We start from the raw sequence: 72,089 nt of genomic DNA on the forward strand, positions 1-72,089 counted from the left end.
AATTTTGTGTTTTTAACCTCCCATACTTCACTGAATCCCATGCCTCATTTGCTAACAATCTCTAAACAACTGTAGCATGTACATTAGGATATAGATAAAGAGATCTTTTTGCCAGCCAAGTGACAGTGTACCCATCTCACTTAATTTCTTTTAGGATATGTTACAGCAGTAGCAATTAAGCCAGCTGATAAGTTGATCGAGGAAGGGTTAGGCTACAGTTAATGGGAATAATAAAAGCTATGAATAGCATGTTCATCATCATCATCTTAGGTAATTCCTATCAGTTCAGCAATAGTCAAGTTGAGACCCTTATGCTCACTTACCTTCATATAAATTTAGAAGTCTCAAAAAATGCCCTTAATTCTTTAATCTTACCATCTTAGTTTTCATTTGGGCATCCTGTCTACCCTGCTACTTATTTCATTACCAAGATAAATTTATGCTGCTGCTTGCTAGGCAACAGAGTAGCCCTCCGGTCAGACAACATCTTGCTTTAACTTTATGATGTCATCTTGCTAGGCAACAGATTGGCCCTCAGGTCAGACAACATCTTGCTTTAGCTTTATGATGTCAGAGCGCCTCAGGTCCAATTGTCCTTGTGGAAGCTGTCCACACAGGAGGAGGAGCTATCAGAAGTTATGCAGTAGTTTTCTATCTGTATTGATGACTACAAGGCAAGCAGGAGGAGGAATGGTGAAGGACTCTGAACCACTCAAAGCACTGGGGCCTTTTTGAAAGAGGGACAGAGATACAAAAACAGATTATCCTTTCCAACTGTCCATCTTCAGTATCAAAGTCCAATTTACAGAGTGCAGGGGAAGACGTTAAATGAGCTTCCTTCCGTGAGAAGGTAACACTATCGTTCTAAAGTCAGATAGTGCATTTTCGCCGCAATGGTAGCAATTTCCTTGAATGGTACATTGCTAGCATCAGGATCTAAACCAGGCTTTAGTAAACTTGGAAGCAGTCAGTCTGTTATTAACTAACATGACCAACACAATGTGATCCATATTACTTCCATCTTGACTGAAATTATATTCAAGCACAGGCCCCACTGAAAGGTAGTGAGAACATTAAGATGCTGTGAAAGTCTTTTTATTTCCTCAAGGAATGATGGTCAGATTTACTTACCATATAAATTGGTCAAATGATGCTGTATGCCGGAAGACTGCCTTTTTTTTTTATTTCAGTCCCGGCAATTCGGAGAAATTCTGTTGTGAAACACTGCCACTAGTGGTCATTCAGTATAATCTGCAGATGGAAAAGTCCAGTGTTAGCATATTTACTATAAACAGTACAAAAAATTGTGATTTTTATAAAGGGTAAACAGATCAATTCTATAAAGTCTCTATTATTGTGAAAATCATCAGCACGTTAGAAAATCAAATTTTGTGTTTTTAACCTCCCATACTTCACTGAATCCCATGCCTCATTTGCTAACAATCTCTAAACAACTGTAGCATGTACATTAGGATATAGATAAAGAGATCTTTTTGCCAGCCAAGTGACAGTGTACCCATCTCACTTAATTTCTTTTAGGATATGTTACAGCAGTAGCAATTAAGCCAGCTGATAAGTTGATCGAGGAAGGGTTAGGCTACAGTTAATGGGAATAATAAAAGCTATGAATAGCATGTTCATCATCATCATCTTAGGTAATTCCTATCAGTTCAGCAATAGTCAAGTTGAGACCCTTATGCTCACTTACCTTCATATAAATTTAGAAGTCTCAAAAAATGCCCTTAATTCTTTAATCTTACCATCTTAGTTTTCATTTGGGCATCCTGTCTACCCTGCTACTTATTTCATTACCAAGATAAATTTATGCTGCTGCTTGCTAGGCAACAGAGTAGCCCTCCGGTCAGACAACATCTTGCTTTAACTTTATGATGTCATCTTGCTAGGCAACAGATTGGCCCTCAGGTCAGACAACATCTTGCTTTAGCTTTATGATGTCAGAGCGCCTCAGGTCCAATTGTCCTTGTGGAAGCTGTCCACACAGGAGGAGGAGCTATCAGAAGTTATGCAGTAGTTTTCTATCTGTATTGATGACTACAAGGCAAGCAGGAGGAGGAATGGTGAAGGACTCTGAACCACTCAAAGCACTGGGGCCTTTTTGAAAGAGGGACAGAGATACAAAAACAGATTATCCTTTCCAACTGTCCATCTTCAGTATCAAAGTCCAATTTACAGAGTGCAGGGGAAGACGTTAAATGAGCTTCCTTCCGTGAGAAGGTAACACTATCGTTCTAAAGTCAGATAGTGCATTTTCGCCGCAATGGTAGCAATTTCCTTGAATGGTACATTGCTAGCATCAGGATCTAAACCAGGCTTTAGTAAACTTGGAAGCAGTCAGTCTGTTATTAACTAACATGACCAACACAATGTGATCCATATTACTTCCATCTTGACTGAAATTATATTCAAGCACAGGCCCCACTGAAAGGTAGTGAGAACATTAAGATGCTGTGAAAGTCTTTTTATTTCCTCAAGGAATGATGGTCAGATTTACTTACCATATAAATTGGTCAAATGATGCTGTATGCCGGAAGACTGCCTTTTTTTTTTATTTCAGTCCCGGCAATTCGGAGAAATTCTGTTGTGAAACACTGCCACTAGTGGTCATTCAGTATAATCTGCAGATGGAAAAGTCCACTGTTAGCATATTTACTATAAACAGTACAAAAAATTGTGATTTTTATAAAGGGTAAACAGATCAATTCTATAAAGTCTCTATTATTGTGAAAATCATCAGCACGTTAGAAAATCAAATTTTGTGTTTTTAACCTCCCATACTTCACTGAATCCCATGCCTCATTTGCTAACAATCTCTAAACAACTGTAGCATGTACATTAGGATATAGATAAAGAGATCTTTTTGCCAGCCAAGTGACAGTGTACCCATCTCACTTAATTTCTTTTAGGATATGTTACAGCAGTAGCAATTAAGCCAGCTGATAAGTTGATCGAGGAAGGGTTAGGCTACAGTTAATGGGAATAATAAAAGCTATGAATAGCATGTTCATCATCATCATCTTAGGTAATTCCTATCAGTTCAGCAATAGTCAAGTTGAGACCCTTATGCTCACTTACCTTCATATAAATTTAGAAGTCTCAAAAAATGCCCTTAATTCTTTAATCTTACCATCTTAGTTTTCATTTGGGCATCCTGTCTACCCTGCTACTTATTTCATTACCAAGATAAATTTATGCTGCTGCTTGCTAGGCAACAGAGTAGCCCTCCGGTCAGACAACATCTTGCTTTAACTTTATGATGTCATCTTGCTAGGCAACAGATTGGCCCTCAGGTCAGACAACATCTTGCTTTAGCTTTATGATGTCAGAGCGCCTCAGGTCCAATTGTCCTTGTGGAAGCTGTCCACACAGGAGGAGGAGCTATCAGAAGTTATGCAGTAGTTTTCTATCTGTATTGATGACTACAAGGCAAGCAGGAGGAGGAATGGTGAAGGACTCTGAACCACTCAAAGCACTGGGGCCTTTTTGAAAGAGGGACAGAGATACAAAAACAGATTATCCTTTCCAACTGTCCATCTTCAGTATCAAAGTCCAATTTACAGAGTGCAGGGGAAGACGTTAAATGAGCTTCCTTCCGTGAGAAGGTAACACTATCGTTCTAAAGTCAGATAGTGCATTTTCGCCGCAATGGTAGCAATTTCCTTGAATGGTACATTGCTAGCATCAGGATCTAAACCAGGCTTTAGTAAACTTGGAAGCAGTCAGTCTGTTATTAACTAACATGACCAACACAATGTGATCCATATTACTTCCATCTTGACTGAAATTATATTCAAGCACAGGCCCCACTGAAAGGTAGTGAGAACATTAAGATGCTGTGAAAGTCTTTTTATTTCCTCAAGGAATGATGGTCAGATTTACTTACCATATAAATTGGTCAAATGATGCTGTATGCCGGAAGACTGCCTTTTTTTTTTATTTCAGTCCCGGCAATTCGGAGAAATTCTGTTGTGAAACACTGCCACTAGTGGTCATTCAGTATAATCTGCAGATGGAAAAGTCCACTGTTAGCATATTTACTATAAACAGTACAAAAAATTGTGATTTTTATAAAGGGTAAACAGATCAATTCTATAAAGTCTCTATTATTGTGAAAATCATCAGCACGTTAGAAAATCAAATTTTGTGTTTTTAACCTCCCATACTTCACTGAATCCCATGCCTCATTTGCTAACAATCTCTAAACAACTGTAGCATGTACATTAGGATATAGATAAAGAGATCTTTTTGCCAGCCAAGTGACAGTGTACCCATCTCACTTAATTTCTTTTAGGATATGTTACAGCAGTAGCAATTAAGCCAGCTGATAAGTTGATCGAGGAAGGGTTAGGCTACAGTTAATGGGAATAATAAAAGCTATGAATAGCATGTTCATCATCATCATCTTAGGTAATTCCTATCAGTTCAGCAATAGTCAAGTTGAGACCCTTATGCTCACTTACCTTCATATAAATTTAGAAGTCTCAAAAAATGCCCTTATTTCTTTAATCTTACCATCTTAGTTTTCATTTGGGCATCCTGTCTACCCTGCTACTTATTTCATTACCAAGATAAATTTATGCTGCTGCTTGCTAGGCAACAGAGTAGCCCTCCGGTCAGACAACATCTTGCTTTAACTTTATGATGTCATCTTGCTAGGCAACAGATTGGCCCTCAGGTCAGACAACATCTTGCTTTAGCTTTATGATGTCAGAGCGCCTCAGGTCCAATTGTCCTTGTGGAAGCTGTCCACACAGGAGGAGGAGCTATCAGAAGTTATGCAGTAGTTTTCTATCTGTATTGATGACTACAAGGCAAGCAGGAGGAGGAATGGTGAAGGACTCTGAACCACTCAAAGCACTGGGGCCTTTTTGAAAGAGGGACAGAGATACAAAAACAGATTATCCTTTCCAACTGTCCATCTTCAGTATCAAAGTCCAATTTACAGAGTGCAGGGGAAGACGTTAAATGAGCTTCCTTCCGTGAGAAGGTAACACTATCGTTCTAAAGTCAGATAGTGCATTTTCGCCGCAATGGTAGCAATTTCCTTGAATGGTACATTGCTAGCATCAGGATCTAAACCAGGCTTTAGTAAACTTGGAAGCAGTCAGTCTGTTATTAACTAACATGACCAACACAATGTGATCCATATTACTTCCATCTTGACTGAAATTATATTCAAGCACAGGCCCCACTGAAAGGTAGTGAGAACATTAAGATGCTGTGAAAGTCTTTTTATTTCCTCAAGGAATGATGGTCAGATTTACTTACCATATAAATTGGTCAAATGATGCTGTATGCCGGAAGACTGCCTTTTTTTTTTATTTCAGTCCCGGCAATTCGGAGAAATTCTGTTGTGAAACACTGCCACTAGTGGTCATTCAGAATAATCTGCAGATGGAAAAGTCCACTGTTCGCATATTTACTATAAACAGTACAAAAAATTGTGATTTTTATAAAGGGTAAACAGATCAATTCTATAAAGTCTCTATTATTGTGAAAATCATCAGCACGTTAGAAAATCAAATTTTGTGTTTTTAACCTCCCATACTTCACTGAATCCCATGCCTCATTTGCTAACAATCTCTAAACAACTGTAGCATGTACATTAGGATATAGATAAAGAGATCTTTTTGCCAGCCAAGTGACAGTGTACCCATCTCACTTAATTTCTTTTAGGATATGTTACAGCAGTAGCAATTAAGCCAGCTGATAAGTTGATCGAGGAAGGGTTAGGCTACAGTTAATGGGAATAATAAAAGCTATGAATAGCATGTTCATCATCATCATCTTAGGTAATTCCTATCAGTTCAGCAATAGTCAAGTTGAGACCCTTATGCTCACTTACCTTCATATAAATTTAGAAGTCTCAAAAAATGCCCTTAATTCTTTAATCTTACCATCTTAGTTTTCATTTGGGCATCCTGTCTACCCTGCTACTTATTTCATTACCAAGATAAATTTATGCTGCTGCTTGCTAGGCAACAGAGTAGCCCTCCGGTCAGACAACATCTTGCTTTAACTTTATGATGTCATCTTGCTAGGCAACAGATTGGCCCTCAGGTCAGACAACATCTTGCTTTAGCTTTATGATGTCAGAGCGCCTCAGGTCCAATTGTCCTTGTGGAAGCTGTCCACACAGGAGGAGGAGCTATCAGAAGTTATGCAGTAGTTTTCTATCTGTATTGATGACTACAAGGCAAGCAGGAGGAGGAATGGTGAAGGACTCTGAACCACTCAAAGCACTGGGGCCTTTTTGAAAGAGGGACAGAGATACAAAAACAGATTATCCTTTCCAACTGTCCATCTTCAGTATCAAAGTCCAATTTACAGAGTGCAGGGGAAGACGTTAAATGAGCTTCCTTCCGTGAGAAGGTAACACTATCGTTCTAAAGTCAGATAGTGCATTTTCGCCGCAATGGTAGCAATTTCCTTGAATGGTACATTGCTAGCATCAGGATCTAAACCAGGCTTTAGTAAACTTGGAAGCAGTCAGTCTGTTATTAACTAACATGACCAACACAATGTGATCCATATTACTTCCATCTTGACTGAAATTATATTCAAGCACAGGCCCCACTGAAAGGTAGTGAGAACATTAAGATGCTGTGAAAGTCTTTTTATTTCCTCAAGGAATGATGGTCAGATTTACTTACCATATAAATTGGTCAAATGATGCTGTATGCCGGAAGACTGCCTTTTTTTTTTATTTCAGTCCCGGCAATTCGGAGAAATTCTGTTGTGAAACACTGCCACTAGTGGTCATTCAGTATAATCTGCAGATGGAAAAGTCCAGTGTTAGCATATTTACTATAAACAGTACAAAAAATTGTGATTTTTATAAAGGGTAAACAGATCAATTCTATAAAGTCTCTATTATTGTGAAAATCATCAGCACGTTAGAAAATCAAATTTTGTGTTTTTAACCTCCCATACTTCACTGAATCCCATGCCTCATTTGCTAACAATCTCTAAACAACTGTAGCATGTACATTAGGATATAGATAAAGAGATCTTTTTGCCAGCCAAGTGACAGTGTACCCATCTCACTTAATTTCTTTTAGGATATGTTACAGCAGTAGCAATTAAGCCAGCTGATAAGTTGATCGAGGAAGGGTTAGGCTACAGTTAATGGGAATAATAAAAGCTATGAATAGCATGTTCATCATCATCATCTTAGGTAATTCCTATCAGTTCAGCAATAGTCAAGTTGAGACCCTTATGCTCACTTACCTTCATATAAATTTAGAAGTCTCAAAAAATGCCCTTAATTCTTTAATCTTACCATCTTAGTTTTCATTTGGGCATCCTGTCTACCCTGCTACTTATTTCATTACCAAGATAAATTTATGCTGCTGCTTGCTAGGCAACAGAGTAGCCCTCCGGTCAGACAACATCTTGCTTTAACTTTATGATGTCATCTTGCTAGGCAACAGATTGGCCCTCAGGTCAGACAACATCTTGCTTTAGCTTTATGATGTCAGAGCGCCTCAGGTCCAATTGTCCTTGTGGAAGCTGTCCACACAGGAGGAGGAGCTATCAGAAGTTATGCAGTAGTTTTCTATCTGTATTGATGACTACAAGGCAAGCAGGAGGAGGAATGGTGAAGGACTCTGAACCACTCAAAGCACTGGGGCCTTTTTGAAAGAGGGACAGAGATACAAAAACAGATTATCCTTTCCAACTGTCCATCTTCAGTATCAAAGTCCAATTTACAGAGTGCAGGGGAAGACGTTAAATGAGCTTCCTTCCGTGAGAAGGTAACACTATCGTTCTAAAGTCAGATAGTGCATTTTCGCCGCAATGGTAGCAATTTCCTTGAATGGTACATTGCTAGCATCAGGATCTAAACCAGGCTTTAGTAAACTTGGAAGCAGTCAGTCTGTTATTAACTAACATGACCAACACAATGTGATCCATATTACTTCCATCTTGACTGAAATTATATTCAAGCACAGGCCCCACTGAAAGGTAGTGAGAACATTAAGATGCTGTGAAAGTCTTTTTATTTCCTCAAGGAATGATGGTCAGATTTACTTACCATATAAATTGGTCAAATGATGCTGTATGCCGGAAGACTGCCTTTTTTTTTTATTTCAGTCCCGGCAATTCGGAGAAATTCTGTTGTGAAACACTGCCACTAGTGGTCATTCAGTATAATCTGCAGATGGAAAAGTCCACTGTTAGCATATTTACTATAAACAGTACAAAAAATTGTGATTTTTATAAAGGGTAAACAGATCAATTCTATAAAGTCTCTATTATTGTGAAAATCATCAGCACGTTAGAAAATCAAATTTTGTGTTTTTAACCTCCCATACTTCACTGAATCCCATGCCTCATTTGCTAACAATCTCTAAACAACTGTAGCATGTACATTAGGATATAGATAAAGAGATCTTTTTGCCAGCCAAGTGACAGTGTACCCATCTCACTTAATTTCTTTTAGGATATGTTACAGCAGTAGCAATTAAGCCAGCTGATAAGTTGATCGAGGAAGGGTTAGGCTACAGTTAATGGGAATAATAAAAGCTATGAATAGCATGTTCATCATCATCATCTTAGGTAATTCCTATCAGTTCAGCAATAGTCAAGTTGAGACCCTTATGCTCACTTACCTTCATATAAATTTAGAAGTCTCAAAAAATGCCCTTAATTCTTTAATCTTACCATCTTAGTTTTCATTTGGGCATCCTGTCTACCCTGCTACTTATTTCATTACCAAGATAAATTTATGCTGCTGCTTGCTAGGCAACAGAGTAGCCCTCCGGTCAGACAACATCTTGCTTTAACTTTATGATGTCATCTTGCTAGGCAACAGATTGGCCCTCAGGTCAGACAACATCTTGCTTTAGCTTTATGATGTCAGAGCGCCTCAGGTCCAATTGTCCTTGTGGAAGCTGTCCACACAGGAGGAGGAGCTATCAGAAGTTATGCAGTAGTTTTCTATCTGTATTGATGACTACAAGGCAAGCAGGAGGAGGAATGGTGAAGGACTCTGAACCACTCAAAGCACTGGGGCCTTTTTGAAAGAGGGACAGAGATACAAAAACAGATTATCCTTTCCAACTGTCCATCTTCAGTATCAAAGTCCAATTTACAGAGTGCAGGGGAAGACGTTAAATGAGCTTCCTTCCGTGAGAAGGTAACACTATCGTTCTAAAGTCAGATAGTGCATTTTCGCCGCAATGGTAGCAATTTCCTTGAATGGTACATTGCTAGCATCAGGATCTAAACCAGGCTTTAGTAAACTTGGAAGCAGTCAGTCTGTTATTAACTAACATGACCAACACAATGTGATCCATATTACTTCCATCTTGACTGAAATTATATTCAAGCACAGGCCCCACTGAAAGGTAGTGAGAACATTAAGATGCTGTGAAAGTCTTTTTATTTCCTCAAGGAATGATGGTCAGATTTACTTACCATATAAATTGGTCAAATGATGCTGTATGCCGGAAGACTGCCTTTTTTTTTTATTTCAGTCCCGGCAATTCGGAGAAATTCTGTTGTGAAACACTGCCACTAGTGGTCATTCAGTATAATCTGCAGATGGAAAAGTCCACTGTTAGCATATTTACTATAAACAGTACAAAAAATTGTGATTTTTATAAAGGGTAAACAGATCAATTCTATAAAGTCTCTATTATTGTGAAAATCATCAGCACGTTAGAAAATCAAATTTTGTGTTTTTAACCTCCCATACTTCACTGAATCCCATGCCTCATTTGCTAACAATCTCTAAACAACTGTAGCATGTACATTAGGATATAGATAAAGAGATCTTTTTGCCAGCCAAGTGACAGTGTACCCATCTCACTTAATTTCTTTTAGGATATGTTACAGCAGTAGCAATTAAGCCAGCTGATAAGTTGATCGAGGAAGGGTTAGGCTACAGTTAATGGGAATAATAAAAGCTATGAATAGCATGTTCATCATCATCATCTTAGGTAATTCCTATCAGTTCAGCAATAGTCAAGTTGAGACCCTTATGCTCACTTACCTTCATATAAATTTAGAAGTCTCAAAAAATGCCCTTATTTCTTTAATCTTACCATCTTAGTTTTCATTTGGGCATCCTGTCTACCCTGCTACTTATTTCATTACCAAGATAAATTTATGCTGCTGCTTGCTAGGCAACAGAGTAGCCCTCCGGTCAGACAACATCTTGCTTTAACTTTATGATGTCATCTTGCTAGGCAACAGATTGGCCCTCAGGTCAGACAACATCTTGCTTTAGCTTTATGATGTCAGAGCGCCTCAGGTCCAATTGTCCTTGTGGAAGCTGTCCACACAGGAGGAGGAGCTATCAGAAGTTATGCAGTAGTTTTCTATCTGTATTGATGACTACAAGGCAAGCAGGAGGAGGAATGGTGAAGGACTCTGAACCACTCAAAGCACTGGGGCCTTTTTGAAAGAGGGACAGAGATACAAAAACAGATTATCCTTTCCAACTGTCCATCTTCAGTATCAAAGTCCAATTTACAGAGTGCAGGGGAAGACGTTAAATGAGCTTCCTTCCGTGAGAAGGTAACACTATCGTTCTAAAGTCAGATAGTGCATTTTCGCCGCAATGGTAGCAATTTCCTTGAATGGTACATTGCTAGCATCAGGATCTAAACCAGGCTTTAGTAAACTTGGAAGCAGTCAGTCTGTTATTAACTAACATGACCAACACAATGTGATCCATATTACTTCCATCTTGACTGAAATTATATTCAAGCACAGGCCCCACTGAAAGGTAGTGAGAACATTAAGATGCTGTGAAAGTCTTTTTATTTCCTCAAGGAATGATGGTCAGATTTACTTACCATATAAATTGGTCAAATGATGCTGTATGCCGGAAGACTGCCTTTTTTTTTTATTTCAGTCCCGGCAATTCGGAGAAATTCTGTTGTGAAACACTGCCACTAGTGGTCATTCAGTATAATCTGCAGATGGAAAAGTCCACTGTTAGCATATTTACTATGAACAGTACAAAAAATTGTGATTTTTATAAAGGGTAAACAGATCAATTCTTTGAAGTCTCTATTATTGTGAAAATCAACAGCACGTTAGAAAATCAAATCTCAATTTGTGTTTTTAACCTCTCATACTTTCCTGAATCCCATGCCTCATTTGCTAACAATCTCTAAACAACTGTAGCATGTACATTAGGATATAGATAAAGAGATCTTTTTGCCAGCCAAGTGACAGTGTACCCATCTCACTTAATTTCTTTTAGGATATGTTACAGCAGTAGCAATTAAGCCAGCTGATAAGTTGATCGAGGAAGGGTTAGGCTACAGTTAATGGGAATAATAAAAGCTATGAATAGCATGTTCATCATCATCATCTTAGGTAATTCCTATCAGTTCAGCAATAGTCAAGTTGAACCCTTATGCTCACTTACCTTCATATAAATTTAGAAGTCTCAAAAAATGCCCTTAATTCTTTAATCTTACCATCTTAGTTTTCATTTGGGCATCCTGTCTACCCTGCTACTTATTTCATTACCAAGATAAATTTATGCTGCTGCTTGCTAGGCAACAGAGTAGCCCTCCGGTCAGACAACATCTTGCTTTAACTTTATGATGTCATCTTGCTAGGCAACAGATTGGCCCTCAGGTCAGACAACATCTTGCTTTAGCTTTATGATGTCAGAGCGCCTCAGGTCCAATTGTCCTTGTGGAAGCTGTCCACACAGGAGGAGGAGCTATCAGAAGTTATGCAGTAGTTTTCTATCTGTATTGATGACTACAAGGCAAGCAGGAGGAGGAATGGTGAAGGACTCTGAACCACTCAAAGCACTGGGGCCTTTTTGAAAGAGGGACAGAGATACAAAAACAGATTATCCTTTCCAACTGTCCATCTTCAGTATCAAAGTCCAATTTACAGAGTGCAGGGGAAGACGTTAAATGAGCTTCCTTCCGTGAGAAGGTAACACTATCGTTCTAAAGTCAGATAGTGCATTTTCGCCGCAATGGTAGCAATTTCCTTGAATGGTACATTGCTAGCATCAGGATCTAAACCAGGCTTTAGTAAACTTGGAAGCAGTCAGTCTGTTATTAACTAACATGACCAACACAATGTGATCCATATTACTTCCATCTTGACTGAAATTATATTCAAGCACAGGCCCCACTGAAAGGTAGTGAGAACATTAAGATGCTGTGAAAGTCTTTTTATTTCCTCAAGGAATGATGGTCAGATTTACTTACCATATAAATTGGTCAAATGATGCTGTATGCCGGAAGACTGCCTTTTTTTTTTATTTCAGTCCCGGCAATTCGGAGAAATTCTGTTGTGAAACACTGCCACTAGTGGTCATTCAGTATAATCTGCAGATGGAAAAGTCCACTGTTAGCATATTTACTATAAACAGTACAAAAAATTGTGATTTTTATAAAGGGTAAACAGATCAATTCTATAAAGTCTCTATTATTGTGAAAATCATCAGCACGTTAGAAAATCAAATTTTGTGTTTTTAACCTCCCATACTTCACTGAATCCCATGCCTCATTTGCTAACAATCTCTAAACAACTGTAGCATGTACATTAGGATATAGATAAAGAGATCTTTTTGCCAGCCAAGTGACAGTGTACCCATCTCACTTAATTTCTTTTAGGATATGTTACAGCAGTAGCAATTAAGCCAGCTGATAAGTTGATTGAGGAAGGGTTAGGCTACAGTTAATGGGAATAATAAAAGCTATGAATAGCATGTTCATCATCATCATCTTAGGTAATTCCTATCAGTTCAGCAATAGTCAAGTTGAGACCCTTATGCTCACTTACCTTCATATAAATTTAGAAGTCTCAAAAAATGCCCTTATTTCTTTAATCTTACCATCTTAGTTTTCATTTGGGCATCCTGTCTACCCTGCTACTTATTTCATTACCAAGATAAATTTATGCTGCTGCTTGCTAGGCAACAGAGTAGCCCTCCGGTCAGACAACATCTTGCTTTAACTTTATGATGTCATCTTGCTAGGCAACAGATTGGCCCTCAGGTCAGACAACATCTTGCTTTAGCTTTATGATGTCAGAGCGCCTCAGGTCCAATTGTCCTTGTGGAAGCTGTCCACACAGGAGGAGGAGCTATCAGAAGTTATGCAGTAGTTTTCTATCTGTATTGATGACTACAAGGCAAGCAGGAGGAGGAATGGTGAAGGACTCTGAACCACTCAAAGCACTGGGGCCTTTTTGAAAGAGGGACAGAGATACAAAAACAGATTATCCTTTCCAACTGTCCATCTTCAGTATCAAAGTCCAATTTACAGAGTGCAGGGGAAGACGTTAAATGAGCTTCCTTCCGTGAGAAGGTAACACTATCGTTCTAAAGTCAGATAGTGCATTTTCGCCGCAATGGTAGCAATTTCCTTGAATGGTACATTGCTAGCATCAGGATCTAAACCAGGCTTTAGTAAACTTGGAAGCAGTCAGTCTGTTATTAACTAACATGACCAACACAATGTGATCCATATTACTTCCATCTTGACTGAAATTATATTCAAGCACAGGCCCCACTGAAAGGTAGTGAGAACATTAAGATGCTGTGAAAGTCTTTTTATTTCCTCAAGGAATGATGGTCAGATTTACTTACCATATAAATTGGTCAAATGATGCTGTATGCCGGAAGACTGCCTTTATTTTTTATTTCAGTCCCGGCAATTCGGAGAAATTCTGTTGTGAAACACTGCCACTAGTGGTCATTCAGTATAATCTGCAGATGGAAAAGTCCACTGTTAGCATATTTACTATGAACAGTACAAAAAATTGTGATTTTTATAAAGGGTAAACAGATCAATTCTTTGAAGTCTCTATTATTGTGAAAATCAACAGCACGTTAGAAAATCAAATCTCAATTTGTGTTTTTAACCTCTCATACTTTCCTGAATCCCATGCCTCATTTGCTAACAATCTCTAAATAACTGTAGCATGTACATTAGGATATAGATAAAGCGATCTTTTTGCCAGCCAAGTGGCAGTGTACCCATCTCACTTCATTTCTTTTAGGATATGGTACACCAGTAGCAATTAAGCCAGCTGATAAGTTGATCGAGGAAGGGTTAGGCTACAGTTAATGGGAATAATAAAAGCTATGAATAGCATGTTCATCATCATCATCTTAGGTAATTCCTATCAGTTCAGCAATAGCCAAGTTGAGACCCTTATGCTCACTTACCTTCATACAAATTTAGAAGTCTCAAAAAATGCCCTTATTTCTTTAATCTTACCATCTTATTAATTTGGGCATCTTGTCTACCCTGCTACTTATTTCATTACCAAGATAAATGTATCCTGCTGCTTGCTAGACAATAGAGTAGCCCTCCGGTCAGACAACATCTTGCTTTAACTTTATGATGTCATCTTGCTAGGCAACAGATTGGCCCTCCGGTCAGACAACATCTTGCTTTAGCTTTATGATGTCAGAGCGCCTCAGGTCCAATTGTCCTTGTGGAAGCTGTCCACACAGGAGGAGGAGCTATCAGAAGTTATGCAGTAGTTTTCTATCTGTATTGATGACTACAAGGCAAGCAGGAGGAGGAATGGTGAAGGACTCTGAACCACTCAAAGCACTGGGGCCTTTTTGAAAGAGGGACAGAGATACAAAAACAGATTATCCTTTCCAACTGTCCATCTTCAGTATCAAAGTCCAATTTACAGAGTGCAGGGGAAGACGTTAAATGAGCTTCCTTCCGTGAGAAGGTAACACTATCGTTCTAAAGTCAGATAGTGCATTTTCGCCGCAATGGTAGCAATTTCCTTGAATGGTACATTGCTAGCATCAGGATCTAAACCAGGCTTTAGTAAACTTGGAAGCAGTCAGTCTGTTATTAACTAACATGACCAACACAATGTGATCCATATTACTTCCATCTTGACTGAAATTATATTCAAGCACAGGCCCCACTGAAAGGTAGTGAGAACATTAAGATGCTGTGAAAGTCTTTTTATTTCCTCAAGGAATGATGGTCAGATTTACTTACCATATAAATTGGTCAAATGATGCTGTATGCCGGAAGACTGCCTTTTTTTTTTATTTCAGTCCCGGCAATTCGGAGAAATTCTGTTGTGAAACACTGCCACTAGTGGTCATTCAGTTAATCTGCAGATGGAAAAGTCCACTGTTAGCATATTTACTATAAACAGTACAAAAAATTGTGATTTTTATAAAGGGTAAACAGATCAATTCTATAAAGTCTCTATTATTGTGAAAATCATCAGCACGTTAGAAAATCAAATTTTGTGTTTTTAACCTCCCATACTTCACTGAATCCCATGCCTCATTTGCTAACAATCTCTAAACAACTGTAGCATGTACATTAGGATATAGATAAAGAGATCTTTTTGCCAGCCAAGTGACAGTGTACCCATCTCACTTAATTTCTTTTAGGATATGTTACAGCAGTAGCAATTAAGCCAGCTGATAAGTTGATCGAGGAAGGGTTAGGCTACAGTTAATGGGAATAATAAAAGCTATGAATAGCATGTTCATCATCATCATCTTAGGTAATTCCTATCAGTTCAGCAATAGTCAAGTTGAGACCCTTATGCTCACTTACCTTCATATAAATTTAGAAGTCTCAAAAAATGCCCTTAATTCTTTAATCTTACCATCTTAGTTTTCATTTGGGCATCCTGTCTACCCTGCTACTTATTTCATTACCAAGATAAATTTATGCTGCTGCTTGCTAGGCAACAGAGTAGCCCTCCGGTCAGACAACATCTTGCTTTAACTTTATGATGTCATCTTGCTAGGCAACAGATTGGCCCTCAGGTCAGACAACATCTTGCTTTAGCTTTATGATGTCAGAGCGCCTCAGGTCCAATTGTCCTTGTGGAAGCTGTCCACACAGGAGGAGGAGCTATCAGAAGTTATGCAGTAGTTTTCTATCTGTATTGATGACTACAAGGCAAGCAGGAGGAGGAATGGTGAAGGACTCTGAACCACTCAAAGCACTGGGGCCTTTTTGAAAGAGGGACAGAGATACAAAAACAGATTATCCTTTCCAACTGTCCATCTTCAGTATCAAAGTCCAATTTACAGAGTGCAGGGGAAGACGTTAAATGAGCTTCCTTCCGTGAGAAGGTAACACTATCGTTCTAAAGTCAGATAGTGCATTTTCGCCGCAATGGTAGCAATTTCCTTGAATGGTACATTGCTAGCATCAGGATCTAAACCAGGCTTTAGTAAACTTGGAAGCAGTCAGTCTGTTATTAACTAACATGACCAACACAATGTGATCCATATTACTTCCATCTTGACTGAAATTATATTCAAGCACAGGCCCCACTGAAAGGTAGTGAGAACATTAAGATGCTGTGAAAGTCTTTTTATTTCCTCAAGGAATGATGGTCAGATTTACTTACCATATAAATTGGTCAAATGATGCTGTATGCCGGAAGACTGCCTTTTTTTTTTATTTCAGTCCCGGCAATTCGGAGAAATTTTGTTGTGAAACACTGCCACTAGTGGTCATTCAGTATAATCTGCAGATGGAAAAGTCCACTGTTAGCATATTTACTATAAACAGTACAAAAAATTGTGATTTTTATAAAGGGTAAACAGATCAATTCTATAAAGTCTCTATTATTGTGAAAATCATCAGCACGTTAGAAAATCAAATTTTGTGTTTTTAACCTCCCATACTTCACTGAATCCCATGCCTCATTTGCTAACAATCTCTAAACAACTGTAGCATGTACATTAGGATATAGATAAAGAGATCTTTTTGCCAGCCAAGTGACAGTGTACCCATCTCACTTAATTTCTTTTAGGATATGTTACAGCAGTAGCAATTAAGCCAGCTGATAAGTTGATCGAGGAAGGGTTAGGCTACAGTTAATGGGAATAATAAAAGCTATGAATAGCATGTTCATCATCATCATCTTAGGTAATTCCTATCAGTTCAGCAATAGTCAAGTTGAGACCCTTATGCTCACTTACCTTCATATAAATTTAGAAGTCTCAAAAAATGCCCTTAATTCTTTAATCTTACCATCTTAGTTTTCATTTGGGCATCCTGTCTACCCTGCTACTTATTTCATTACCAAGATAAATTTATGCTGCTGCTTGCTAGGCAACAGAGTAGCCCTCCGGTCAGACAACATCTTGCTTTAACTTTATGATGTCATCTTGCTAGGCAACAGATTGGCCCTCAGGTCAGACAACATCTTGCTTTAGCTTTATGATGTCAGAGCGCCTCAGGTCCAATTGTCCTTGTGGAAGCTGTCCACACAGGAGGAGGAGCTATCAGAAGTTATGCAGTAGTTTTCTATCTGTATTGATGACTACAAGGCAAGCAGGAGGAGGAATGGTGAAGGACTCTGAACCACTCAAAGCACTGGGGCCTTTTTGAAAGAGGGACAGAGATACAAAAACAGATTATCCTTTCCAACTGTCCATCTTCAGTATCAAAGTCCAATTTACAGAGTGCAGGGGAAGACGTTAAATGAGCTTCCTTCCGTGAGAAGGTAACACTATCGTTCTAAAGTCAGATAGTGCATTTTCGCCGCAATGGTAGCAATTTCCTTGAATGGTACATTGCTAGCATCAGGATCTAAACCAGGCTTTAGTAAACTTGGAAGCAGTCAGTCTGTTATTAACTAACATGACCAACACAATGTGATCCATATTACTTCCATCTTGACTGAAATTATATTCAAGCACAGGCCCCACTGGAAGGTAGTGAGAACATTAAGATGCTGTGAAAGTCTTTTTAATTCCTAAAGGAATGATGGTCAGATTTACTTACCATATAAATTGGTCAAATGAGGCTGTATGCCGGAAGACTGCCTTTTTTTTTTACTTCAGTCCCGGCAATTCAGAGAAATTCTGTTGTGAAACACTGCCACTAGTGGTCATTCAGTATAATCTGCAGATGGAAAAGTCCACTGTTAGCATATTTACTATAAACAGTACAAAAAATTGTGATTTTTATAAAGGGTAAACAGATCAATTCTATAAAGTCTCTATTATTGTGAAAATCATCAGCACGTTAGAAAATCAAATTTTGTGTTTTTAACCTCCCATACTTCACTGAATCCCATGCCTCATTTGCTAACAATCTCTAAACAACTGTAGCATGTACATTAGGATATAGATAAAGAGATCTTTTTGCCAGCCAAGTGACAGTGTACCCATCTCACTTAATTTCTTTTAGGATATGTTACAGCAGTAGCAATTAAGCCAGCTGATAAGTTGATCGAGGAAGGGTTAGGCTACAGTTAATGGGAATAATAAAAGCTATGAATAGCATGTTCATCATCATCATCTTAGGTAATTCCTATCAGTTCAGCAATAGTCAAGTTGAGACCCTTATGCTCACTTACCTTCATATAAATTTAGAAGTCTCAAAAAATGCCCTTAATTCTTTAATCTTACCATCTTAGTTTTCATTTGGGCATCCTGTCTACCCTGCTACTTATTTCATTACCAAGATAAATTTATGCTGCTGCTTGCTAGGCAACAGAGTAGCCCTCCGGTCAGACAACATCTTGCTTTAACTTTATGATGTCATCTTGCTAGGCAACAGATTGGCCCTCAGGTCAGACAACATCTTGCTTTAGCTTTATGATGTCAGAGCGCCTCAGGTCCAATTGTCCTTGTGGAAGCTGTCCACACAGGAGGAGGAGCTATCAGAAGTTATGCAGTAGTTTTCTATCTGTATTGATGACTACAAGGCAAGCAGGAGGAGGAATGGTGAAGGACTCTGAACCACTCAAAGCACTGGGGCCTTTTTGAAAGAGGGACAGAGATACAAAAACAGATTATCCTTTCCAACTGTCCATCTTCAGTATCAAAGTCCAATTTACAGAGTGCAGGGGAAGACGTTAAATGAGCTTCCTTCCGTGAGAAGGTAACACTATCGTTCTAAAGTCAGATAGTGCATTTTCGCCGCAATGGTAGCAATTTCCTTGAATGGTACATTGCTAGCATCAGGATCTAAACCAGGCTTTAGTAAACTTGGAAGCAGTCAGTCTGTTATTAACTAACATGACCAACACAATGTGATCCATATTACTTCCATCTTGACTGAAATTATATTCAAGCACAGGCCCCACTGGAAGGTAGTGAGAACATTAAGATGCTGTGAAAGTCTTTTTAATTCCTAAAGGAATGATGGTCAGATTTACTTACCATATAAATTGGTCAAATGAGGCTGTATGCCGGAAGACTGCCTTTTTTTTTTACTTCAGTCCCGGCAATTCAGAGAAATTCTGTTGTGAAACACTGCCACTAGTGGTCATTCAGTATAATCTGCAGATGGAAAAGTCCACTGTTAGCATATTTACTATAAACAGTACAAAAAATTGTGATTTTTATAAAGGGTAAACAGATCAATTCTATAAAGTCTCTATTATTGTGAAAATCATCAGCACGTTAGAAAATCAAATTTTGTGTTTTTAACCTCCCATACTTCACTGAATCCCATGCCTCATTTGCTAACAATCTCTAAACAACTGTAGCATGTACATTAGGATATAGATAAAGAGATCTTTTTGCCAGCCAAGTGACAGTGTACCCATCTCACTTAATTTCTTTTAGGATATGTTACAGCAGTAGCAATTAAGCCAGCTGATAAGTTGATTGAGGAAGGGTTAGGCTACAGTTAATGGGAATAATAAAAGCTATGAATAGCATGTTCATCATCATCATCTTAGGTAATTCCTATCAGTTCAGCAATAGTCAAGTTGAGACCCTTATGCTCACTTACCTTCATATAAATTTAGAAGTCTCAAAAAATGCCCTTATTTCTTTAATCTTACCATCTTAGTTTTCATTTGGGCATCCTGTCTACCCTGCTACTTATTTCATTACCAAGATAAATTTATGCTGCTGCTTGCTAGGCAACAGAGTAGCCCTCCGGTCAGACAACATCTTGCTTTAACTTTATGATGTCATCTTGCTAGGCAACAGATTGGCCCTCAGGTCAGACAACATCTTGCTTTAGCTTTATGATGTCAGAGCGCCTCAGGTCCAATTGTCCTTGTGGAAGCTGTCCACACAGGAGGAGGAGCTATCAGAAGTTATGCAGTAGTTTTCTATCTGTATTGATGACTACAAGGCAAGCAGGAGGAGGAATGGTGAAGGACTCTGAACCACTCAAAGCACTGGGGCCTTTTTGAAAGAGGGACAGAGATACAAAAACAGATTATCCTTTCCAACTGTCCATCTTCAGTATCAAAGTCCAATTTACAGAGTGCAGGGGAAGACGTTAAATGAGCTTCCTTCCGTGAGAAGGTAACACTATCGTTCTAAAGTCAGATAGTGCATTTTCGCCGCAATGGTAGCAATTTCCTTGAATGGTACATTGCTAGCATCAGGATCTAAACCAGGCTTTAGTAAACTTGGAAGCAGTCAGTCTGTTATTAACTAACATGACCAACACAATGTGATCCATATTACTTCCATCTTGACTGAAATTATATTCAAGCACAGGCCCCACTGAAAGGTAGTGAGAACATTAAGATGCTGTGAAAGTCTTTTTATTTCCTCAAGGAATGATGGTCAGATTTACTTACCATATAAATTGGTCAAATGATGCTGTATGCCGGAAGACTGCCTTTTTTTTTTATTTCAGTCCCGGCAATTCGGAGAAATTCTGTTGTGAAACACTGCCACTAGTGGTCATTCAGTATAATCTGCAGATGGAAAAGTCCACTGTTAGCATATTTACTATGAACAGTACAAAAAATTGTGATTTTTATAAAGGGTAAACAGATCAATTCTTTGAAGTCTCTATTATTGTGAAAATCAACAGCACGTTAGAAAATCAAATCTCAATTTGTGTTTTTAACCTCTCATACTTTCCTGAATCCCATGCCTCATTTGCTAACAATCTCTAAATAACTGTAGCATGTACATTAGGATATAGATAAAGCGATCTTTTTGCCAGCCAAGTGGCAGTGTACCCATCTCACTTCATTTCTTTTAGGATATGGTACACCAGTAGCAATTAAGCCAGCTGATAAGTTGATCGAGGAAGGGTTAGGCTACAGTTAATGGGAATAATAAAAGCTATGAATAGCATGTTCATCATCATCATCTTAGGTAATTCCTATCAGTTCAGCAATAGCCAAGTTGAGACCCTTATGCTCACTTACCTTCATACAAATTTAGAAGTCTCAAAAAATGCCCTTATTTCTTTAATCTTACCATCTTATTAATTTGGGCATCTTGTCTACCCTGCTACTTATTTCATTACCAAGATAAATGTATCCTGCTGCTTGCTAGACAATAGAGTAGCCCTCCGGTCAGACAACATCTTGCTTTAACTTTATGATGTCATCTTGCTAGGCAACAGATTGGCCCTCCGGTCAGACAACATCTTGCTTTAGCTTTATGATGTCAGAGCGCCTCAGGTCCAATTGTCCTTGTGGAAGCTGTCCACACAGGAGGAGGAGCTATCAGAAGTTATGCAGTAGTTTTCTATCTGTATTGATGACTACAAGGCAAGCAGGAGGAGGAATGGTGAAGGACTCTGAACCACTCAAAGCACTGGGGCCTTTTTGAAAGAGGGACAGAGATACAAAAACAGATTATCCTTTCCAACTGTCCATCTTCAGTATCAAAGTCCAATTTACAGAGTGCAGGGGAAGACGTTAAATGAGCTTCCTTCCGTGAGAAGGTAACACTATCGTTCTAAAGTCAAATAGTGCATTTTCGCCGCAATGGTAGCAATTTCCTTGAATGGTACATTGCTAGCATCAGGATCTAAACCAGGCTTTAGTAAACTTGGAAGCAGTCAGTCTGTTATTAACAAACATGACCAACACAATGTGATCCATATTACTTCCATCTTGACTGAAATTATATTCAAGCACAGGCCCCACTGGAAGGTAGTGAGAACATTAAGATGCTGTGAAAGTCTTTTTATTTCCTCAAGGAATGATGGTCAGATTTACTTACCATATAAATTGGTCAAATGAGGCTGTATGCCGGAAGACTGCCTTTTTTTTTTACTTCAGTCCCGGCAATTCAGAGAAATTCTGTTGTGAAACACTGCCACTAGTGGTCATTCAGTATAATCTGCAGATGGAAAAGTCCACTGTTAGCATATTTACTATAAACAGTACAAAAAATTGTGATTTTTATAAAGGGTAAACAGATCAATTCTATAAAGTCTCTATTATTGTGAAAATCATCAGCACGTTAGAAAATCAAATTTTGTGTTTTTAACCTCCCATACTTCACTGAATCCCATGCCTCATTTGCTAACAATCTCTAAACAACTGTAGCATGTACATTAGGATATAGATAAAGAGATCTTTTTGCCAGCCAAGTGACAGTGTACCCATCTCACTTAATTTCTTTTAGGATATGTTACAGCAGTAGCAATTAAGCCAGCTGATAAGTTGATCGAGGAAGGGTTAGGCTACAGTTAATGGGAATAATAAAAGCTATGAATAGCATGTTCATCATCATCATCTTAGGTAATTCCTATCAGTTCAGCAATAGTCAAGTTGAGACCCTTATGCTCACTTACCTTCATATAAATTTAGAAGTCTCAAAAAATGCCCTTAATTCTTTAATCTTACCATCTTAGTTTTCATTTGGGCATCCTGTCTACCCTGCTACTTATTTCATTACCAAGATAAATTTATGCTGCTGCTTGCTAGGCAACAGAGTAGCCCTCCGGTCAGACAACATCTTGCTTTAACTTTATGATGTCATCTTGCTAGGCAACAGATTGGCCCTCAGGTCAGACAACATCTTGCTTTAGCTTTATGATGTCAGAGCGCCTCAGGTCCAATTGTCCTTGTGGAAGCTGTCCACACAGGAGGAGGAGCTATCAGAAGTTATGCAGTAGTTTTCTATCTGTATTGATGACTACAAGGCAAGCAGGAGGAGGAATGGTGAAGGACTCTGAACCACTCAAAGCACTGGGGCCTTTTTGAAAGAGGGACAGAGATACAAAAACAGATTATCCTTTCCAACTGTCCATCTTCAGTATCAAAGTCCAATTTACAGAGTGCAGGGGAAGACGTTAAATGAGCTTCCTTCCGTGAGAAGGTAACACTATCGTTCTAAAGTCAGATAGTGCATTTTCGCCGCAATGGTAGCAATTTCCTTGAATGGTACATTGCTAGCATCAGGATCTAAACCAGGCTTTAGTAAACTTGGAAGCAGTCAGTCTGTTATTAACTAACATGACCAACACAATGTGATCCATATTACTTCCATCTTGACTGAAATTATATTCAAGCACAGGCCCCACTGAAAGGTAGTGAGAACATTAAGATGCTGTGAAAGTCTTTTTATTTCCTCAAGGAATGATGGTCAGATTTACTTACCATATAAATTGGTCAAATGATGCTGTATGCCGGAAGACTGCCTTTTTTTTTTATTTCAGTCCCGGCAATTCGGAGAAATTCTGTTGTGAAACACTGCCACTAGTGGTCATTCAGTATAATCTGCAGATGGAAAAGTCCACTGTTAGCATATTTACTATAAACAGTACAAAAAATTGTGATTTTTATAAAGGGTAAACAGATCAATTCTATAAAGTCTCTATTATTGTGAAAATCATCAGCACGTTAGAAAATCAAATTTTGTGTTTTTAACCTCCCATACTTCACTGAATCCCATGCCTCATTTGCTAACAATCTCTAAACAACTGTAGCATGTACATTAGGATATAGATAAAGAGATCTTTTTGCCAGCCAAGTGACAGTGTACCCATCTCACTTAATTTCTTTTAGGATATGTTACAGCAGTAGCAATTAAGCCAGCTGATAAGTTGATCGAGGAAGGGTTAGGCTACAGTTAATGGGAATAATAAAAGCTATGAATAGCATGTTCATCATCATCATCTTAGGTAATTCCTATCAGTTCAGCAATAGTCAAGTTGAGACCCTTATGCTCACTTACCTTCATATAAATTTAGAAGTCTCAAAAAATGCCCTTAATTCTTTAATCTTACCATCTTAGTTTTCATTTGGGCATCCTGTCTACCCTGCTACTTATTTCATTACCAAGATAAATTTATGCTGCTGCTTGCTAGGCAACAGAGTAGCCCTCCGGTCAGACAACATCTTGCTTTAACTTTATGATGTCATCTTGCTAGGCAACAGATTGGCCCTCAGGTCAGACAACATCTTGCTTTAGCTTTATGATGTCAGAGCGCCTCAGGTCCAATTGTCCTTGTGGAAGCTGTCCACACAGGAGGAGGAGCTATCAGAAGTTATGCAGTAGTTTTCTATCTGTATTGATGACTACAAGGCAAGCAGGAGGAGGAATGGTGAAGGACTCTGAACCACTCAAAGCACTGGGGCCTTTTTGAAAGAGGGACAGAGATACAAAAACAGATTATCCTTTCCAACTGTCCATCTTCAGTATCAAAGTCCAATTTACAGAGTGCAGGGGAAGACGTTAAATGAGCTTCCTTCCGTGAGAAGGTAACACTATCGTTCTAAAGTCAGATAGTGCATTTTCGCCGCAATGGTAGCAATTTCCTTGAATGGTACATTGCTAGCATCAGGATCTAAACCAGGCTTTAGTAAACTTGGAAGCAGTCAGTCTGTTATTAACTAACATGACCAACACAATGTGATCCATATTACTTCCATCTTGACTGAAATTATATTCAAGCACAGGCCCCACTGGAAGGTAGTGAGAACATTAAGATGCTGTGAAAGTCTTTTTAATTCCTAAAGGAATGATGGTCAGATTTACTTACCATATAAATTGGTCAAATGAGGCTGTATGCCGGAAGACTGCCTTTTTTTTTTACTTCAGTCCCGGCAATTCAGAGAAATTCTGTTGTGAAACACTGCCACTAGTGGTCATTCAGTATAATCTGCAGATGGAAAAGTCCACTGTTAGCATATTTACTATAAACAGTACAAAAAATTGTGATTTTTATAAAGGGTAAACAGATCAATTCTATAAAGTCTCTATTATTGTGAAAATCATCAGCACGTTAGAAAATCAAATTTTGTGTTTTTAACCTCCCATACTTCACTGAATCCCATGCCTCATTTGCTAACAATCTCTAAACAACTGTAGCATGTACATTAGGATATAGATAAAGAGATCTTTTTGCCAGCCAAGTGACAGTGTACCCATCTCACTTAATTTCTTTTAGGATATGTTACAGCAGTAGCAATTAAGCCAGCTGATAAGTTGATTGAGGAAGGGTTAGGCTACAGTTAATGGGAATAATAAAAGCTATGAATAGCATGTTCATCATCATCATCTTAGGTAATTCCTATCAGTTCAGCAATAGTCAAGTTGAGACCCTTATGCTCACTTACCTTCATATAAATTTAGAAGTCTCAAAAAATGCCCTTATTTCTTTAATCTTACCATCTTAGTTTTCATTTGGGCATCCTGTCTACCCTGCTACTTATTTCATTACCAAGATAAATTTATGCTGCTGCTTGCTAGGCAACAGAGTAGCCCTCCGGTCAGACAACATCTTGCTTTAACTTTATGATGTCATCTTGCTAGGCAACAGATTGGCCCTCAGGTCAGACAACATCTTGCTTTAGCTTTATGATGTCAGAGCGCCTCAGGTCCAATTGTCCTTGTGGAAGCTGTCCACACAGGAGGAGGAGCTATCAGAAGTTATGCAGTAGTTTTCTATCTGTATTGATGACTACAAGGCAAGCAGGAGGAGGAATGGTGAAGGACTCTGAACCACTCAAAGCACTGGGGCCTTTTTGAAAGAGGGACAGAGATACAAAAACAGATTATCCTTTCCAACTGTCCATCTTCAGTATCAAAGTCCAATTTACAGAGTGCAGGGGAAGACGTTAAATGAGCTTCCTTCCGTGAGAAGGTAACACTATCGTTCTAAAGTCAGATAGTGCATTTTCGCCGCAATGGTAGCAATTTCCTTGAATGGTACATTGCTAGCATCAGGATCTAAACCAGGCTTTAGTAAACTTGGAAGCAGTCAGTCTGTTATTAACTAACATGACCAACACAATGTGATCCATATTACTTCCATCTTGACTGAAATTATATTCAAGCACAGGCCCCACTGAAAGGTAGTGAGAACATTAAGATGCTGTGAAAGTCTTTTTATTTCCTCAAGGAATGATGGTCAGATTTACTTACCATATAAATTGGTCAAATGATGCTGTATGCCGGAAGACTGCCTTTTTTTTTTATTTCAGTCCCGGCAATTCGGAGAAATTCTGTTGTGAAACACTGCCACTAGTGGTCATTCAGTATAATCTGCAGATGGAAAAGTCCACTGTTAGCATATTTACTATGAACAGTACAAAAAATTGTGATTTTTATAAAGGGTAAACAGATCAATTCTTTGAAGTCTCTATTATTGTGAAAATCAACAGCACGTTAGAAAATCAAATCTCAATTTGTGTTTTTAACCTCTCATACTTTCCTGAATCCCATGCCTCATTTGCTAACAATCTCTAAATAACTGTAGCATGTACATTAGGATATAGATAAAGCGATCTTTTTGCCAGCCAAGTGGCAGTGTACCCATCTCACTTCATTTCTTTTAGGATATGGTACACCAGTAGCAATTAAGCCAGCTGATAAGTTGATCGAGGAAGGGTTAGGCTACAGTTAATGGGAATAATAAAAGCTATGAATAGCATGTTCATCATCATCATCTTAGGTAATTCCTATCAGTTCAGCAATAGCCAAGTTGAGACCCTTATGCTCACTTACCTTCATACAAATTTAGAAGTCTCAAAAAATGCCCTTATTTCTTTAATCTTACCATCTTATTAATTTGGGCATCTTGTCTACCCTGCTACTTATTTCATTACCAAGATAAATGTATCCTGCTGCTTGCTAGACAATAGAGTAGCCCTCCGGTCAGACAACATCTTGCTTTAACTTTATGATGTCATCTTGCTAGGCAACAGATTGGCCCTCCGGTCAGACAACATCTTGCTTTAGCTTTATGATGTCAGAGCGCCTCAGGTCCAATTGTCCTTGTGGAAGCTGTCCACACAGGAGGAGGAGCTATCAGAAGTTATGCAGTAGTTTTCTATCTGTATTGATGACTACAAGGCAAGCAGGAGGAGGAATGGTGAAGGACTCTGAACCACTCAAAGCACTGGGGCCTTTTTGAAAGAGGGACAGAGATACAAAAACAGATTATCCTTTCCAACTGTCCATCTTCAGTATCAAAGTCCAATTTACAGAGTGCAGGGGAAGACGTTAAATGAGCTTCCTTCCGTGAGAAGGTAACACTATCGTTCTAAAGTCAGATAGTGCATTTTCGCCGCAATGGTAGCAATTTCCTTGAATGGTACATTGCTAGCATCAGGATCTAAACCAGGCTTTAGTAAACTTGGAAGCAGTCAGTCTGTTATTAACTAACATGACCAACACAATGTGATCCATATTACTTCCATCTTGACTGAAATTATATTCAAGCACAGGCCCCACTGAAAGGTAGTGAGAACATTAAGATGCTGTGAAAGTCTTTTTATTTCCTCAAGGAATGATGGTCAGATTTACTTACCATATAAATTGGTCAAATGATGCTGTATGCCGGAAGACTGCCTTTTTTTTTTATTTCAGTCCCGGCAATTCGGAGAAATTCTGTTGTGAAACACTGCCACTAGTGGTCATTCAGTATAATCTGCAGATGGAAAAGTCCACTGTTAGCATATTTACTATAAACAGTACAACAAATTGTGATTTTTATAAAGGGTAAACAGATCAATTCTATAAAGTCTCTATTATTGTGAAAATCATCAGCACGTTAGAAAATCAAATTTTGTGTTTTTAACCTCCCATACTTCACTGAATCCCATGCCTCATTTGCTAACAATCTCTAAACAACTGTAGCATGTACATTAGGATATAGATAAAGAGATCTTTTTGCCAGCCAAGTGACAGTGTACCCATCTCACTTAATTTCTTTTAGGATATGTTACAGCAGTAGCAATTAAGCCAGCTGATAAGTTGATTGAGGAAGGGTTAGGCTACAGTTAATGGGAATAATAAAAGCTATGAATAGCATGTTCATCATCATCATCTTAGGTAATTCCTATCAGTTCAGCAATAGTCAAGTTGAGACCCTTATGCTCACTTACCTTCATATAAATTTAGAAGTCTCAAAAAATGCCCTTATTTCTTTAATCTTACCATCTTAGTTTTCATTTGGGCATCCTGTCTACCCTGCTACTTATTTCATTACCAAGATAAATTTATGCTGCTGCTTGCTAGGCAACAGAGTAGCCCTCCGGTCAGACAACATCTTGCTTTAACTTTATGATGTCATCTTGCTAGGCAACAGATTGGCCCTCAGGTCAGACAACATCTTGCTTTAGCTTTATGATGTCAGAGCGCCTCAGGTCCAATTGTCCTTGTGGAAGCTGTCCACACAGGAGGAGGAGCTATCAGAAGTTATGCAGTAGTTTTCTATCTGTATTGATGACTACAAGGCAAGCAGGAGGAGGAATGGTGAAGGACTCTGAACCACTCAAAGCACTGGGGCCTTTTTGAAAGAGGGACAGAGATACAAAAACAGATTATCCTTTCCAACTGTCCATCTTCAGTATCAAAGTCCAATTTACAGAGTGCAGGGGAAGACGTTAAATGAGCTTCCTTCCGTGAGAAGGTAACACTATCGTTCTAAAGTCAGATAGTGCATTTTCGCCGCAATGGTAGCAATTTCCTTGAATGGTACATTGCTAGCATCAGGATCTAAACCAGGCTTTAGTAAACTTGGAAGCAGTCAGTCTGTTATTAACTAACATGACCAACACAATGTGATCCATATTACTTCCATCTTGACTGAAATTATATTCAAGCACAGGCCCCACTGAAAGGTAGTGAGAACATTAAGATGCTGTGAAAGTCTTTTTATTTCCTCAAGGAATGATGGTCAGATTTACTTACCATATAAATTGGTCAAATGATGCTGTATGCCGGAAGACTGCCTTTTTTTTTTATTTCAGTCCCGGCAATTCGGAGAAATTCTGTTGTGAAACACTGCCACTAGTGGTCATTCAGTATAATCTGCAGATGGAAAAGTCCACTGTTAGCATATTTACTATGAACAGTACAAAAAATTGTGATTTTTATAAAGGGTAAACAGATCAATTCTTTGAAGTCTCTATTATTGTGAAAATCAACAGCACGTTAGAAAATCAAATCTCAATTTGTGTTTTTAACCTCTCATACTTTCCTGAATCCCATGCCTCATTTGCTAACAATCTCTAAATAACTGTAGCATGTACATTAGGATATAGATAAAGCGATCTTTTTGCCAGCCAAGTGGCAGTGTACCCATCTCACTTCATTTCTTTTAGGATATGGTACACCAGTAGCAATTAAGCCAGCTGATAAGTTGATCGAGGAAGGGTTAGGCTACAGTTAATGGGAATAATAAAAGCTATGAATAGCATGTTCATCATCATCATCTTAGGTAATTCCTATCAGTTCAGCAATAGCCAAGTTGAGACCCTTATGCTCACTTACCTTCATACAAATTTAGAAGTCTCAAAAAATGCCCTTATTTCTTTAATCTTACCATCTTATTAATTTGGGCATCTTGTCTACCCTGCTACTTATTTCATTACCAAGATAAATGTATCCTGCTGCTTGCTAGACAATAGAGTAGCCCTCCGGTCAGACAACATCTTGCTTTAACTTTATGATGTCATCTTGCTAGGCAACAGATTGGCCCTCCGGTCAGACAACATCTTGCTTTAGCTTTATGATGTCAGAGCGCCTCAGGTCCAATTGTCCTTGTGGAAGCTGTCCACACAGGAGGAGGAGCTATCAGAAGTTATGCAGTAGTTTTCTATCTGTATTGATGACTACAAGGCAAGCAGGAGGAGGAATGGTGAAGGACTCTGAACCACTCAAAGCACTGGGGCCTTTTTGAAAGAGGGACAGAGATACAAAAACAGATTATCCTTTCCAACTGTCCATCTTCAGTATCAAAGTCCAATTTACAGAGTGCAGGGGAAGACGTTAAATGAGCTTCCTTCCGTGAGAAGGTAACACTATCGTTCTAAAGTCAGATAGTGCATTTTCGCCGCAATGGTAGCAATTTCCTTGAATGGTACATTGCTAGCATCAGGATCTAAACCAGGCTTTAGTAAACTTGGAAGCAGTCAGTCTGTTATTAACTAACATGACCAACACAATGTGATCCATATTACTTCCATCTTGACTGAAATTATATTCAAGCACAGGCCCCACTGAAAGGTAGTGAGAACATTAAGATGCTGTGAAAGTCTTTTTATTTCCTCAAGGAATGATGGTCAGATTTACTTACCATATAAATTGGTCAAATGATGCTGTATGCCGGAAGACTGCCTTTTTTTTTTATTTCAGTCCCGGCAATTCGGAGAAATTCTGTTGTGAAACACTGCCACTAGTGGTCATTCAGTATAATCTGCAGATGGAAAAGTCCACTGTTAGCATATTTACTATAAACAGTACAAAAAATTGTGATTTTTATAAAGGGTAAACAGATCAATTCTATAAAGTCTCTATTATTGTGAAAATCATCAGCACGTTAGAAAATCAAATTTTGTGTTTTTAACCTCCCATACTTCACTGAATCCCATGCCTCATTTGCTAACAATCTCTAAACAACTGTAGCATGTACATTAGGATATAGATAAAGAGATCTTTTTGCCAGCCAAGTGACAGTGTACCCATCTCACTTAATTTCTTTTAGGATATGTTACAGCAGTAGCAATTAAGCCAGCTGATAAGTTGATCGAGGAAGGGTTAGGCTACAGTTAATGGGAATAATAAAAGCTATGAATAGCATGTTCATCATCATCATCTTAGGTAATTCCTATCAGTTCAGCAATAGTCAAGTTGAGACCCTTATGCTCACTTACCTTCATATAAATTTAGAAGTCTCAAAAAATGCCCTTAATTCTTTAATCTTACCATCTTAGTTTTCATTTGGGCATCCTGTCTACCCTGCTACTTATTTCATTACCAAGATAAATTTATGCTGCTGCTTGCTAGGCAACAGAGTAGCCCTCCGGTCAGACAACATCTTGCTTTAACTTTATGATGTCATCTTGCTAGGCAACAGATTGGCCCTCAGGTCAGACAACATCTTGCTTTAGCTTTATGATGTCAGAGCGCCTCAGGTCCAATTGTCCTTGTGGAAGCTGTCCACACAGGAGGAGGAGCTATCAGAAGTTATGCAGTAGTTTTCTATCTGTATTGATGACTACAAGGCAAGCAGGAGGAGGAATGGTGAAGGACTCTGAACCACTCAAAGCACTGGGGCCTTTTTGAAAGAGGGACAGAGATACAAAAACAGATTATCCTTTCCAACTGTCCATCTTCAGTATCAAAGTCCAATTTACAGAGTGCAGGGGAAGACGTTAAATGAGCTTCCTTCCGTGAGAAGGTAACACTATCGTTCTAAAGTCAGATAGTGCATTTTCGCCGCAATGGTAGCAATTTCCTTGAATGGTACATTGCTAGCATCAGGATCTAAACCAGGCTTTAGTAAACTTGGAAGCAGTCAGTCTGTTATTAACTAACATGACCAACACAATGTGATCCATATTACTTCCATCTTGACTGAAATTATATTCAAGCACAGGCCCCACTGAAAGGTAGTGAGAACATTAAGATGCTGTGAAAGTCTTTTTATTTCCTCAAGGAATGATGGTCAGATTTACTTACCATATAAATTGGTCAAATGATGCTGTATGCCGGAAGACTGCCTTTTTTTTTTATTTCAGTCCCGGCAATTCGGAGAAATTCTGTTGTGAAACACTGCCACTAGTGGTCATTCAGTATAATCTGCAGATGGAAAAGTCCACTGTTAGCATATTTACTATAAACAGTACAAAAAATTGTGATTTTTATAAAGGGTAAACAGATCAATTCTATAAAGTCTCTATTATTGTGAAAATCATCAGCACGTTAGAAAATCAAATTTTGTGTTTTTAACCTCCCATACTTCACTGAATCCCATGCCTCATTTGCTAACAATCTCTAAACAACTGTAGCATGTACATTAGGATATAGATAAAGAGATCTTTTTGCCAGCCAAGTGACAGTGTACCCATCTCACTTAATTTCTTTTAGGATATGTTACAGCAGTAGCAATTAAGCCAGCTGATAAGTTGATCGAGGAAGGGTTAGGCTACAGTTAATGGGAATAATAAAAGCTATGAATAGCATGTTCATCATCATCATCTTAGGTAATTCCTATCAGTTCAGCAATAGTCAAGTTGAGACCCTTATGCTCACTTACCTTCATATAAATTTAGAAGTCTCAAAAAATGCCCTTAATTCTTTAATCTTACCATCTTAGTTTTCATTTGGGCATCCTGTCTACCCTGCTACTTATTTCATTACCAAGATAAATTTATGCTGCTGCTTGCTAGGCAACAGAGTAGCCCTCCGGTCAGACAACATCTTGCTTTAACTTTATGATGTCATCTTGCTAGGCAACAGATTGGCCCTCAGGTCAGACAACATCTTGCTTTAGCTTTATGATGTCAGAGCGCCTCAGGTCCAATTGTCCTTGTGGAAGCTGTCCACACAGGAGGAGGAGCTATCAGAAGTTATGCAGTAGTTTTCTATCTGTATTGATGACTACAAGGCAAGCAGGAGGAGGAATGGTGAAGGACTCTGAACCACTCAAAGCACTGGGGCCTTTTTGAAAGAGGGACAGAGATACAAAAACAGATTATCCTTTCCAACTGTCCATCTTCAGTATCAAAGTCCAATTTACAGAGTGCAGGGGAAGACGTTAAATGAGCTTCCTTCCGTGAGAAGGTAACACTATCGTTCTAAAGTCAGATAGTGCATTTTCGCCGCAATGGTAGCAATTTCCTTGAATGGTACATTGCTAGCATCAGGATCTAAACCAGGCTTTAGTAAACTTGGAAGCAGTCAGTCTGTTATTAACTAACATGACCAACACAATGTGATCCATATTACTTCCATCTTGACTGAAATTATATTCAAGCACAGGCCCCACTGGAAGGTAGTGAGAACATTAAGATGCTGTGAAAGTCTTTTTAATTCCTAAAGGAATGATGGTCAGATTTACTTACCATATAAATTGGTCAAATGAGGCTGTATGCCGGAAGACTGCCTTTTTTTTTTACTTCAGTCCCGGCAATTCAGAGAAATTCTGTTGTGAAACACTGCCACTAGTGGTCATTCAGTATAATCTGCAGATGGAAAAGTCCACTGTTAGCATATTTACTATAAACAGTACAAAAAATTGTGATTTTTATAAAGGGTAAACAGATCAATTCTATAAAGTCTCTATTATTGTGAAAATCATCAGCACGTTAGAAAATCAAATTTTGTGTTTTTAACCTCCCATACTTCACTGAATCCCATGCCTCATTTGCTAACAATCTCTAAACAACTGTAGCATGTACATTAGGATATAGATAAAGAGATCTTTTTGCCAGCCAAGTGACAGTGTACCCATCTCACTTAATTTCTTTTAGGATATGTTACAGCAGTAGCAATTAAGCCAGCTGATAAGTTGATCGAGGAAGGGTTAGGCTACAGTTAATGGGAATAATAAAAGCTATGAATAGCATGTTCATCATCATCATCTTAGGTAATTCCTATCAGTTCAGCAATAGTCAAGTTGAGACCCTTATGCTCACTTACCTTCATATAAATTTAGAAGTCTCAAAAAATGCCCTTAATTCTTTAATCTTACCATCTTAGTTTTCATTTGGGCATCCTGTCTACCCTGCTACTTATTTCATTACCAAGATAAATTTATGCTGCTGCTTGCTAGGCAACAGAGTAGCCCTCCGGTCAGACAACATCTTGCTTTAACTTTATGATGTCATCTTGCTAGGCAACAGATTGGCCCTCAGGTCAGACAACATCTTGCTTTAGCTTTATGATGTCAGAGCGCCTCAGGTCCAATTGTCCTTGTGGAAGCTGTCCACACAGGAGGAGGAGCTATCAGAAGTTATGCAGTAGTTTTCTATCTGTATTGATGACTACAAGGCAAGCAGGAGGAGGAATGGTGAAGGACTCTGAACCACTCAAAGCACTGGGGCCTTTTTGAAAGAGGGACAGAGATACAAAAACAGATTATCCTTTCCAACTGTCCATCTTCAGTATCAAAGTCCAATTTACAGAGTGCAGGGGAAGACGTTAAATGAGCTTCCTTCCGTGAGAAGGTAACACTATCGTTCTAAAGTCAGATAGTGCATTTTCGCCGCAATGGTAGCAATTTCCTTGAATGGTACATTGCTAGCATCAGGATCTAAACCAGGCTTTAGTAAACTTGGAAGCAGTCAGTCTGTTATTAACTAACATGACCAACACAATGTGATCCATATTACTTCCATCTTGACTGAAATTATATTCAAGCACAGGCCCCACTGGAAGGTAGTGAGAACATTAAGATGCTGTGAAAGTCTTTTTAATTCCTAAAGGAATGATGGTCAGATTTACTTACCATATAAATTGGTCAAATGAGGCTGTATGCCGGAAGACTGCCTTTTTTTTTTACTTCAGTCCCGGCAATTCAGAGAAATTCTGTTGTGAAACACTGCCACTAGTGGTCATTCAGTATAATCTGCAGATGGAAAAGTCCACTGTTAGCATATTTACTATAAACAGTACAAAAAATTGTGATTTTTATAAAGGGTAAACAGATCAATTCTATAAAGTCTCTATTATTGTGAAAATCATCAGCACGTTAGAAAATCAAATTTTGTGTTTTTAACCTCCCATACTTCACTGAATCCCATGCCTCATTTGCTAACAATCTCTAAACAACTGTAGCATGTACATTAGGATATAGATAAAGAGATCTTTTTGCCAGCCAAGTGACAGTGTACCCATCTCACTTAATTTCTTTTAGGATATGTTACAGCAGTAGCAATTAAGCCAGCTGATAAGTTGATTGAGGAAGGGTTAGGCTACAGTTAATGGGAATAATAAAAGCTATGAATAGCATGTTCATCATCATCATCTTAGGTAATTCCTATCAGTTCAGCAATAGTCAAGTTGAGACCCTTATGCTCACTTACCTTCATATAAATTTAGAAGTCTCAAAAAATGCCCTTATTTCTTTAATCTTACCATCTTAGTTTTCATTTGGGCATCCTGTCTACCCTGCTACTTATTTCATTACCAAGATAAATTTATGCTGCTGCTTGCTAGGCAACAGAGTAGCCCTCCGGTCAGACAACATCTTGCTTTAACTTTATGATGTCATCTTGCTAGGCAACAGATTGGCCCTCAGGTCAGACAACATCTTGCTTTAGCTTTATGATGTCAGAGCGCCTCAGGTCCAATTGTCCTTGTGGAAGCTGTCCACACAGGAGGAGGAGCTATCAGAAGTTATGCAGTAGTTTTCTATCTGTATTGATGACTACAAGGCAAGCAGGAGGAGGAATGGTGAAGGACTCTGAACCACTCAAAGCACTGGGGCCTTTTTGAAAGAGGGACAAAGATACAAAAACAGATTATCCTTTCCAACTGTCCATCTTCAGTATCAAAGTCCAATTTACAGAGTGCAGGGGAAGACGTTAAATGAGCTTCCTTCCGTGAGAAGGTAACACTATCGTTCTAAAGTCAGATAGTGCATTTTCGCCGCAATGGTAGCAATTTCCTTGAATGGTACATTGCTAGCATCAGGATCTAAACCAGGCTTTAGTAAACTTGGAAGCAGTCAGTCTGTTATTAACTAACATGACCAACACAATGTGATCCATATTACTTCCATCTTGACTGAAATTATATTCAAGCACAGGCCCCACTGAAAGGTAGTGAGAACATTAAGATGCTGTGAAAGTCTTTTTATTTCCTCAAGGAATGATGGTCAGATTTACTTACCATATAAATTGGTCAAATGATGCTGTATGCCGGAAGACTGCCTTTTTTTTTTATTTCAGTCCCGGCAATTCGGAGAAATTCTGTTGTGAAACACTGCCACTAGTGGTCATTCAGTATAATCTGCAGATGGAAAAGTCCACTGTTAGCATATTTACTATGAACAGTACAAAAAATTGTGATTTTTATAAAGGGTAAACAGATCAATTCTTTGAAGTCTCTATTATTGTGAAAATCAACAGCACGTTAGAAAATCAAATCTCAATTTGTGTTTTTAACCTCTCATACTTTCCTGAATCCCATGCCTCATTTGCTAACAATCTCTAAATAACTGTAGCATGTACATTAGGATATAGATAAAGCGATCTTTTTGCCAGCCAAGTGGCAGTGTACCCATCTCACTTCATTTCTTTTAGGATATGGTACACCAGTAGCAATTAAGCCAGCTGATAAGTTGATCGAGGAAGGGTTAGGCTACAGTTAATGGGAATAATAAAAGCTATGAATAGCATGTTCATCATCATCATCTTAGGTAATTCCTATCAGTTCAGCAATAGCCAAGTTGAGACCCTTATGCTCACTTACCTTCATACAAATTTAGAAGTCTCAAAAAATGCCCTTATTTCTTTAATCTTACCATCTTATTAATTTGGGCATCTTGTCTACCCTGCTACTTATTTCATTACCAAGATAAATGTATCCTGCTGCTTGCTAGACAATAGAGTAGCCCTCCGGTCAGACAACATCTTGCTTTAACTTTATGATGTCATCTTGCTAGGCAACAGATTGGCCCTCCGGTCAGACAACATCTTGCTTTAGCTTTATGATGTCAGAGCGCCTCAGGTCCAATTGTCCTTGTGGAAGCTGTCCACACAGGAGGAGGAGCTATCAGAAGTTATGCAGTAGTTTTCTATCTGTATTGATGACTACAAGGCAAGCAGGAGGAGGAATGGTGAAGGACTCTGAACCACTCAAAGCACTGGGGCCTTTTTGAAAGAGGGACAGAGATACAAAAACAGATTATCCTTTCCAACTGTCCATCTTCAGTATCAAAGTCCAATTTACAGAGTGCAGGGGAAGACGTTAAATGAGCTTCCTTCCGTGAGAAGGTAACACTATCGTTCTAAAGTCAAATAGTGCATTTTCGCCGCAATGGTAGCAATTTCCTTGAATGGTACATTGCTAGCATCAGGATCTAAACCAGGCTTTAGTAAACTTGGAAGCAGTCAGTCTGTTATTAACAAACATGACCAACACAATGTGATCCATATTACTTCCATCTTGACTGAAATTATATTCAAGCACAGGCCCCACTGGAAGGTAGTGAGAACATTAAGATGCTGTGAAAGTCTTTTTATTTCCTCAAGGAATGATGGTCAGATTTACTTACCATATAAATTGGTCAAATGAGGCTGTATGCCGGAAGACTGCCTTTTTTTTTTACTTCAGTCCCGGCAATTCAGAGAAATTCTGTTGTGAAACACTGCCACTAGTGGTCATTCAGTATAATCTGCAGATGGAAAAGTCCACTGTTAGCATATTTACTATAAACAGTACAAAAAATTGTGATTTTTATAAAGGGTAAACAGATCAATTCTATAAAGTCTCTATTATTGTGAAAATCATCAGCACGTTAGAAAATCAAATTTTGTGTTTTTAACCTCCCATACTTCACTGAATCCCATGCCTCATTTGCTAACAATCTCTAAACAACTGTAGCATGTACATTAGGATATAGATAAAGAGATCTTTTTGCCAGCCAAGTGACAGTGTACCCATCTCACTTAATTTCTTTTAGGATATGTTACAGCAGTAGCAATTAAGCCAGCTGATAAGTTGATCGAGGAAGGGTTAGGCTACAGTTAATGGGAATAATAAAAGCTATGAATAGCATGTTCATCATCATCATCTTAGGTAATTCCTATCAGTTCAGCAATAGTCAAGTTGAGACCCTTATGCTCACTTACCTTCATATAAATTTAGAAGTCTCAAAAAATGCCCTTAATTCTTTAATCTTACCATCTTAGTTTTCATTTGGGCATCCTGTCTACCCTGCTACTTATTTCATTACCAAGATAAATTTATGCTGCTGCTTGCTAGGCAACAGAGTAGCCCTCCGGTCAGACAACATCTTGCTTTAACTTTATGATGTCATCTTGCTAGGCAACAGATTGGCCCTCAGGTCAGACAACATCTTGCTTTAGCTTTATGATGTCAGAGCGCCTCAGGTCCAATTGTCCTTGTGGAAGCTGTCCACACAGGAGGAGGAGCTATCAGAAGTTATGCAGTAGTTTTCTATCTGTATTGATGACTACAAGGCAAGCAGGAGGAGGAATGGTGAAGGACTCTGAACCACTCAAAGCACTGGGGCCTTTTTGAAAGAGGGACAGAGATACAAAAACAGATTATCCTTTCCAACTGTCCATCTTCAGTATCAAAGTCCAATTTACAGAGTGCAGGGGAAGACGTTAAATGAGCTTCCTTCCGTGAGAAGGTAACACTATCGTTCTAAAGTCAGATAGTGCATTTTCGCCGCAATGGTAGCAATTTCCTTGAATGGTACATTGCTAGCATCAGGATCTAAACCAGGCTTTAGTAAACTTGGAAGCAGTCAGTCTGTTATTAACTAACATGACCAACACAATGTGATCCATATTACTTCCATCTTGACTGAAATTATATTCAAGCACAGGCCCCACTGAAAGGTAGTGAGAACATTAAGATGCTGTGAAAGTCTTTTTATTTCCTCAAGGAATGATGGTCAGATTTACTTACCATATAAATTGGTCAAATGATGCTGTATGCCGGAAGACTGCCTTTTTTTTTTATTTCAGTCCCGGCAATTCGGAGAAATTCTGTTGTGAAACACTGCCACTAGTGGTCATTCAGTATAATCTGCAGATGGAAAAGTCCACTGTTAGCATATTTACTATAAACAGTACAAAAAATTGTGATTTTTATAAAGGGTAAACAGATCAATTCTATAAAGTCTCTATTATTGTGAAAATCATCAGCACGTTAGAAAATCAAATTTTGTGTTTTTAACCTCCCATACTTCACTGAATCCCATGCCTCATTTGCTAACAATCTCTAAACAACTGTAGCATGTACATTAGGATATAGATAAAGAGATCTTTTTGCCAGCCAAGTGACAGTGTACCCATCTCACTTAATTTCTTTTAGGATATGTTACAGCAGTAGCAATTAAGCCAGCTGATAAGTTGATCGAGGAAGGGTTAGGCTACAGTTAATGGGAATAATAAAAGCTATGAATAGCATGTTCATCATCATCATCTTAGGTAATTCCTATCAGTTCAGCAATAGTCAAGTTGAGACCCTTATGCTCACTTACCTTCATATAAATTTAGAAGTCTCAAAAAATGCCCTTAATTCTTTAATCTTACCATCTTAGTTTTCATTTGGGCATCCTGTCTACCCTGCTACTTATTTCATTACCAAGATAAATTTATGCTGCTGCTTGCTAGGCAACAGAGTAGCCCTCCGGTCAGACAACATCTTGCTTTAACTTTATGATGTCATCTTGCTAGGCAACAGATTGGCCCTCAGGTCAGACAACATCTTGCTTTAGCTTTATGATGTCAGAGCGCCTCAGGTCCAATTGTCCTTGTGGAAGCTGTCCACACAGGAGGAGGAGCTATCAGAAGTTATGCAGTAGTTTTCTATCTGTATTGATGACTACAAGGCAAGCAGGAGGAGGAATGGTGAAGGACTCTGAACCACTCAAAGCACTGGGGCCTTTTTGAAAGAGGGACAGAGATACAAAAACAGATTATCCTTTCCAACTGTCCATCTTCAGTATCAAAGTCCAATTTACAGAGTGCAGGGGAAGACGTTAAATGAGCTTCCTTCCGTGAGAAGGTAACACTATCGTTCTAAAGTCAGATAGTGCATTTTCGCCGCAATGGTAGCAATTTCCTTGAATGGTACATTGCTAGCATCAGGATCTAAACCAGGCTTTAGTAAACTTGGAAGCAGTCAGTCTGTTATTAACTAACATGACCAACACAATGTGATCCATATTACTTCCATCTTGACTGAAATTATATTCAAGCACAGGCCCCACTGGAAGGTAGTGAGAACATTAAGATGCTGTGAAAGTCTTTTTAATTCCTAAAGGAATGATGGTCAGATTTACTTACCATATAAATTGGTCAAATGAGGCTGTATGCCGGAAGACTGCCTTTTTTTTTTACTTCAGTCCCGGCAATTCAGAGAAATTCTGTTGTGAAACACTGCCACTAGTGGTCATTCAGTATAATCTGCAGATGGAAAAGTCCACTGTTAGCATATTTACTATAAACAGTACAAAAAATTGTGATTTTTATAAAGGGTAAACAGATCAATTCTATAAAGTCTCTATTATTGTGAAAATCATCAGCACGTTAGAAAATCAAATTTTGTGTTTTTAACCTCCCATACTTCACTGAATCCCATGCCTCATTTGCTAACAATCTCTAAACAACTGTAGCATGTACATTAGGATATAGATAAAGAGATCTTTTTGCCAGCCAAGTGACAGTGTACCCATCTCACTTAATTTCTTTTAGGATATGTTACAGCAGTAGCAATTAAGCCAGCTGATAAGTTGATTGAGGAAGGGTTAGGCTACAGTTAATGGGAATAATAAAAGCTATGAATAGCATGTTCATCATCATCATCTTAGGTAATTCCTATCAGTTCAGCAATAGTCAAGTTGAGACCCTTATGCTCACTTACCTTCATATAAATTTAGAAGTCTCAAAAAATGCCCTTATTTCTTTAATCTTACCATCTTAGTTTTCATTTGGGCATCCTGTCTACCCTGCTACTTATTTCATTACCAAGATAAATTTATGCTGCTGCTTGCTAGGCAACAGAGTAGCCCTCCGGTCAGACAACATCTTGCTTTAACTTTATGATGTCATCTTGCTAGGCAACAGATTGGCCCTCAGGTCAGACAACATCTTGCTTTAGCTTTATGATGTCAGAGCGCCTCAGGTCCAATTGTCCTTGTGGAAGCTGTCCACACAGGAGGAGGAGCTATCAGAAGTTATGCAGTAGTTTTCTATCTGTATTGATGACTACAAGGCAAGCAGGAGGAGGAATGGTGAAGGACTCTGAACCACTCAAAGCACTGGGGCCTTTTTGAAAGAGGGACAGAGATACAAAAACAGATTATCCTTTCCAACTGTCCATCTTCAGTATCAAAGTCCAATTTACAGAGTGCAGGGGAAGACGTTAAATGAGCTTCCTTCCGTGAGAAGGTAACACTATCGTTCTAAAGTCAGATAGTGCATTTTCGCCGCAATGGTAGCAATTTCCTTGAATGGTACATTGCTAGCATCAGGATCTAAACCAGGCTTTAGTAAACTTGGAAGCAGTCAGTCTGTTATTAACTAACATGACCAACACAATGTGATCCATATTACTTCCATCTTGACTGAAATTATATTCAAGCACAGGCCCCACTGAAAGGTAGTGAGAACATTAAGATGCTGTGAAAGTCTTTTTATTTCCTCAAGGAATGATGGTCAGATTTACTTACCATATAAATTGGTCAAATGATGCTGTATGCCGGAAGACTGCCTTTTTTTTTTATTTCAGTCCCGGCAATTCGGAGAAATTCTGTTGTGAAACACTGCCACTAGTGGTCATTCAGTATAATCTGCAGATGGAAAAGTCCACTGTTAGCATATTTACTATGAACAGTACAAAAAATTGTGATTTTTATAAAGGGTAAACAGATCAATTCTTTGAAGTCTCTATTATTGTGAAAATCAACAGCACGTTAGAAAATCAAATCTCAATTTGTGTTTTTAACCTCTCATACTTTCCTGAATCCCATGCCTCATTTGCTAACAATCTCTAAATAACTGTAGCATGTACATTAGGATATAGATAAAGCGATCTTTTTGCCAGCCAAGTGGCAGTGTACCCATCTCACTTCATTTCTTTTAGGATATGGTACACCAGTAGCAATTAAGCCAGCTGATAAGTTGATCGAGGAAGGGTTAGGCTACAGTTAATGGGAATAATAAAAGCTATGAATAGCATGTTCATCATCATCATCTTAGGTAATTCCTATCAGTTCAGCAATAGCCAAGTTGAGACCCTTATGCTCACTTACCTTCATACAAATTTAGAAGTCTCAAAAAATGCCCTTATTTCTTTAATCTTACCATCTTATTAATTTGGGCATCTTGTCTACCCTGCTACTTATTTCATTACCAAGATAAATGTATCCTGCTGCTTGCTAGACAATAGAGTAGCCCTCCGGTCAGACAACATCTTGCTTTAACTTTATGATGTCATCTTGCTAGGCAACAGATTGGCCCTCCGGTCAGACAACATCTTGCTTTAGCTTTATGATGTCAGAGCGCCTCAGGTCCAATTGTCCTTGTGGAAGCTGTCCACACAGGAGGAGGAGCTATCAGAAGTTATGCAGTAGTTTTCTATCTGTATTGATGACTACAAGGCAAGCAGGAGGAGGAATGGTGAAGGACTCTGAACCACTCAAAGCACTGGGGCCTTTTTGAAAGAGGGACAGAGATACAAAAACAGATTATCCTTTCCAACTGTCCATCTTCAGTATCAAAGTCCAATTTACAGAGTGCAGGGGAAGACGTTAAATGAGCTTCCTTCCGTGAGAAGGTAACACTATCGTTCTAAAGTCAAATAGTGCATTTTCGCCGCAATGGTAGCAATTTCCTTGAATGGTACATTGCTAGCATCAGGATCTAAACCAGGCTTTAGTAAACTTGGAAGCAGTCAGTCTGTTATTAACAAACATGACCAACACAATGTGATCCATATTACTTCCATCTTGACTGAAATTATATTCAAGCACAGGCCCCACTGGAAGGTAGTGAGAACATTAAGATGCTGTGAAAGTCTTTTTATTTCCTCAAGGAATGATGGTCAGATTTACTTACCATATAAATTGGTCAAATGAGGCTGTATGCCGGAAGACTGCCTTTTTTTTTTACTTCAGTCCCGGCAATTCAGAGAAATTCTGTTGTGAAACACTGCCACTAGTGGTCATTCAGTATAATCTGCAGATGGAAAAGTCCACTGTTAGCATATTTACTATAAACAGTACAAAAAATTGTGATTTTTATAAAGGGTAAACAGATCAATTCTATAAAGTCTCTATTATTGTGAAAATCATCAGCACGTTAGAAAATCAAATTTTGTGTTTTTAACCTCCCATACTTCACTGAATCCCATGCCTCATTTGCTAACAATCTCTAAACAACTGTAGCATGTACATTAGGATATAGATAAAGAGATCTTTTTGCCAGCCAAGTGACAGTGTACCCATCTCACTTAATTTCTTTTAGGATATGTTACAGCAGTAGCAATTAAGCCAGCTGATAAGTTGATCGAGGAAGGGTTAGGCTATAGTTAATGGGAATAATAAAAGCTATGAATAGCATGTTCATCATCATCATCTTAGGTAATTCCTATCAGTTCAGCAATAGTCAAGTTGAGACCCTTATGCTCACTTACCTTCATATAAATTTAGAAGTCTCAAAAAATGCCCTTAATTCTTTAATCTTACCATCTTAGTTTTCATTTGGGCATCCTGTCTACCCTGCTACTTATTTCATTACCAAGATAAATTTATGCTGCTGCTTGCTAGGCAACAGAGTAGCCCTCCGGTCAGACAACATCTTGCTTTAACTTTATGATGTCATCTTGCTAGGCAACAGATTGGCCCTCAGGTCAGACAACATCTTGCTTTAGCTTTATGATGTCAGAGCGCCTCAGGTCCAATTGTCCTTGTGGAAGCTGTCCACACAGGAGGAGGAGCTATCAGAAGTTATGCAGTAGTTTTCTATCTGTATTGATGACTACAAGGCAAGCAGGAGGAGGAATGGTGAAGGACTCTGAACCACTCAAAGCACTGGGGCCTTTTTGAAAGAGGGACAGAGATACAAAAACAGATTATCCTTTCCAACTGTCCATCTTCAGTATCAAAGTCCAATTTACAGAGTGCAGGGGAAGACGTTAAATGAGCTTCCTTCCGTGAGAAGGTAACACTATCGTTCTAAAGTCAGATAGTGCATTTTCGCCGCAATGGTAGCAATTTCCTTGAATGGTACATTGCTAGCATCAGGATCTAAACCAGGCTTTAGTAAACTTGGAAGCAGTCAGTCTGTTATTAACTAACATGACCAACACAATGTGATCCATATTACTTCCATCTTGACTGAAATTATATTCAAGCACAGGCCCCACTGAAAGGTAGTGAGAACATTAAGATGCTGTGAAAGTCTTTTTATTTCCTCAAGGAATGATGGTCAGATTTACTTACCATATAAATTGGTCAAATGATGCTGTATGCCGGAAGACTGCCTTTTTTTTTTATTTCAGTCCCGGCAATTCGGAGAAATTCTGTTGTGAAACACTGCCACTAGTGGTCATTCAGTATAATCTGCAGATGGAAAAGTCCACTGTTAGCATATTTACTATAAACAGTACAAAAAATTGTGATTTTTATAAAGGGTAAACAGATCAATTCTATAAAGTCTCTATTATTGTGAAAATCATCAGCACGTTAGAAAATCAAATTTTGTGTTTTTAACCTCCCATACTTCACTGAATCCCATGCCTCATTTGCTAACAATCTCTAAACAACTGTAGCATGTACATTAGGATATAGATAAAGAGATCTTTTTGCCAGCCAAGTGACAGTGTACCCATCTCACTTAATTTCTTTTAGGATATGTTACAGCAGTAGCAATTAAGCCAGCTGATAAGTTGATCGAGGAAGGGTTAGGCTATAGTTAATGGGAATAATAAAAGCTATGAATAGCATGTTCATCATCATCATCTTAGGTAATTCCTATCAGTTCAGCAATAGTCAAGTTGAGACCCTTATGCTCACTTACCTTCATATAAATTTAGAAGTCTCAAAAAATGCCCTTATTTCTTTAATCTTACCATCTTAGTTTTCATTTGGGCATCCTGTCTACCCTGCTACTTATTTCATTACCAAGATAAATTTATGCTGCTGCTTGCTAGGCAACAGAGTAGCCCTCCGGTCAGACAACATCTTGCTTTAACTTTATGATGTCATCTTGCTAGGCAACAGATTGGCCCTCAGGTCAGACAACATCTTGCTTTAGCTTTATGATGTCAGAGCGCCTCAGGTCCAATTGTCCTTGTGGAAGCTGTCCACACAGGAGGAGGAGCTATCAGAAGTTATGCAGTAGTTTTCTATCTGTATTGATGACTACAAGGCAAGCAGGAGGAGGAATGGTGAAGGACTCTGAACCACTCAAAGCACTGGGGCCTTTTTGAAAGAGGGACAGAGATACAAAAACAGATTATCCTTTCCAACTGTCCATCTTCAGTATCAAAGTCCAATTTACAGAGTGCAGGGGAAGACGTTAAATGAGCTTCCTTCCGTGAGAAGGTAACACTATCGTTCTAAAGTCAGATAGTGCATTTTCGCCGCAATGGTAGCAATTTCCTTGAATGGTACATTGCTAGCATCAGGATCTAAACCAGGCTTTAGTAAACTTGGAAGCAGTCAGTCTGTTATTAACTAACATGACCAACACAATGTGATCCATATTACTTCCATCTTGACTGAAATTATATTCAAGCACAGGCCCCACTGAAAGGTAGTGAGAACATTAAGATGCTGTGAAAGTCTTTTTATTTCCTCAAGGAATGATGGTCAGATTTACTTACCATATAAATTGGTCAAATGATGCTGTATGCCGGAAGACTGCCTTTTTTTTTTATTTCAGTCCCGGCAATTCGGAGAAATTCTGTTGTGAAACACTGCCACTAGTGGTCATTCAGTATAATCTGCAGATGGAAAAGTCCACTGTTAGCATATTTACTATGAACAGTACAAAAAATTGTGATTTTTATAAAGGGTAAACAGATCAATTCTTTGAAGTCTCTATTATTGTGAAAATCAACAGCACGTTAGAAAATCAAATCTCAATTTGTGTTTTTAACCTCTCATACTTTCCTGAATCCCATGCCTCATTTGCTAACAATCTCTAAATAACTGTAGCATGTACATTAGGATATAGATAAAGCGATCTTTTTGCCAGCCAAGTGGCAGTGTACCCATCTCACTTCATTTCTTTTAGGATATGGTACACCAGTAGCAATTAAGCCAGCTGATAAGTTGATCGAGGAAGGGTTAGGCTACAGTTAATGGGAATAATAAAAGCTATGAATAGCATGTTCATCATCATCATCTTAGGTAATTCCTATCAGTTCAGCAATAGCCAAGTTGAGACCCTTATGCTCACTTACCTTCATACAAATTTAGAAGTCTCAAAAAATGCCCTTATTTCTTTAATCTTACCATCTTATTAATTTGGGCATCTTGTCTACCCTGCTACTTATTTCATTACCAAGATAAATGTATCCTGCTGCTTGCTAGACAATAGAGTAGCCCTCCGGTCAGACAACATCTTGCTTTAACTTTATGATGTCATCTTGCTAGGCAACAGATTGGCCCTCCGGTCAGACAACATCTTGCTTTAGCTTTATGATGTCAGAGCGCCTCAGGTCCAATTGTCCTTGTGGAAGCTGTCCACACAGGAGGAGGAGCTATCAGAAGTTATGCAGTAGTTTTCTATCTGTATTGATGACTACAAGGCAAGCAGGAGGAGGAATGGTGAAGGACTCTGAACCACTCAAAGCACTGGGGCCTTTTTGAAAGAGGGACAGAGATACAAAAACAGATTATCCTTTCCAACTGTCCATCTTCAGTATCAAAGTCCAATTTACAGAGTGCAGGGGAAGACGTTAAATGAGCTTCCTTCCGTGAGAAGGTAACACTATCGTTCTAAAGTCAAATAGTGCATTTTCGCCGCAATGGTAGCAATTTCCTTGAATGGTACATTGCTAGCATCAGGATCTAAACCAGGCTTTAGTAAACTTGGAAGCAGTCAGTCTGTTATTAACAAACATGACCAACACAATGTGATCCATATTACTTCCATCTTGACTGAAATTATATTCAAGCACAGGCCCCACTGGAAGGTAGTGAGAACATTAAGATGCTGTGAAAGTCTTTTTATTTCCTCAAGGAATGATGGTCAGATTTACTTACCATATAAATTGGTCAAATGAGGCTGTATGCCGGAAGACTGCCTTTTTTTTTTACTTCAGTCCCGGCAATTCAGAGAAATTCTGTTGTGAAACACTGCCACTAGTGGTCATTCAGTATAATCTGCAGATGGAAAAGTCCACTGTTAGCATATTTACTATAAACAGTACAAAAAATTGTGATTTTTATAAAGGGTAAACAGATCAATTCTATAAAGTCTCTATTATTGTGAAAATCATCAGCACGTTAGAAAATCAAATTTTGTGTTTTTAACCTCCCATACTTCACTGAATCCCATGCCTCATTTGCTAACAATCTCTAAACAACTGTAGCATGTACATTAGGATATAGATAAAGAGATCTTTTTGCCAGCCAAGTGACAGTGTACCCATCTCACTTAATTTCTTTTAGGATATGTTACAGCAGTAGCAATTAAGCCAGCTGATAAGTTGATCGAGGAAGGGTTAGGCTATAGTTAATGGGAATAATAAAAGCTATGAATAGCATGTTCATCATCATCATCTTAGGTAATTCCTATCAGTTCAGCAATAGTCAAGTTGAGACCCTTATGCTCACTTACCTTCATATAAATTTAGAAGTCTCAAAAAATGCCCTTAATTCTTTAATCTTACCATCTTAGTTTTCATTTGGGCATCCTGTCTACCCTGCTACTTATTTCATTACCAAGATAAATTTATGCTGCTGCTTGCTAGGCAACAGAGTAGCCCTCCGGTCAGACAACATCTTGCTTTAACTTTATGATGTCATCTTGCTAGGCAACAGATTGGCCCTCAGGTCAGACAACATCTTGCTTTAGCTTTATGATGTCAGAGCGCCTCAGGTCCAATTGTCCTTGTGGAAGCTGTCCACACAGGAGGAGGAGCTATCAGAAGTTATGCAGTAGTTTTCTATCTGTATTGATGACTACAAGGCAAGCAGGAGGAGGAATGGTGAAGGACTCTGAACCACTCAAAGCACTGGGGCCTTTTTGAAAGAGGGACAGAGATACAAAAACAGATTATCCTTTCCAACTGTCCATCTTCAGTATCAAAGTCCAATTTACAGAGTGCAGGGGAAGACGTTAAATGAGCTTCCTTCCGTGAGAAGGTAACACTATCGTTCTAAAGTCAGATAGTGCATTTTCGCCGCAATGGTAGCAATTTCCTTGAATGGTACATTGCTAGCATCAGGATCTAAACCAGGCTTTAGTAAACTTGGAAGCAGTCAGTCTGTTATTAACTAACATGACCAACACAATGTGATCCATATTACTTCCATCTTGACTGAAATTATATTCAAGCACAGGCCCCACTGAAAGGTAGTGAGAACATTAAGATGCTGTGAAAGTCTTTTTATTTCCTCAAGGAATGATGGTCAGATTTACTTACCATATAAATTGGTCAAATGATGCTGTATGCCGGAAGACTGCCTTTTTTTTTTATTTCAGTCCCGGCAATTCGGAGAAATTCTGTTGTGAAACACTGCCACTAGTGGTCATTCAGTATAATCTGCAGATGGAAAAGTCCACTGTTAGCATATTTACTATAAACAGTACAAAAAATTGTGATTTTTATAAAGGGTAAACAGATCAATTCTATAAAGTCTCTATTATTGTGAAAATCATCAGCACGTTAGAAAATCAAATTTTGTGTTTTTAACCTCCCATACTTCACTGAATCCCATGCCTCATTTGCTAACAATCTCTAAACAACTGTAGCATGTACATTAGGATATAGATAAAGAGATCTTTTTGCCAGCCAAGTGACAGTGTACCCATCTCACTTAATTTCTTTTAGGATATGTTACAGCAGTAGCAATTAAGCCAGCTGATAAGTTGATCGAGGAAGGGTTAGGCTATAGTTAATGGGAATAATAAAAGCTATGAATAGCATGTTCATCATCATCATCTTAGGTAATTCCTATCAGTTCAGCAATAGTCAAGTTGAGACCCTTATGCTCACTTACCTTCATATAAATTTAGAAGTCTCAAAAAATGCCCTTAATTCTTTAATCTTACCATCTTAGTTTTCATTTGGGCATCCTGTCTACCCTGCTACTTATTTCATTACCAAGATAAATTTATGCTGCTGCTTGCTAGGCAACAGAGTAGCCCTCCGGTCAGACAACATCTTGCTTTAACTTTATGATGTCATCTTGCTAGGCAACAGATTGGCCCTCAGGTCAGACAACATCTTGCTTTAGCTTTATGATGTCAGAGCGCCTCAGGTCCAATTGTCCTTGTGGAAGCTGTCCACACAGGAGGAGGAGCTATCAGAAGTTATGCAGTAGTTTTCTATCTGTATTGATGACTACAAGGCAAGCAGGAGGAGGAATGGTGAAGGACTCTGAACCACTCAAAGCACTGGGGCCTTTTTGAAAGAGGGACAGAGATACAAAAACAGATTATCCTTTCCAACTGTCCATCTTCAGTATCAAAGTCCAATTTACAGAGTGCAGGGGAAGACGTTAAATGAGCTTCCTTCCGTGAGAAGGTAACACTATCGTTCTAAAGTCAGATAGTGCATTTTCGCCGCAATGGTAGCAATTTCCTTGAATGGTACATTGCTAGCATCAGGATCTAAACCAGGCTTTAGTAAACTTGGAAGCAGTCAGTCTGTTATTAACTAACATGACCAACACAATGTGATCCATATTACTTCCATCTTGACTGAAATTATATTCAAGCACAGGCCCCACTGAAAGGTAGTGAGAACATTAAGATGCTGTGAAAGTCTTTTTATTTCCTCAAGGAATGATGGTCAGATTTACTTACCATATAAATTGGTCAAATGATGCTGTATGCCGGAAGACTGCCTTTTTTTTTATTTCAGTCCCGGCAATTCGGAGAAATTCTGTTGTGAAACACTGCCACTAGTGGTCATTCAGTATAATCTGCAGATGGAAAAGTCCACTGTTAGCATATTTACTATAAACAGTACAAAAAATTGTGATTTTTATAAAGGGTAAACAGATCAATTCTATAAAGTCTCTATTATTGTGAAAATCATCAGCACGTTAGAAAATCAAATTTTGTGTTTTTAACCTCCCATACTTCACTGAATCCCATGCCTCATTTGCTAACAATCTCTAAACAACTGTAGCATGTACATTAGGATATAGATAAAGAGATCTTTTTGCCAGCCAAGTGACAGTGTACCCATCTCACTTAATTTCTTTTAGGATATGTTACAGCAGTAGCAATTAAGCCAGCTGATAAGTTGATCGAGGAAGGGTTAGGCTATAGTTAATGGGAATAATAAAAGCTATGAATAGCATGTTCATCATCATCATCTTAGGTAATTCCTATCAGTTCAGCAATAGTCAAGTTGAGACCCTTATGCTCACTTACCTTCATATAAATTTAGAAGTCTCAAAAAATGCCCTTAATTCTTTAATCTTACCATCTTAGTTTTCATTTGGGCATCCTGTCTACCCTGCTACTTATTTCATTACCAAGATAAATTTATGCTGCTGCTTGCTAGGCAACAGAGTAGCCCTCCGGTCAGACAACATCTTGCTTTAACTTTATGATGTCATCTTGCTAGGCAACAGATTGGCCCTCAGGTCAGACAACATCTTGCTTTAGCTTTATGATGTCAGAGCGCCTCAGGTCCAATTGTCCTTGTGGAAGCTGTCCACACAGGAGGAGGAGCTATCAGAAGTTATGCAGTAGTTTTCTATCTGTATTGATGACTACAAGGCAAGCAGGAGGAGGAATGGTGAAGGACTCTGAACCACTCAAAGCACTGGGGCCTTTTTGAAAGAGGGACAGAGATACAAAAACAGATTATCCTTTCCAACTGTCCATCTTCAGTATCAAAGTCCAATTTACAGAGTGCAGGGGAAGACGTTAAATGAGCTTCCTTCCGTGAGAAGGTAACACTATCGTTCTAAAGTCAGATAGTGCATTTTCGCCGCAATGGTAGCAATTTCCTTGAATGGTACATTGCTAGCATCAGGATCTAAACCAGGCTTTAGTAAACTTGGAAGCAGTCAGTCTGTTATTAACTAACATGACCAACACAATGTGATCCATATTACTTCCATCTTGACTGAAATTATATTCAAGCACAGGCCCCACTGAAAGGTAGTGAGAACATTAAGATGCTGTGAAAGTCTTTTTATTTCCTCAAGGAATGATGGTCAGATTTACTTACCATATAAATTGGTCAAATGATGCTGTATGCCGGAAGACTGCCTTTTTTTTTTATTTCAGTCCCGGCAATTCGGAGAAATTCTGTTGTGAAACACTGCCACTAGTGGTCATTCAGTATAATCTGCAGATGGAAAAGTCCAGTGTTAGCATATTTACTATAAACAGTACAAAAAATTGTGATTTTTATAAAGGGTAAACAGATCAATTCTATAAAGTCTCTATTATTGTGAAAATCATCAGCACGTTAGAAAATCAAATTTTGTGTTTTTAACCTCCCATACTTCACTGAATCCCATGCCTCATTTGCTAACAATCTCTAAACAACTGTAGCATGTACATTAGGATATAGATAAAGAGATCTTTTTGCCAGCCAAGTGACAGTGTACCCATCTCACTTAATTTCTTTTAGGATATGTTACAGCAGTAGCAATTAAGCCAGCTGATAAGTTGATCGAGGAAGGGTTAGGCTATAGTTAATGGGAATAATAAAAGCTATGAATAGCATGTTCATCATCATCATCTTAGGTAATTCCTATCAGTTCAGCAATAGTCAAGTTGAGACCCTTATGCTCACTTACCTTCATATAAATTTAGAAGTCTCAAAAAATGCCCTTAATTCTTTAATCTTACCATCTTAGTTTTCATTTGGGCATCCTGTCTACCCTGCTACTTATTTCATTACCAAGATAAATTTATGCTGCTGCTTGCTAGGCAACAGAGTAGCCCTCCGGTCAGACAACATCTTGCTTTAACTTTATGATGTCATCTTGCTAGGCAACAGATTGGCCCTCAGGTCAGACAACATCTTGCTTTAGCTTTATGATGTCAGAGCGCCTCAGGTCCAATTGTCCTTGTGGAAGCTGTCCACACAGGAGGAGGAGCTATCAGAAGTTATGCAGTAGTTTTCTATCTGTATTGATGACTACAAGGCAAGCAGGAGGAGGAATGGTGAAGGACTCTGAACCACTCAAAGCACTGGGGCCTTTTTGAAAGAGGGACAGAGATACAAAAACAGATTATCCTTTCCAACTGTCCATCTTCAGTATCAAAGTCCAATTTACAGAGTGCAGGGGAAGACGTTAAATGAGCTTCCTTCCGTGAGAAGGTAACACTATCGTTCTAAAGTCAGATAGTGCATTTTCGCCGCAATGGTAGCAATTTCCTTGAATGGTACATTGCTAGCATCAGGATCTAAACCAGGCTTTAGTAAACTTGGAAGCAGTCAGTCTGTTATTAACTAACATGACCAACACAATGTGATCCATATTACTTCCATCTTGACTGAAATTATATTCAAGCACAGGCCCCACTGAAAGGTAGTGAGAACATTAAGATGCTGTGAAAGTCTTTTTATTTCCTCAAGGAATGATGGTCAGATTTACTTACCATATAAATTGGTCAAATGATGCTGTATGCCGGAAGACTGCCTTTTTTTTTTATTTCAGTCCCGGCAATTCGGAGAAATTCTGTTGTGAAACACTGCCACTAGTGGTCATTCAGTATAATCTGCAGATGGAAAAGTCCACTGTTAGCATATTTACTATAAACAGTACAAAAAATTGTGATTTTTATAAAGGGTAAACAGATCAATTCTATAAAGTCTCTATTATTGTGAAAATCATCAGCACGTTAGAAAATCAAATTTTGTGTTTTTAACCTCCCATACTTCACTGAATCCCATGCCTCATTTGCTAACAATCTCTAAACAACTGTAGCATGTACATTAGGATATAGATAAAGAGATCTTTTTGCCAGCCAAGTGACAGTGTACCCATCTCACTTAATTTCTTTTAGGATATGTTACAGCAGTAGCAATTAAGCCAGCTGATAAGTTGATCGAGGAAGGGTTAGGCTACAGTTAATGGGAATAATAAAAGCTATGAATAGCATGTTCATCATCATCATCTTAGGTAATTCCTATCAGTTCAGCAATAGTCAAGTTGAGACCCTTATGCTCACTTACCTTCATATAAATTTAGAAGTCTCAAAAAATGCCCTTAATTCTTTAATCTTACCATCTTAGTTTTCATTTGGGCATCCTGTCTACCCTGCTACTTATTTCATTACCAAGATAAATTTATGCTGCTGCTTGCTAGGCAACAGAGTAGCCCTCCGGTCAGACAACATCTTGCTTTAACTTTATGATGTCATCTTGCTAGGCAACAGATTGGCCCTCAAGTCAGACAACATCTTGCTTTAGCTTTATGATGTCAGAGCGCCTCAGGTCCAATTGTCCTTGTGGAAGCTGTCCACACAGGAGGAGGAGCTATCAGAAGTTATGCAGTAGTTTTCTATCTGTATTGATGACTACAAGGCAAGCAGGAGGAGGAATGGTGAAGGACTCTGAACCACTCAAAGCACTGGGGCCTTTTTGAAAGAGGGACAGAGATACAAAAACAGATTATCCTTTCCAACTGTCCATCTTCAGTATCAAAGTCCAATTTACAGAGGGCAGGGGAAGACGTTAAATGAGCTTCCTTCCGTGAGAAGGTAACACTATCGTTCTAAAGTCAGATAGTGCATTTTCGCCGCAATGGTAGCAATTTCCTTGAATGGTACATTGCTAGCATCAGGATCTAAACCAGGCTTTAGTAAACTTGGAAGCAGTCAGTCTGTTATTAACTAACATGACCAACACAATGTGATCCATATTACTTCCATCTTGACTGAAATTATATTCAAGCACAGGCCCCACTGAAAGGTAGTGAGAACATTAAGATGCTGTGAAAGTCTTTTTATTTCCTCAAGGAATGATGGTCAGATTTACTTACCATATAAATTGGTCAAATGATGCTGTATGCCGGAAGACTGCCTTTTTTTTTTATTTCAGTCCCGGCAATTCGGAGAAATTCTGTTGTGAAACACTGCCACTAGTGGTCATTCAGTATAATCTGCAGATGGAAAAGTCCACTGTTAGCATATTTACTATAAACAGTACAAAAAATTGTGATTTTTATAAAGGGTAAACAGATCAATTCTATAAAGTCTCTATTATTGTGTAAATCATCAGCACGTTAGAAAATCAAATTTTGTGTTTTTAACCTCCCATACTTCACTGAATCCCATGCCTCATTTGCTAACAATCTCTAAACAACTGTAGCATGTACATTAGAATATAGATAAAGAGAACTTTTTGCCAGCCAAGTGGCAGTGTACCCATCTCACTTCATTGGTTTTAGGATATGGTACACCAGTAGCAATTAAGCCAGCTGATAAGTTGATCTAGGAAGGGTTAGGCTACAGTTAATGGGAATAATAAAAGCTATGAATAGCATGTTCATCATCATCATCTTAGGCAATTCCTATCAGTTCAGCAATAGTCAAGTTGAGACTCCTATGCTCAAACTTAGCTTCATACAAATTTAAAAGTCTCATAAAATGCCCTCATTTCTTTAATCTTACCATTTTAGTTTTCATTTGGGCATCCTGTCTACCCTGCTACTTATTTCATTACCAAGATAAATGTATCCTGCTGCTTGCTAGGCAACAGAGTAGCCCTCCCGTCAGACAACAACTTGCTTTAACTTTATGATGTCATCTTGCTAGGCAACAGATTGGCCCTCATGTCAGACAACATCTTGCTGTAGCTTTATGATGTCAGAGCGCCTCAGGTCCAATTGTCCTTGTGGAAGCGGACCACACAGGAGTAGGAGCTATCAAAAGTTATGCAGTAGGTTTCTATCTGTATTCATGACTACAAGGCAAGCAGGAGGAGGAATGGTGAAGGACTCTGAACCACTCCAAGCACTGGGGCCTTTTTGAAAGTGGGACGGAGATACAAAAACAGATTATCCTTTCCAACAGTCCATCTTAGTTATCAAAGTCCAATATATCACTCACATCGCAGGACATACTCTTGATGGCATTTTGACTAACAATGACCATATCAAAGCTATCTCGACCAAAGCAGTCCCCTGGTCTGATCACAGTGCTATCTTTTTTAATATGTCTCTGACTAAACGTACTAATCATCGAAGAGGCCTATGCTTCCCGGAAAAACACGTCCTTGGAACAAGCTTGAACCCGGCCTTTTGGCCGAGTCACTTGCAAAAGATCCCCCTGCTATTGAAACCGGCAACACTAACTTAGGAGCGGTCAAATTCCAAAATTGGATTAAGCAGCCAGTCGACCAGCTAGCCCCTGTAGAAATTAAAAAAAGCCAGAAGACGATTTGCCACTGCACCTTGGTATTCCACGGAGGTGAAACACATAAAACAAAAGTGCCGACGACTTGAGCGGTCGTGGCGCTCGAATTATAGTGTTCAAAACAAACAAATATACATCAAAGCCCTGCAGGAATACAAGACAGCAATAGTGCAGGCTAAATCAGCCTATTTTACAAATAAAATTCAGGCAGCCTCTAACACTGCTAAAGAACTATTTAAAACTGTCACTCATCTAACTAAGACCCCCCGCGACACTGTCTTTAGCCCTGACCAAAATTTTGTGACTAATATTGCTACCTTTTTCCAACACAAGGTCCAGACAGTTTATGACGACCTTAGCTCATCTGCATCAATCACACCCAAGGAGAATAATGACGCTGCCCCCCTGTCTGGTCCTAGCTATTCCTCCTTTCCCCTATTAGAGGAGTCACAGGTGGCAGACTTAATCACACAGATGAAGTCAGGGTCCCCACTAGATCCCTGCCCGCCACGTATACTACACATGATTCCGCTGACAGTGTCAGCTGTTCTGACTCCCTTGATTAACAACATTATCACCACGGGTGATTTCCCGAGCAGCTGGAAAAAAGCCTGTATTCGACCTATTCTGAAGAAGGATTCGCTGAATCCCGCCGAACCAAAGAACTACCGGCCAATATCCTACCTACCCCTACCAGCCAAGATTCTGTAAAAAGCCATCAACCTAGAAATGATGCGCTATGTTGATCACAACAAACTCCTAGACCCCTCCCAACATGGATTCTGTCCCTCCCACTCAACAGAGTCTGCCCTGATTATAGCAACAGAAAACATTCGAAGAACAATGGACGAGGGTGGCAGAACGGCCCTGATCCTACTTGAACTTACAGCGGCGTTCGACACCGTGAACCATTCAATTCTGTTAAACAGATTAAAAACACTTGGTTTCACAGGTGCTGCCCTAGCCCTCTTAACATCTTTTCTGGACTCCCGAATCCAACAAGTGCATTGGGAAGGTCTTACATCTGACGAATTCTCCCTTCCAGGGGGGGTCCCTCAGGGATCGGCATTATCGCCCACCCTGTTCAATCTATATGTCACCCCATTGGCTGCCTTAATTCAATCTCATGGTCTAAAAAAAGTGTCCTACGCTGACGACACTCAAATTGTAGTCTCAGTGTCCCAGTCCATCCAAGCCACTGCAGAGCGCTTTAAGAACTGTCTTCTCAGTGTAAAAAACTGGATGAGCCTTAACTTTCTAAAACTAAATACGGACAAAACCGAGATAATTGAGTTTGGTCAGAAACCATCGATCTGGAACAACCTCTGGTGGCCCCCGGAGGCAGGCTCTTGTCCTAGCCCAGCAGAAAAGGTCAGGAATCTTGGCTTCCTGGTTGATAAAAAACTTTCTTGTAAGGCCCAGATTAACCAGGTAACCTCTACCTGCTTCCATACCATCAAGGTCCTTAGGAAAGTACTACCCTATATCCCTTCAACATTGTAAAAAACTGTCATGGGCGCCCTGGTAATGTCCCGAGTGGACTATTGCAACTCTCTCTACTTGGGGACAGGAGAAAAACAACTGAACAAACTGCAGGCAATCCAAAATGCCGCAGCCAGGGTTCTGCTGAATTTACCCTATCGTTACCCAACATCTAAAGTCATCAGGGAACTTCACTGGCTTCCAGTCAGGTGTAGAATACAGTTTAAGGCCCTCTGTCTGGCCCACAGATCTGTGCACGTTATGAGATCAGATGATCTTGCCAAACTTCTCCCTCGATATGTGCCATCACGTGCGCTGAGATCAGCCAGTCTTGATCTAATCTGCCAACCTAAAATAAGAAGACAACGCTGGGGTGGCAGATCTTTTTATTACTAAGCTTCCAGACTATGGAATTCTCTGCCCCCTGCACTGCGCTTACAAAAGTCTAAACTATGTTTCAGAAAGGCGCTGAAAACCTGGCTCTTTTCCTCGCATTAAGGCTGGCTTACACCGCTCTCTCTAGTCATCCAGCGTCAAGATGCCGCGGCATTCGAGCGCTTTATAAGTACTTCAGTCAGTCAGTCAGTCAGTCAATATACAGAGTGCAGGGGAAGACGTCAAATGAGCTTCCTTCCGTGAGAACGTAACACTATCGTTCTAAAATCAGATAGTGCATTTTCGCCACAATGGCAGCAATTTCCTTGAATGGTACTTTGCTAGCATCTGGATCTAAACCAGGCTTTAGTAAACTTGGAAGCAGTCAGTCTGTTATTAACTAACATGACCAACACAATGTGATCCATATTACTTCCATCTTGACTGAAATTATATCCAAGCACAGGCCCCCACTGGAAGGTAGTGAGAACATTCAGATGCTGTGAAAGTCTTTTTAATTCCTAAAGGAATGATGGTGAGATTTACTTACCATATAAATTGGTCAAGTAATGCTGTATGCCGGAAGACTGCCTTTTTTTTTCTTCAGTGCCGGCAATGCAGAGAAATTCTGTTGTGAAACACTGCCACTGCTGGTCATTCAGTATAATCTGCAGATGTAAAAGTCCACTGTTAGCATATTTACTATAAACAGTACAAAAAATTGTGATTTTTATAAAGGGTAAACAGATCAATTCTATGAAGTCTCTATTATTGTGAAAATCAACAGCACGTTAGAAAATCAAATCTCAATTTGTGTTTTTTACCTCCCATACTTCTCTGAATCCCATGCCTCATTTGCTAACAATCTCTAAACAACTGTAGCATGTACATTAGGACATAGATAAAGAGATCTTTTTTCCAGCCAAGTGGCAGTGTACCCATCTCACTTCATTTGTTTTAGGATATGGTACACCAGTAGCAATTAAGCTAGCTGATAAGTTGATCGAGGAAGGGTTAGGCTACAGTTAATGGAAATAATAAAAGCTATGAATAACATGTTCATAATCATCATCTTAGGCAATTCCTACCAGTTCAGCAATAGTCAAGTTGAGACTCTTATGCTCAAACTTACCTTCATACAAATTTAGAAGTCTCAAAAAATGCCCTTTTTCTTTAATCTTACCATCTTCGTTTTCATTTGGGCATCCTGTCTACCCTGCTACTTATTTCATTACCAAGATAAATGTATCCTGCTGCTTGCTAGGCAACAGAGTAGCCCTCCCGTCAGACAACATCTTGCTTTAACTTTATGTCATCTTGCTAGGCAACAGATTGGCCCTCATGTCAGACAACATCTTGCTTTAGCTTTATGATGTCAGAGCGCCTCAGGACCAATTGTCCTTGTGGAAGCTCACCACACAGGAGGAGGAGCTATCAGAAGTTATGCAGTAGGTTTCTATCTGTATTGATGACTACAAGGCAAGCAGGAGGAGGAATGGTGAAGGACTCTGAACCACTCCATGCACTGGGGCCTTTTTGAAAGAGGGACGGAGATACAAAAACCGATTATCCTTTCCAACTGTCCATCTTAAGTATCAAAGTCCAACATACAGAGTGCAGGGGAAGACATCCTTCCGTGAGAACGTAACACTATCGTTCTAAAGTCAGATAGTGCATGTTCGCCGCAATGGCAGCAATTTCCTTGAATGGTACATTGCTAGCATCTGGATCTAAACCAGGCTTTAGTAAACTTGGAAGCAGTCAGTCTGTTATTAACTAACATGACCAACACAATGTGATCCATATTACTTCCATCTTGACTGAAATTATATCCAAGCACAGGCCCCCACTGGAAGGTAGTGAGAACATTCAGATGCTGTGAAAGTCTTTTTAATTCCTAAAGGAATGATGGTGAGATTTACTTACCATATAATTTGGTCAAATGATGCTGTATGCCGGAAGACTGCCTTTTTTTTTTTTACTTCAGTCCCGGCAATGCAGAGAAATTCTGTTGTGAAACACTGCCACTGCTGGTCATTCAGTATAATATGCAGATGGAAAAGTCCACTGTTAGCATATTTACTATAAACAGTACAAAGAAATTGTGATTTTTATAAAGGGTAAACAGATCAATTCTATGAAGTCTCTATTATTGTGAAAATCATCAGCACGTTAGAAAATCAAATTTTGTGTTTTTAACCTCCCATACTTCACTGAATCCCATGCCTCATTTGCTAACAATCTCTAAACAACTGTAGCATGTACATTAGAATATAGATAAAGAGAACTTTTTGCCAGCCAAGTGGCAGTGTACCCATCTCACTTCATTGGTTTTAGGATATGGTACACCAGTAGCAATTAAGCCAGCTGATAAGTTGATCTAGGAAGGGTTAGGCTACAGTTAATGGGAATAATAAAAGCTATGAATAGCATGTTCATCATCATCATCTTAGGCAATTCCTATCAGTTCAGCAATAGTCAAGTTGAGACTCCTATGCTCAAACTTAGCTTCATACAAATTTAAAAGTCTCATAAAATGCCCTCATTTCTTTAATCTTACCATTTTAGTTTTCATTTGGGCATCCTGTCTACCCTGCTACTTATTTCATTACCAAGATAAATGTATCCTGCTGCTTGCTAGGCAACAGAGTAGCCCTCCCGTCAGACAACAACTTGCTTTAACTTTATGATGTCATCTTGCTAGGCAACAGATTGGCCCTCATGTCAGACAACATCTTGCTGTAGCTTTATGATGTCAGAGCGCCTCAGGTCCAATTGTCCTTGTGGAAGCGGACCACACAGGAGTAGGAGCTATCAAAAGTTATGCAGTAGGTTTCTATCTGTATTCATGACTACAAGGCAAGCAGGAGGAGGAATGGTGAAGGACTCTGAACCACTCCAAGCACTGGGGCCTTTTTGAAAGTGGGACGGAGATACAAAAACAGATTATCCTTTCCAACAGTCCATCTTAGTTATCAAAGTCCAATATATCACTCACATCGCAGGACATACTCTTGATGGCATTTTGACTAACAATGACCATATCAAAGCTATCTCGACCAAAGCAGTCCCCTGGTCTGATCACAGTGCTATCTTTTTTAATATGTCTCTGACTAAACGTACTAATCATCGAAGAGGCCTATGCTTCCCGAAAAAACACGTCCTTGGAACAAGCTTGAACCCGGCCTTTTGGCCGAGTCACTTGCAAAAGATCCCCCTGCTATTGAAACCGGCAACACTAACTTAGGAGCGGTCAAATTCCAAAATTGGATTAAGCAGCCAGTCAACCAGCTAGCCCCTGTAGAAATTAAAAAAAGCCAGAAGACGATTTGCCACTGCACCTTGGTATTCCACGGAGGTGAAACACATAAAACAAAAGTGCCGACGACTTGAGCGGTCGTGGCGCTCGAATTATAGTGTTCAAAACAAACAAATATACATCAAAGCCCTGCAGGAATACAAGACAGCAATAGTGCAGGCTAAATCAGCCTATTTTACAAATAAAATTCAGGCAGCCTCTAACACTGCTAAAGAACTATTTAAAACTGTCACTCATCTAACTAAGACCCCCCGCGACACTGTCTTTAGCCCTGACCAAAATTTTGTGACTAATATTGCTACCTTTTTCCAACACAAGGTCCAGACAGTTTATGACGACCTTAGCTCATCTGCATCAATCACACCCAAGGAGAATAATGACGCTGCCCCCCTGTCTGGTCCTAGCTATTCCTCCTTTCCCCTATTAGAGGAGTCACAGGTGGCAGACTTAATCACACAGATGAAGTCAGGGTCCCCACTAGATCCCTGCCCGCCACGTATACTACACATGATTCCGCTGACAGTGTCAGCTGTTCTGACTCCCTTGATTAACAACATTATCACCACGGGTGATTTCCCGAGCAGCTGGAAAAAAGCCTGTATTCGACCTATTCTGAAGAAGGATTCGCTGAATCCCGCCGAACCAAAGAACTACCGGCCAATATCCTACCTACCCCTACCAGCCAAGATTCTGTAAAAAGCCATCAACCTAGAAATGATGCGCTATGTTGATCACAACAAACTCCTAGACCCCTCCCAACATGGATTCTGTCCCTCCCACTCAACAGAGTCTGCCCTGATTATAGCAACAGAAAACATTCGAAGAACAATGGACGAGGGTGGCAGAACGGCCCTGATCCTACTTGACCTTACAGCGGCGTTCGACACCGTGAACCATTCAATTCTGTTAAACAGATTAAAAACACTTGGTTTCACAGGTGCTGCCCTAGCCCTCTTAACATCTTTTCTGGACTCCCGAATCCAACAAGTGCATTGGGAAGGTCTTACATCTGACGAATTCTCCCTTCCAGGGGGGGTCCCTCAGGGATCGGCATTATCGCCCACCCTGTTCAATCTATATGTCACCCCATTGGCTGCCTTAATTCAATCTCATGGTCTAAAAAAAGTGTCCTACGCTGACGACACTCAAATTGTAGTCTCAGTGTCCCAGTCCATCCAAGCCACTGCAGAGCGCTTTAAGAACTGTCTTCTCAGTGTAAAAAACTGGATGAGCCTTAACTTTCTAAAACTAAATACGGACAAAACCGAGATAATTGAGTTTGGTCAGAAACCATCGATCTGGAACAACCTCTGGTGGCCCCCGGAGGCAGGCTCTTGTCCTAGCCCAGCAGAAAAGGTCAGGAATCTTGGCTTCCTGGTTGATAAAAAACTTTCTTGTAAGGCCCAGATTAACCAGGTAACCTCTACCTGCTTCCATACCATCAAGGTCCTTAGGAAAGTACTACCCTATATCCCTTCAACATTGCAAAAAACTGTCATGGGCGCCCTGGTAATGTCCCGAGTGGACTATTGCAACTCTCTCTACTTGGGGACAGGAGAAAAACAACTGAACAAACTGCAGGCAATCCAAAATGCCGCAGCCAGGGTTCTGCTGAATTTACCCTATCGTTACCCAACATCTAAAGTCATCAGGGAACTTCACTGGCTTCCAGTCAGGTGTAGAATACAGTTTAAGGCCCTCTGTCTGGCCCACAGATCTGTGCACGTTATGGGATCAGATGATCTTGCCAAACTTCTCCCTCGATATGTGCCATCACGTGCGCTGAGATCAGCCAGTCTTGATCTAATCTGCCAACCTAAAATAAGAAGACAACGCTGGGGTGGCAGATCTTTTTATTACTAAGCTTCCAGACTATGGAATTCTCTGCCCCCTGCACTGCGCTTACAAAAGTCTAAACTATGTTTCAGAAAGGCGCTGAAAACCTGGCTCTTTTCCTCGCATTAAGGCTGGCTTACACCGCTCTCTCTAGTCATCCAGCGTCAAGATGCCGCGGCATTCGAGCGCTTTATAAGTACTTCAGTCAGTCAGTCAGTCAGTCAATATACAGAGTGCAGGGGAAGACGTCAAATGAGCTTCCTTCCGTGAGAACGTAACACTATCGTTCTAAAATCAGATAGTGCATTTTCGCCGCAATGGCAGCAATTTCCTTGAATGGTACTTTGCTAGCATCTGGATCTAAACCAGGCTTTAGTAAACTTGGAAGCAGTCAGTCTGTTATTAACTAACATGACCAACACAATGTGATCCATATTACTTCCATCTTGACTGAAATTATATCCAAGCACAGGCCCCCACTGGAAGGTAGTGAGAACATTCAGATGCTGTGAAAGTCTTTTTAATTCCTAAACGAATGATGGTGAGATTTACTTACCATATAAATTGGTCAAGTAATGCTGTATGCCGGAAGACTGCCTTTTTTTTTCTTCAGTGCCGGCAATGCAGAGAAATTCTGTTGTGAAACACTGCCACTGCTGGTCATTCAGTATAATCTGCAGATGTAAAAGTCCACTGTTAGCATATTTACTATAAACAGTACAAAAAATTGTGATTTTTATAAAGGGTAAACAGATCAATTCTATGAAGTCTCTATTATTGTGAAAATCAACAGCACGTTAGAAAATCAAATCTCAATTTGTGTTTTTTACCTCCCATACTTCTCTGAATCCCATGCCTCATTTGCTAACAATCTCTAAACAACTGTAGCATGTACATTAGGACATAGATAAAGAGATCTTTTTTCCAGCCAAGTGGCAGTGTACCCATCTCACTTCATTTGTTTTAGGATATGGTACACCAGTAGCAATTAAGCTAGCTGATAAGTTGATCGAGGAAGGGTTAGGCTACAGTTAATGGAAATAATAAAAGCTATGAATAACATGTTCATAATCATCATCTTAGGCAATTCCTACCAGTTCAGCAATAGTCAAGTTGAGACTCTTATGCTCAAACTTACCTTCATACAAATTTAGAAGTCTCAAAAAATGCCCTCTTTCTTTAATCTTACCATCTTCGTTTTCATTTGGGCATCCTGTCTACCCTGCTACTTATTTCATTACCAAGATAAATGTATCCTGCTGCTTGCTAGGCAACAGAGTAGCCCTCCCGTCAGACAACATCTTGCTTTAACTTTATGTCATCTTGCTAGGCAACAGATTGGCCCTCATGTCAGACAACATCTTGCTTTAGCTTTATGATGTCAGAGCGCCTCAGGACCAATTGTCCTTGTGGAAGCTCACCACACAGGAGGAGGAGCTATCAGAAGTTATGCAGTAGGTTTCTATCTGTATTGATGACTACAAGGCAAGCAGGAGGAGGAATGGTGAAGGACTCTGAACCACTCCATGCACTGGGGCCTTTTTGAAAGAGGGACGGAGATACAAAAACCGATTATCCTTTCCAACTGTCCATCTTAAGTATCAAAGTCCAACATACAGAGTGCAGGGGAAGACATCCTTCCGTGAGAACGTAACACTATCGTTATAAAGTCAGATAGTGCATGTTCGCCGCAATGGCAGCAATTTCCTTGAATGGTACATTGCTAGCATCTGGATCTAAACCAGGCTTTAGTAAACTTGGAAGCAGTCAGTCTGTTATTAACTAACATGACCAACACAATGTGATCCATATTACTTCCATCTTGACTGAAATTATATCCAAGCACAGGCCCCCACTGGAAGGTAGTGAGAACATTCAGATGCTGTGAAAGTCTTTTTAATTCCTAAAGGAATGATGGTGAGATTTACTTACCATATAATTTGGTCAAATGATGCTGTATGCCGGAAGACTGCCTTTTTTTTTTTTACTTCAGTCCCGGCAATGCAGAGAAATTCTGTTGTGAAACACTGCCACTGCTGGTCATTCAGTATAATATGCAGATGGAAAAGTCCACTGTTAGCATATTTACTATAAACAGTACAAAGAAATTGTGATTTTTATAAAGGGTAAACAGATCAATTCTATGAAGTCTCTATTATTGTGAAAATCATCAGCACGTTAGAAAATCAAATTTTGTGTTTTTAACCTCCCATACTTCACTGAATCCCATGCCTCATTTGCTAACAATCTCTAAACAACTGTAGCATGTACATTAGAATATAGATAAAGAGAACTTTTTGCCAGCCAAGTGGCAGTGTACCCATCTCACTTCATTGGTTTTAGGATATGGTACACCAGTAGCAATTAAGCCAGCTGATAAGTTGATCTAGGAAGGGTTAGGCTACAGTTAATGGGAATAATAAAAGCTATGAATAGCATGTTCATCATCATCATCTTAGGCAATTCCTATCAGTTCAGCAATAGTCAAGTTGAGACTCCTATGCTCAAACTTAGCTTCATACAAATTTAAAAGTCTCATAAAATGCCCTCATTTCTTTAATCTTACCATTTTAGTTTTCATTTGGGCATCCTGTCTACCCTGCTACTTATTTCATTACCAAGATAAATGTATCCTGCTGCTTGCTAGGCAACAGAGTAGCCCTCCCGTCAGACAACAACTTGCTTTAACTTTATGATGTCATCTTGCTAGGCAACAGATTGGCCCTCATGTCAGACAACATCTTGCTGTAGCTTTATGATGTCAGAGCGCCTCAGGTCCAATTGTCCTTGTGGAAGCGGACCACACAGGAGTAGGAGCTATCAAAAGTTATGCAGTAGGTTTCTATCTGTATTCATGACTACAAGGCAAGCAGGAGGAGGAATGGTGAAGGACTCTGAACCACTCCAAGCACTGGGGCCTTTTTGAAAGTGGGACGGAGATACAAAAACAGATTATCCTTTCCAACAGTCCATCTTAGTTATCAAAGTCCAATATATCACTTCCATCGCAGGACATACTCTTGATGGCATTTTGACTAACAATGACCATATCAAAGCTATCTCGACCAAAGCAGTCCCCTGGTCTGATCACAGTGCTATCTTTTTTAATATGTCTCTGACTAAACGTACTAATCATCGAAGAGGCCTATGCTTCCCGAAAAAACACGTCCTTGGAACAAGCTTGAACCCGGCCTTTTGGCCGAGTCACTTGCAAAAGATCCCCCTGCTATTGAAACCGGCAACACTAACTTAGGAGCGGTCAAATTCCAAAATTGGATTAAGCAGCCAGTCAACCAGCTAGCCCCTGTAGAAATTAAAAAAAGCCAGAAGACGATTTGCCACTGCACCTTGGTATTCCACGGAGGTGAAACACATAAAACAAAAGTGCCGACGACTTGAGCGGTCGTGGCGCTCGAATTATAGTGTTCAAAACAAACAAATATACATCAAAGCCCTGCAGGAATACAAGACAGCAATAGTGCAGGCTAAATCAGCCTATTTTACAAATAAAATTCAGGCAGCCTCTAACACTGCTAAAGAACTATTTAAAACTGTCACTCATCTAACTAAGACCCCCCGCGACACTGTCTTTAGCCCTGACCAAAATTTTGTGACTAATATTGCTACCTTTTTCCAACACAAGGTCCAGACAGTTTATGACGACCTTAGCTCATCTGCATCAATCACACCCAAGGAGAATAATGACGCTGCCCCCCTGTCTGGTCCTAGCTATTCCTCCTTTCCCCTATTAGAGGAGTCACAGGTGGCAGACTTAATCACACAGATGAAGTCAGGGTCCCCACTAGATCCCTGCCCGCCACGTATACTACACATGATTCCGCTGACAGTGTCAGCTGTTCTGACTCCCTTGATTAACAACATTATCACCACGGGTGATTTCCCGAGCAGCTGGAAAAAAGCCTGTATTCGACCTATTCTGAAGAAGGATTCGCTGAATCCCGCCGAACCAAAGAACTACCGGCCAATATCCTACCTACCCCTACCAGCCAAGATTCTGTAAAAAGCCATCAACCTAGAAATGATGCGCTATGTTGATCACAACAAACTCCTAGACCCCTCCCAACATGGATTCTGTCCCTCCCACTCAACAGAGTCTGCCCTGATTATAGCAACAGAAAACATTCGAAGAACAATGGACGAGGGTGGCAGAACGGCCCTGATCCTACTTGACCTTACAGCGGCGTTCGACACCGTGAACCATTCAATTCTGTTAAACAGATTAAAAACACTTGGTTTCACAGGTGCTGCCCTAGCCCTCTTAACATCTTTTCTGGACTCCCGAATCCAACAAGTGCATTGGGAAGGTCTTACATCTGACGAATTCTCCCTTCCAGGGGGGGTCCCTCAGGGATCGGCATTATCGCCCACCCTGTTCAATCTATATGTCACCCCATTGGCTGCCTTAATTCAATCTCATGGTCTAAAAAAAGTGTCCTACGCTGACGACACTCAAATTGTAGTCTCAGTGTCCCAGTCCATCCAAGCCACTGCAGAGCGCTTTAAGAACTGTCTTCTCAGTGTAAAAAACTGGCTGAGCCTTAACTTTCTAAAACTAAATACGGACAAAACCGAGATAATTGAGTTTGGTCAGAAACCATCGATCTGGAACAACCTCTGGTGGCCCCCGGAGGCAGGCTCTTGTCCTAGCCCAGCAGAAAAGGTCAGGAATCTTGGCTTCCTGGTTGATAAAAAACTTTCTTGTAAGGCCCAGATTAACCAGGTAACCTCTACCTGCTTCCATACCATCAAGGTCCTTAGGAAAGTACTACCCTATATCCCTTCAACATTGCAAAAAACTGTCATGGGCGCCCTGGTAATGTCCCGAGTGGACTATTGCAACTCTCTCTACTTGGGGACAGGAGAAAAACAACTGAACAAACTGCAGGCAATCCAAAATGCCGCAGCCAGGGTTCTGCTGAATTTACCCTATCGTTACCCAACATCTAAAGTCATCAGGGAACTTCACTGGCTTCCAGTCAGGTGTAGAATACAGTTTAAGGCCCTCTGTCTGGCCCACAGATCTGTGCACGTTATGGGATCAGATGATCTTGCCAAACTTCTCCCTCGATATGTGCCATCACGTGCGCTGAGATCAGCCAGTCTTGATCTAATCTGCCAACCTAAAATAAGAAGACAACGCTGGGGTGGCAGATCTTTTTATTACTAAGCTTCCAGACTATGGAATTCTCTGCCCCCTGCACTGCGCTTACAAAAGTCTAAACTATGTTTCAGAAAGGCGCTGAAAACCTGGCTCTTTTCCTCGCATTAAGGCTGGCTTACACCGCTCTCTCTAGTCATCCAGCGTCAAGATGCCGCGGCATTCGAGCGCTTTATAAGTACTTCAGTCAGTCAGTCAGTCAGTCAATATACAGAGTGCAGGGGAAGACGTCAAATGAGCTTCCTTCCGTGAGAACGTAACACTATCGTTCTAAAATCAGATAGTGCATTTTCGCCGCAATGGCAGCAATTTCCTTGAATGGTACTTTGCTAGCATCTGGATCTAAACCAGGCTTTAGTAAACTTGGAAGCAGTCAGTCTGTTATTAACTAACATGACCAACACAATGTGATCCATATTACTTCCATCTTGACTGAAATTATATCCAAGCACAGGCCCCCACTGGAAGGTAGTGAGAACATTCAGATGCTGTGAAAGTCTTTTTAATTCCTAAACGAATGATGGTGAGATTTACTTACCATATAAATTGGTCAAGTAATGCTGTATGCCGGAAGACTGCCTTTTTTTTTCTTCAGTGCCGGCAATGCAGAGAAATTCTGTTGTGAAACACTGCCACTGCTGGTCATTCAGTATAATCTGCAGATGTAAAAGTCCACTGTTAGCATATTTACTATAAACAGTACAAAAAATTGTGATTTTTATAAAGGGTAAACAGATCAATTCTATGAAGTCTCTATTATTGTGAAAATCAACAGCACGTTAGAAAATCAAATCTCAATTTGTGTTTTTTACCTCCCATACTTCTCTGAATCCCATGCCTCATTTGCTAACAATCTCTAAACAACTGTAGCATGTACATTAGGACATAGATAAAGAGATCTTTTTTCCAGCCAAGTGGCAGTGTACCCATCTCACTTCATTTGTTTTAGGATATGGTACACCAGTAGCAATTAAGCTAGCTGATAAGTTGATCGAGGAAGGGTTAGGCTACAGTTAATGGAAATAATAAAAGCTATGAATAACATGTTCATAATCATCATCTTAGGCAATTCCTACCAGTTCAGCAATAGTCAAGTTGAGACTCTTATGCTCAAACTTACCTTCATACAAATTTAGAAGTCTCAAAAAATGCCCTCTTTCTTTAATCTTACCATCTTCGTTTTCATTTGGGCATCCTGTCTACCCTGCTACTTATTTCATTACCAAGATAAATGTATCCTGCTGCTTGCTAGGCAACAGAGTAGCCCTCCCGTCAGACAACATCTTGCTTTAAATTTATGTCATCTTGCTAGGCAACAGATTGGCCCTCATGTCAGACAACATCTTGCTTTAGCTTTATGATGTCAGAGCGCCTCAGGACCAATTGTCCTTGTGGAAGCTCACCACACAGGAGGAGGAGCTATCAGAAGTTATGCAGTAGGTTTCTATCTGTATTGATGACTACAAGGCAAGCAGGAGGAGGAATGGTGAAGGACTCTGAACCACTCCATGCACTGGGGCCTTTTTGAAAGAGGGACGGAGATACAAAAACCGATTATCCTTTCCAACTGTCCATCTTAAGTATCAAAGTCCAACATACAGAGTGCAGGGGAAGACATCCTTCCGTGAGAACGTAACACTATCGTTCTAAAGTCAGATAGTGCATGTTCGCCGCAATGGCAGCAATTTCCTTGAATGGTACATTGCTAGCATCTGGATCTAAACCAGGCTTTAGTAAACTTGGAAGCAGTCAGTCTGTTATTAACTAACATGACCAACACAATGTGATCCATATTACTTCCATCTTGACTGAAATTATATCCAAGCACAGGCCCCCACTGGAAGGTAGTGAGAACATTCAGATGCTGTGAAAGTCTTTTTAATTCCTAAAGGAATGATGGTGAGATTTACTTACCATATAATTTGGTCAAATGATGCTGTATGCCGGAAGACTGCCTTTTTTTTTTTTACTTCAGTCCCGGCAATGCAGAGAAATTCTGTTGTGAAACACTGCCACTGCTGGTCATTCAGTATAATATGCAGATGGAAAAGTCCACTGTTAGCATATTTACTATAAACAGTACAAAGAAATTGTGATTTTTATAAAGGGTAAACAGATCAATTCTATGAAGTCTCTATTATTGTGAAAATCATCAGCACGTTAGAAAATCAAATTTTGTGTTTTTAACCTCCCATACTTCACTGAATCCCATGCCTCATTTGCTAACAATCTCTAAACAACTGTAGCATGTACATTAGAATATAGATAAAGAGAACTTTTTGCCAGCCAAGTGGCAGTGTACCCATCTCACTTCATTGGTTTTAGGATATGGTACACCAGTAGCAATTAAGCCAGCTGATAAGTTGATCTAGGAAGGGTTAGGCTACAGTTAATGGGAATAATAAAAGCTATGAATAGCATGTTCATCATCATCATCTTAGGCAATTCCTATCAGTTCAGCAATAGTCAAGTTGAGACTCCTATGCTCAAACTTAGCTTCATACAAATTTAAAAGTCTCATAAAATGCCCTCATTTCTTTAATCTTACCATTTTAGTTTTCATTTGGGCATCCTGTCTACCCTGCTACTTATTTCATTACCAAGATAAATGTATCCTGCTGCTTGCTAGGCAACAGAGTAGCCCTCCCGTCAGACAACAACTTGCTTTAACTTTATGATGTCATCTTGCTAGGCAACAGATTGGCCCTCATGTCAGACAACATCTTGCTGTAGCTTTATGATGTCAGAGCGCCTCAGGTCCAATTGTCCTTGTGGAAGCGGACCACACAGGAGTAGGAGCTATCAAAAGTTATGCAGTAGGTTTCTATCTGTATTCATGACTACAAGGCAAGCAGGAGGAGGAATGGTGAAGGACTCTGAACCACTCCAAGCACTGGGGCTTTTTGAAAGTGGGACGGAGATACAAAAACAGATTATCCTTTCCAACAGTCCATCTTAGTTATCAAAGTCCAATATATCACTCACATCGCAGGACATACTCTTGATGGCATTTTGACTAACAATGACCATATCAAAGCTATCTCGACCAAAGCAGTCCCCTGGTCTGATCACAGTGCTATCTTTTTAATATGTCTCTGACTAAACGTACTAATCATCGAAGAGGCCTATGCTTCCCGAAAAAACACGTCCTTGGAACAAGCTTGAACCCGGCCTTTTGGCCGAGTCACTTGCAAAAGATCCCCCTGCTATTGAAACCGGCAACACTAACTTAGGAGCGGTCAAATTCCAAAATTGGATTAAGCAGCCAGTCGACCAGCTAGCCCCTGTAGAAATTTAAAAAAGCCGGAAGACGATTTGCCACTGCACCTTGGTATTCCACGGAGGTGAAACACATAAAACAAAAGTGCCGACGACTTGAGCGGTCGTGGCGCTCGAATTATAGTGTTCAAAACAAACAAATATACATCAAAGCCCTGCAGGAATACAAGACAGCAATAGTGCAGGCTAAATCAGCCTATTTTACAAATAAAATTCAGGCAGCCTCTAACACTGCTAAAGAACTATTTAAAACTGTCACTCATCTAACTAAGACCCCCCGCGACACTGTCTTTAGCCCTGACCAAAATTTTGTGACTAATATTGCTACCTTTTTCCAACACAAGGTCCAGACAGTTTATGACGACCTTACCTCATCTGCATCAATCACACCCAAGGAGAATAATGGCGCTGCCCCCCTGTCTGGTCCTAGCTATTCCTCCTTTCCCCTATTAGAGGAGTCACAGGTGGCAGACTTAATCACACAGATGAAGTCAGGGTCCCACTAGATCCCTGCCCGCCACGTATACTACACATGATTCCGCTGACAGTGTCAGCTGTTCTGACTCCCTTGATTAACAACATTATCACCACGGGTGATTTCCCGAGCAGCTGGAAAAAAGCCTGTATTCGACCTATTCTGAAGAAGGATTCGCTGAATCCCGCCGAACCAAAGAACTACCGGCCAATATCCTACCTACCCCTACCAGCCAAGATTCTGTAAAAAGCCATCAACCTAGAAATGATGCGCTATGTTGATCACAACAAACTCCTAGACCCCTCCCAACATGGATTCTGTCCCTCCCACTCAACAGAGTCTGCCCTGATTATAGCAACAGAAAACATTCGAAGAACAATGGACGAGGGTGGCAGAACGGCCCTGATCTTACTTGACCTTACAGCGGCGTTCGACACCGTGAACCATTCAATTCTGTTAAACAGATTAAAAACACTTGGTTTCACAGGTGCTGCCCTAGCCCTCTTAACATCTTTTCTGGACTCCGAATCCAACAAGTGCATTGGGAAGGTCTTACATCTGACGAATTCTCCCTTCCAGGGGGGGTCCCTCAGGGATCGGCATTATCGCCCACCCTGTTCAATCTATATGTCACCCCATTGGCTGCCTTAATTCAATCTCATGGTCTAAAAAAAGTGTCCTACGCTGACGACACTCAAATTGTAGTCTCAGTGTCCCAGTCCATCCAAGCCACTGCAGAGCGCTTTAAGAACTGTCTTCTCAGTGTAAAAAACTGGATGAGCCTTAACTTTCTAAAACTAAATACGGACAAAACCGAGATAATTGAGTTTGGTCAGAAACCATCGATCTGGAACAACCTCTGGTGGCCCCCGGAGGCAGGCTCTTGTCCTAGCCCAGCAGAAAAGGTCAGGAATCTTGGCTTCCTGGTTGATAAAAAACTTTCTTGTAAGGCCCAGATTAACCAGGTAACCTCTACCTGCTTCCATACCATC

This window comes from Lissotriton helveticus, chromosome 6, assembly GCF_964261635.1.
Source record: "Lissotriton helveticus chromosome 6, aLisHel1.1, whole genome shotgun sequence".
Taxonomy (NCBI): domain Eukaryota; kingdom Metazoa; phylum Chordata; class Amphibia; order Caudata; family Salamandridae; genus Lissotriton; species Lissotriton helveticus.